Raw genomic sequence first — 72,089 nt, forward strand, 5'->3', positions numbered from 1 at the left:
CTCTGGGGTGTCCGTCCTGTCTCTGAGGTGTCCGTCCTGTCTCTGGGATGTCCGTCCTGTCTCTGGGGTGTGCGTGCTGTCTCTGGGGTGTCTGTCCTGTCTCTGGAGTCTCCGTCCTGTCTCTGGGGTGTCCATCCTGTCTCTGGGGTGTGCATGCTGTCTCTGGGGTGTCCGTCCTGTCTCTGGAGTCTCCATCCTGTCTCTGGGGTGTCCGTCCTATCTCTGGGGTCTTCGTGCTGTCTCTGGGGTGTCCATCCTGTCTCTGGGGTCTTCATGCTGTCTCTGGGGTGTCCGTCCTGTCTCTGAGGTGTCCGTCCTGTCTCTGGGATGTCCGTCCTGTCTCTGGGGTGTGCGTGCTGTCTCTGGGGTGTCCGTCCTGTCTCTGAGGTGTCCGTCCTGTCTCTGGGATGTCCGTCCTGTCTCTGGGGTGTGCGTGCTGTCTCTGGGGTGTCTGTCCTGTCTCTGGAGTCTCCGTCCTGTCTCTGGGGTGTCCGTGCTGTCTCTGGGGTGTCCATCCTGTCTCTGGTGTGTCCGTCCTGTCTCTGGGGTATCCGTGCTGTCTCTGGGGTGTCCGTCCTGTCTCTGGGGTGTCCTTGCTGTCTCTGGGGTGTCCGTCCTGTCTCTGAGGTATCCGTCCTGTCTCTGGGATGTCCGTCCTGTCCCTGGGGTGTGCGTGCTGTCTCTGGGGTGTCCGTCCTGTCTCTGCGGTGGCCATACTGTCTCTGGGGTGTCCGTGCTGTCTCTGGGGTGTCCGTCCTGTCTCTGGGGTGACCGTGCTGTCTCTGGGGTGTCCGTCCTGTCTCTGGAGTCTCCGCCCTATCTCTGGGGAGACCGTCCTGTCTCTGGGCTGTCCGTGCTGTCTCTGGGGTGTCCGTCCTGTCTCTGAGGTGTCCGTCCTGTCTCTGGGATCTCCGTCCTGTCTCTGGGGTCTCCGTCCTGTCTCTGGGGCGTCCGTGCTGTCTCTGGGGCCTCCGTCCTGTCTCTGGGGTCTCCGTCCTGTCTCTGGGGTGTCCGTGCTGTCTCTGGGATGTCCGTCCTGTCTCTGGGGTGTCCATCCTGTCTCTGGGGTGTCCGTGCTGTCTCTGGGGTCTCCGTCCTGTCTCTGGGGTGTCCGTCCTGTCTCTGGGGTGTCCGTCCTGTCTCTGGGGATCTCTGTCCTGTCTCTGGGCTGTGCGTCCTGTCTCCGGTGTGTCCGTCCTGTCTCCGGGGTGTCCATCCTGTCTCCGGGGTGTCCGTCCTGTCTCCGGGGTGTCCGTGCTGTCTCTGGAGTCTCCGTCCTGTCTCTGGGGTCTCCGTCCTGTCTCTGGGGTGTCCGTCCTGTCTCTGGGGTCTTCATGCTGTCTCTGGGGTGTCCGTCCTGTCTCTGAGGTGTCCGTCCTGTCTCTGGGATGTCCGTCCTGTCTCTGGGGTGTGCGTGCTGTCTCTGGGGTGTCCGTCCTGTCTCTGAGGTGTCCGTCCTGTCTCTGGGATGTCCGTCCTGTCTCTGGGGTGTGCGTGCTGTCTCTGGGGTGTCTGTCCTGTCTCTGGAGTCTCCGTCCTGTCTCTGGGGTGTCCGTCCTGTCTCTGGGGTCTTCGTGCTGTCTCTGGGGTGTCCGTCCTGTCTCTGGGGTCTTCATGCTGTCTCTGGGGTGTCTGTCCTGTCTCTGAGGTGTCCGTCCTGTCTCTGGGATGTCCGTCCTGTCTCTGGGGTGTGCGTGCTGTCTCTGGGGTGTCCGTCCTGTCTCTGAGGTGTCCGTCCTGTCTCTGGGATGTCCGTCCTGTCTCTGGGGTGTGCGTGCTGTCTCTGGGGTGTCTGTCCTGTCTCTGGAGTCTCCGTCCTGTCTCTGGGGTGTCCATCCTGTCTCTGGGGTGTGCATGCTGTCTCTGGGGTGTCCGTCCTGTCTCTGGAGTCTCCATCCTGTCTCTGGGGTGTCCGTCCTGTCTCTGGGGTCTTCGTGCTGTCTCTGGGGTGTCCATCCTGTCTCTGGGGTCTTCATGCTGTCTCTGGGGTGTCCGTCCTGTCTCTGAGGTGTCCGTCCTGTCTCTGGGATGTCCGTCCTGTCTCTGGGGTGTGCGTGCTGTCTCTGGGGTGTCCGTCCTGTCTCTGAGGTGTCCGTCCTGTCTCTGGGATGTCCGTCCTGTCTCTGGGGTGTGCGTGCTGTCTCTGGGGTGTCTGTCCTGTCTCTGGAGTCTCCGTCCTGTCTCTGGGGTGTCCGTGCTGTCTCTGGGGTGTCCATCCTGTCTCTGGTGTGTCCGTCCTGTCTCTGGGGTATCCGTGCTGTCTCTGGGGTGTCCGTCCTGTCTCTGGGGTGTCCTTGCTGTCTCTGGGGTGTCCGTCCTGTCTCTGAGGTATCCGTCCTGTCTCTGGGATGTCCGTCCTGTCCCTGGGGTGTGCGTGCTGTCTCTGGGGTGTCCGTCCTGTCTCTGCGGTGGCCATACTGTCTCTGGGGTGTCCGTGCTGTCTCTGGGGTGTCCGTCCTGTCTCTGGGGTGACCGTGCTGTCTCTGGGGTGTCCGTCCTGTCTCTGGAGTCTCCGCCCTATCTCTGGGGAGACCGTCCTGTCTCTGGGGTGTCCGTCCTGTCTCTGGGGTCTCCGTCCTGTCTCTGGGGTGTCCGTCCTGTGTCTGGAGTCTCCGTCCTGTCTCTGGGGTGTCCGTCCTGTCTCTGGGGTGTCCGTCCTGTCTCTGGGGTGTCCGTCCTGTCTCTGGAGTCTTTGTCCTGTCTCTGGGGTCTCTGTGCTGTCTCTGGGGTGGCCGTCCTGTCACTGCGGTGGCCGTACTGTCACCCGTGTGCCTTTTATGTCACTGGAGTGGCCGTCCTGGTTCCAGTGCTCTGAGGCTTTGCACGGCCTCCTCGTGAGCCTGTCTGGGAGGGAAGGACCCCACCCCTGCGATAGTTGTACGTTGCTTGCATGTGAGTCATGACTGTGGAAACTCCGAGATGGACCAGACAGTCTGTGTTTAGGGAACCATTGCTTTTCATGAGGGAAGTGTGCGATCATTATTTTTAAGAGATATTCACTGAAGTACTATCAGCATGAAAATCATCTTCTAATGGTTTAAACAGACATCTAGATCATATATATTTCTATATGCACAAATACCTCTACACCTATATAAATGCGTATATACATTCAAGGTATGTGTGTGTGGACAGAGGGAGAGAGGAGAAATATTTACTGAAATATCAGCCATGAAAATCATCTTCTAATGGTTTAAATATACATCTAGATCATACATATTTCTATATGCACAAATACCTCTACACCTATATAAATGCATATATACATACAAGCTGTGTGTGTGTGGACAGAGGGCAAGAGGAGAAATATTTACTGAAATATCAGCCATCAAAATCATTTTCTGATGGTTTAAATATACATATTTATCATATATCTATATATGCACAAATACCTCTACACCTATATAAATGCATATATACATACAAGCTGTGTGTGTGTGTGTGTGTGTGTGTGTAGAGAGCGAGAGATAGGGAGAGAGAAAAGAGATATTCACTGAAATATTAGCAATGAAAATCATCTTCTAATTGTTTACATATACGTATATATCATATATAGCTATATAAGCACAAACACCTCCACACCTGTATAAATGCATATATACATACAAGGTGTCTGTGGAGAGATAGAGAAGGAGAGATATTCAGTGAAATGCCAGTCATGAAAATCATCCTCTAATGGTTTAAATATACATCTAGATCATATATATCTCTATATGCACAAATACCTCTACAGCTATATAAATGCATATATACATACAAGGTGTGTGTGTGTCTGTGTGTGTGTGTGTGGAGTGAGAGAGAGATAGAAAAGAGATATTCACTGAAATATTAGCAATGGAAATCATGTTCTAATGGTTTAAATATACGTATATATCATATATAGCTATATATGCACAAACACCTCCACACCTGCATAAATGCGTATATACATACAAGGTGTCTGTGGAGAGACAGAGAGAGAAGGAGAGATATTCAGTGAAATATCAGCCATGAAAATCATCTTCTAATGGGTTAAATATACATCTAGATCATATATATCTCTATATGCACAAATACCTCTACACCTATATAAATGCATATATACATACAAGCTGTGTGTGTGTGTGTGTGTGTGTGTGTGTGTGTGGAGAGAGAGAGAGTGAGAAGGAGAGACAGAGGCAATTTGGTTGAGAATTATGTCCCCCCCAAAAGACATGTTGGCCAGACGCGGTGGCTCACACCTCTAATCCCAGCACTTTGGGAGACCAGGGCGAGAGGAGGCCTTGAGCCCAGGAGTTCAACACCAGCCTGGGCAAGGTAGCAAAGACGTCATCTCTACAAAACATTAGAAAATTAGCCGGGCACATGCCTGTGGTCTCCGCTGCTCGGGAGGCTGAGGCGGGAGGACGGCTTGAGCCCAAGAGTTGGAGGCTGCGGTGAGCCAAGATCGCACCACTGCACTCCAGCCTGGGTGACAGAGTGAGACCCTGTCTTAAAAATAAATAAATAGAAAAGAAGAGCATGAGGCAGAGGAGAGAGGCAGCTTGCAGCCTGGGACCTGCGTCTACACCGCCAACAGCCTCTAAGGCTCTACGACCGGACAACAGCCTCGGGTCCCGGCTGCCACCATCCCAAGGGCCCCCCTCTCTGTCCTGGGCCGTTTTTGCAGGTTGACGAGTCAGGGTGACGCTTTTCCATGGATCTAAGTTCATGTGAGAAAGCTGTAAACAAATGCTGGAGGGGTGACCTCGAGGGATGCCTGCTGCCATCCCTGCCTCACAGATGGGGAAGCTGAGGTGCAAAGATGGTGAGACACGCCCCCCCCCCCCCCCCAACGAGGCCACAGAGCTGGCAGGAGGCTCAGCCAGGACACGGTGCAGATGCCAGGCTGTCCAGGAAGAAAGGAAGGAAGAAAGGCAGGGAGGGAGGGAGGGAGGGAGGAAATTGGAAGGAAGGAGGGAAGGAAAGGAGGGAGGGAGGGAGGAAAGAAGGAAGAAAGGAAGGGAAGAAGGGAAGGAGGAAGGGAGTGAGGGAGGAATGAAGAAAGGAAGGAGGGAAAGAAGGGAGGGAGGGAGGGAGAGAAGGAGGAAAGGAAGGAAGGGAAGAAGGGAGGGACGAAAGAAGGAAGGAAGGAGGGAGGGAGGAAGCGAGGAAGGAAAGAAGGAAGGAGGGAGGAAGGAAGGAATAAAGGAAGGAAACAAGGAAAGAAAGAAGGAGGGAGGAAAGAAGGAAGGAAGGAGGGAGGAAGAGAGGGACAGAGGGAGGGAGGGCTGTGGGGAGGGGGAAGGAAGGAAGGAGGGACAGAAGGAAGGAAGGGAAGGAGGAAGATTCCGTGTGAATTCACGCCGTGAACAAACACTCCCTGAGCCCATCCTCCACGGCCCGTTCTCCATCCTCCACGGCCCGTTCTGCTCCAACCCCGGGATAAACCATGACCTCAGCCAACCAGGCCTTTGGGGGGTCCTGGTGTCCCCTCCCCCAACCCCGGGATAAACCATGACCTCAGCCGACCGGCCTTTGGGGGGTCCTGGTGTCCCCTCCCCCAACCCCGGGATAAACCATGACCTCAGCCGACCAGGCCTTTGGGGGGTCCTGGTGTCCCCTCCCCCTAGAGTGGCTCAGGTGGGTTTCCCTCTGAGGTCAAGCCTGCATCCCGGGGACCCTGCCTCCGTGGGCACCTGGTGGGATGGGCCGTCACCGCCTCCCTGGAGAGCTGAGAATCCAGGGAGACACCCAACGTGAGGACGATGGTGACATCATGATGACAGTGAAGACCAGCCCTGCGGCCACCGCTCCAGCGTTGGAAGCCAGAGACCCCCGCCACCTCCATCCAAGCCTTTCAGACGAGATTGGGTTGACTTGAGGCTGTGGCAAGGGGGTGTTTTCCTGGCTGATATGACAACACTTTGCACAGAGCCCCCTCCAGGAATCGCCCCACAACTCCCGAGACCCACCGGCTCGTGCCTTTGGGGGCTCAGGAGAAGAGGGGCCCCCGGCACTCCGTTCACACGTGTGCGATGAGACACACCTGCCCTCCCGCCCCCCGCGTGGCTTCTAAACACGATGCTGCAGCCTCTGAGAGGGTGCACCTGCTAGCGGCACCACCTCTGACCCCACTGGAGTTTTCTCTGCATGCAGATGTGGCTTTCATCTGCCCGGAACCCTCAGTACCGTCCCCAGCGGTCACCTAAGGCTCATCGGATGCACGCGGGAAAGACATAAGCCCCAGAGGTGTTTTCCCTGTTTTCTGGAGCTCATGATCATTTGGTGGCAAGATCTAGAACTTAGGGGGTTTGATTCTAGAATGTCTTCTATTTTTTAATCTTTTTCTTTTATTTTCTATTTATTTATTTATTTATTTATTTATTTATTTATTTATTTATTCCTTTATTCATTTATTTTAGACAGTTTCTTTCTCTCACCCAGGCTGGAGTGCAATGGCACGATCTCGGCTCACTGCAACCTCCGCCTCCCGGGTTCAAGCGATTCTCCTGCCTCAGCCTCTCGAGTAGCTGGGATTACAGGCTCCCACCACCACGCCCAGCTAATTTTTTGTATTTTTAGCAGAGAGAGGGTTGCACCATGTTGGCCAGGCTGGTCTCGAACTCTTGACCTCAGGTGATCCACCCGCCTTGTCCTCCCAAAGTGCTGGGATGACAGGCGTGAACCACCGCACCCGGCCCCTCCCAGGTATTTATGCACCCACCGTCGACAGCTCTTGGTTGAGAGAGACTCTGGAGGGTGCGGTTAATTCTGTGGTTCTCCCAACCTACCACTCAGGAGGGCTCCATCACCCAGAGAGGCCCCTAAGCATGCAAAGGAAGCTGGACTCGAGGTCTCCATGCTCTGAGCAAGAAAGAGAGCGGAGACACAGCTGCATACAGACCCCTTCCCTTTGTCCTTGTCATGGAATATCTGAGCTCCCAATCAGCCCTGCAGGCTGCTGGGCAACCCTTCAACCCTCCACCTTGCCATCCTCCTCTCCACCCTAAGCCTGCCTCCCTGTCTTGGTTCTCGGAATACACAGAGGTTTTTTCCAGCTCAGAGTCTTTGCACACGCTGATCCTTCTTCCTGCATTGCTTTTCCCTGCGCACAGCCAGCTCCTCCTTCTTGCTTCTTTTCAGCACTTTTTTTTTTTTTGGAGACGGAGTCTCGCTCTGTCGCCCAGGCTGGAGTGCAGTGGCGCGATCTCGGCTCACTGCAAGCTCCGCCTCCCGGGTTCATGCCATTCTCCCGTCTCCGCCTCCCGAGTAGCTGGGACTACAGGCGCCCGCCACCAGGCCCAGCTAATTTTTTGTATTTTTAGCAGAGAGGCGGGTTGCACCTTGTTGGCCAGGCTGGTCTCGAACTCTTGACCTCAGATGATCCACCCGCCTTGGCCTCCCAAAGTGCTGGGATGACTGGTGTGAGCCACCGCACGTGGCCTGCTTGTGATGAGTTCTTTTGGAGAAATGAACTCACAGCGTGTTGAGATGGGGGAAAACACGGGTACCAACTTTGGCTGCTCCTGGAGCTGTCTTTGAAGGGGTAATGATATTTTAAAAATACTGAAGGGGCCAGGTATGGTGGCTCACGCCTGGAATCCCAGCACTTTGGGAGGCCAAGGCAGGTGGATCACCTGAGGTCAGGAGTTCGAGACCAGCCTAACTAACATAGTGAAACCCCATCTCTACTAAAAATACAAAATTAGCCAGGCGTGGTGGCGGGTGCCTGTAATTCCAGCTACTCCGGAGGCTGAGGCAGGAGGATCACTTGAACCCGGGAGGCAGAGGTTGCAGTGAACCAAGTTCACCCACTGCACTCTAGCCTGGGCAATAAGAGCAAGACTCCATCTCAAAAAAAAAAAAAAAAAAAAGGCAAGGCCAGATGCGCTGGCTCACGCCTGTCATCCCAGCACTTTAAGAGGCTGAGACGGATGGATCACCTGAGGTCAGAAGCTCGAGACCAGCCTGACTAAGATAGTGAAACCCGGTCTCTACTAAAAATACAAAATTACCCAGGCGTGGTGGCACATGCCTGTAATCCCAGCTACTCGGGAGGCTGAGGCAGGAGGATTGCTTCAACCCGGGAGCAGAGGTTGCAGTGAGCCGAGTTCGCCCACTGCACTCCAGCCTAGACAGTAAGAGCAAGACTCTGTCTCAAAAAAAAAAAAAAAAATAGGCCAGGTGCGGTAGCTCATGCCTGTCATCCCAGCACTTTGGGAGGCTGAGGCGGGCAGATCATGAGGTCAGGAGTTCAAGACCAGCCTAACTAAGATAGTGAAACCCCGTCTCTACTAAAAATACAAAATTAGCCGGGCGTGGTGGTGCACACGTGTAATCCCAGCTACTCGGGAGGCTGAGGCAGGAGGATCGCTTGAACCCGGCAGCAGAAGTTGCAGTGAGCCAAGATTGCACCATTGCACTCCAGCCTGGGCAATGAGAGCAAGACCATCTCAAAAAAAAAAAAAAAAAAGGCCAGACATGGTGGCTCACGCCTGTCATCCCAGCACTTTGGGAGGCTGAGGCGGGTGGATCATGAGGTCGGGAGTTCAAGACCAGCCTAACTAAGATAGTGAAACCCCGTCTCTACTAAAAATACAAAATTACCCAGGCGTGGTGGCAGGTGCCTGTAGTCCCAGCTACTCGGGAGACTGAGGCAGGAGGATGCCTTGAACCCGGAAGCAGAGGTTGCCGTGAGCCAAGATCACACGCCATTGCACTCCAGCCTAGGTAACAAGAGCGAGACTCTGTCTCAAAAAAAAAAAAAAAAAAAACTCATCACAAGCAGCAGTTAGATGCTATTTTCTTTGTCTACTCGCTGCTGATCTCTGCAGTAGAGAGGAGGGAACCTCACACACCCCACCACGTACCCAGCACCTGGAACAGCATTCACAGCTCCGTGGACACTCAACAAGCGTTCACTGAAAGCCCCACTCAGCCAGGGCAGGGCCGGGAGGCTGTGACAGAAAGGAGAAAGAAGACGCGCATTTGGGGACAGCTCCCCAGGGGCCCGTCCATCAGCCAGGACCACTTCCAGGCTGTTTTTCTTCCCCGTCTCCGAGGCTGAGCAGGTGATAAATCTTTCACCGAAGCCGGGGCTTTGCAGGACGGAGCCGGCTGCCACCTACGTGGTGTGGCTCTAGGGACCCCAGGAACTCCCCACACACCGTCCGCGTCCAGAAATCCCCCTGCCGCACCCCAACCCGGCCGCAGGTGCCTCAAAGTCCTTCCTTTCTTCCTCAGGGTAAGAAATTAACGGCAGCTGTGAAAACACTCATTTTATCTGGGTGGCAAAATACATTAGACAGGGGCCTGCCGTTAACACCTTCGCCCCAACGAGTTTATCCGGATTCCCGTCAGGACCTGGGAGGTCTGGACAGAGAAGGCTCCCGGGTCCCAAGAACCAGGACAGACGGGAGGCGGGAGCAGGTGGGGGCTCTGAGAGTTTGCAGAGTGAAAGTTTTCTCACACGGAGGCTGCTGGTGCAGGACCTCCAGCCAGGAATGCAGGGACGTCCCTTAGATGTTCTCCGACGGCCCCTCACGACACCCTGACGTCCTGGCCTGTGTGCTGGGTCTGCAGTTGTTTTTATTATTATTATTATTATATTATTTTTGAGACAGAGTTTTTGCTCTGTTGCCCAGCCTGGAATGCAATGGTGCGATCTCGGCTCACTGCAACCTCCGCCTCCCGGGTTCAAGCGATTCTCCTGCCTCAGCCTCCCGAGTAGCTGGGATTGCAGGCACCTGCCACCACCACACCCAGCTAATTTTGTATTTTTAGTAGAGACAGGGTTTCTCCATGTTGGTCAGGCTGGTCTCGAGCTCCTGACCTCATGATCCACCCACCTCAGCCTCCCAAACGGCTGGGATGACAGGCGTGAGCCACCATGCCCAGCTAAGTTTGTATTTTTAGTAGAGACAGGCTTTCTCCATGTTGGTCAGGCTGGTCTCGAGCTCCTGACCTCATGATCCACCCACCTCGGCCTCCCAAAGGGCTGGGATGACAGGCGTGCACCACCATGCCCAGCTAAGTTTGTATTTTTAGTAGAGATGGGGTTTCACCGTGTTAGCCAGGATGGTCTCGAGCTCCTGACCTCAAGCGATCCGCCAGCCTCGGCCTCCCAAAGTGCTGGGATGACAGGCGTGAGCCACCGCGCCCGGCCTTGTTTTTATTATTTTTGAGATGGCATCTTGCTCTGTCGCCCAGGCTGGAGTGCGGTGGTGAGATCACAGCTCGCCACAGCCTCCAACTCCTGGGCTAAAGCGATCCTCCCACCTCAGCCTCTTCAGGAGCCGGGGCGACAGGCACCCGTGTCACTACGCCCACTAATTTGTCTTTTATCATTTTTAGAGACACGGTCTCGTTATGTTACCCAGGCTGGGGGACTCAAACTCCTGGCCTCCAGCGACCCCTGTGCCTCGGCCTCCCATAGTGCTGGGATTGCAGGTGTGAGCCACCACGCCTGGCCCAAAACAAAATTTACAGAGCAGGACAAGCGCGGTGGCTCACGCCTGTCATCCCAGCACTTTGGGAGGCAGAGGCGGGCGGATCACTTGAGGTCAGGAGCTTGAGACCAGCCTGGCCGATGTGGTGAAACCTCATGTCTACCTAAAAAAACACAAAAATTAGCCAGGTGTGGTGGCAGGCGTCTGTAGTCCCAGCTACTCAGGAGGCTGAGGCAGGAGAATCGCTTGAACCTGGGAGGTGGAGGTTGCAGTGAGCCGAGATCGTGCCACTGCAGTCCAGCCTGGCTGACAGAGTGAGACTACATCTCAAAAAGAAAAGGAAAAGGAAAAAGAAAGAAGGAAGGAAGGAAAGAAAGGGAAGGAAGGAAGGAAAGAAAGGGAAGGAAGGAAGGGAGGCAGGGGAGGGAAGGGAGGGAAGGAAAGAAGAGAAGGAAGGAAGGAAAGGAAGGAAGAGAAGGAAAGAAGGGAAGGAAGGAAGGAAGGGAGGGAAGGGAGGGAAGGAAGGGAGGAAAGGAAGGAAGAGAAGGAAGGAAGGGAGGGAAGGGAGGGAAGGAAGGGAAGGAATGAAGGAAGGAAGGAAAGGAAGGAAGGAAGGAAAGGAACAAAGGAAAGGAAGGAAGAGAAGGAAGGAAGGAAGGGAGGGAAGGGAGGGAGGGAAGGAAGGGAGGGAAGGGAGGGAGGGAAGGAAGGGAGGGAAGGGAAGGAAGGGAGGGAAGGGAGGGAGGGAAGGAAGGGAGGGAAGGGAAGGAAGGGAGGAAGGAAGGAAAGGAAGGAAGGGAGGTAGGGGAGGGAAGGGAAGGAAGGAAGGAAAGAAGAAGGGCTGTTTCCAAAGAGTTTTCCTGGCAAGAGAAATGCCTGTGCCACAATTTAAGTGGACAAAATTCTATCTAGAGAAGCACATTGTGTGAATAAATTGGGATTCCCAATTTATTAAACCTGTGAGTGTGGTCTCTCTTCTCAGGGCCGGTCATAGCGGCTTATAAAAAGAACAGAGAGGCCGGGCGCGGTGGCTCACACCCATAATCCCAGCACTTTGGGAGGCTGAGGCGGGCGGATCACCTGAGGTCAGGAGCTTGAGACCAGCCTGGCCAACACGGTGAAACCCCGTCTCTAGTAAATATACAAAAATTAGCGGGGCTTGGTGGCAGATGCCTGTAATCTCAGCTATTGGGAGGCTGAGGCAGGAGAATCGCTTGAACCCGGGAGACGGAGGTTGCAGTGAGCTGAGATCACACCATTGCACTCCAGCCTCGGCAACAGAGAGAGACTCATCTCAAAAAATAAAAATAAAAATTCCATGGGGAAATGAGCTAGAATGTGTATCCCCAGCTGTTCTCTAAAGACTGAGGGTATTTGTGCTGTTAGGTGTCTCAAAGTTTTCTCGAATTAATTTATTTTTTTCCTTTATCATCTTCCAGAACTCTCTGCCAGCAGCCTGTGTGCATTTCTTTTGCAAGCAGAAGGCAGCCCTTTTTTTTTATGTTAAAATCAAACATATGTTATGTTTGATGTAACATGGTTTATGTTAAAACCATGCCTGGCTAATTTTTGTATTTTTAGTTGAGACAGGGTTTCTCCGTGTTGGTCAGGCTGGTCTCGAACTCCCGACCTCAGGTGATCCACCCACCTCGGACTCCCAAAGTGCTGGAATTACAGGCGTGAGCCACCATACCCGGCCTCAGTTTCTTTATTCTTGTCCTTCCATCTACGTGGCCCCTATTTTTTTTTTTTTTTTTTTTTTTTTTTGAGACTAGTCTTGGTCTGTCACCCAGCGGGGAGTGCAATGGTGAGATCTCAGCTCACTACAACCTCCACCTCCCGGGTTCAAGCGATTCTCCTACCTCAGTCTCCTGAGTAGCTGGGATTACAGGCGTGTGCCACCACACCTAATTTTTTGTATTTTTAGTAGAGACAGTGTTTCACCGTGTTGGCCAGGCTAATCTCAAACTTCTGACCTCAGGTGATCCACCCGCCTCGGCCTCCTGAAGTGCTGGGATTACAGACATGAGCCATTTTCTTTCTGCCCAGCTATTTTTTTCGTATTTTTTGGCTAGACGGGGTCTCACCCTGTTGCCCAGGCTGATCTCAAACTCCTGTCCTCAAGCGATCCTCTTGCCTTGGCCTCCCAAAGTGCTGGCATTACAGGCATGAGCCACTGCACCTGGCCTTCGCTTTGAATTAAAGTGGCAGGCAGGAAGAAGCATCATCTCAAAAATTGATGGTGACAGCGACAGCCACTACATATAGCTTGCACAGGTGGCAGTTTCTGTCCCACTTCGGTGGTGCCAATTGTAGCTTCTGTGCCAGCAGAGGCTGTGGGGTCTTCACCTGGCCAGCTTTGCCCCATGGCCTCTTCCCAATTTGATTTTCTGACCCTTTCAGAGCTCCTAGGAACTAGCCAGTACCTCTGACAAAGTCCCTTTCTGCTTCAAGTTGCCAGAATTAGTTTCTGTTGGTTAAAACTAAGAACCTTGATTCTCACAAAAATAGGACCAGCACTGGACAGAGCAAGAAGCCCCAAAGGAAACGGGAGCAATTTGAAGGCTGGAAAGTGGCCAGAGGACAGTGAAAATCCAGCCGGTATTAAGGGACAGGACACCAGCAGCCCCATGGCATGCCCTCACAAGACAGCTAATCCCATTCTCCCCGGGAACAAAGTACCCATCAAAGGCAAGGCTTTGGGGGACCTAATGGCTCCTGCCATAGAAGAGAATAAAGATTACACTGAAGTCAAGATCTGCTGGGCAGGGCGGTCATGTTAACAGTGCCACATAGCTTAAATGAAAAGACAAGCTCAGAATCCAAATTCTTGGCTCAAGGTATGGTTAGAAAACCCGAGTGTGCCTGGCCAAAATAGCAAAACCCCGTCTCTACTAAAAATACAGAAATTAGCCAGGTGTGGTGGCGGGTGCCTGTAATCCCAGGTACTTGGGAGGCTGAGGCAGGAGAATCGCTTATATCCAGGAGGCAGAGGTTACAGTGAGCTGAGATCACACCACTGCACTCCAGCCTGGGCGACAGAGTGAGACTTTGTCTCAAAAAAAACAAAAACAAAACAAAAAAAAACACCAAAACTCAAATGTGTTATTTTGCAGCTGAGAGAGCAGAAAAAACTGAAAACTTGATCCAATGGTTACAGAATGACCAAGGGGACCCACACCTTAAAAGGTCTTTATTTGGGAAAGAGTGAAATGTGGAGACCAGAGGCTATGAAAATTAGGCTGTGTGGAAAGATAGGGAAGCCTTAGGTACCTAGCCCCTCCCCTCCCCACCACCCTTGCCAGCCAAAGCTTCCTCTTTGTCACCCTGAAGATCCTAGTAGCAGGAACTCCCTTGCGGGCAGTTAGGTGTTCTATGCAGCTGAGGTATGGCCTGCAGCGACGGGTGAGTCTGTTTCTACACTGCTATAAAGAAACATCCAAGGTTGGGTGCGGTGGCTCATGCCTGTAATCCCAGCACTTTGGGAGGTCGAGGTGGGCGGATCACCTGAGGCTTGGAGCACAAGACCAGCCTGACCAACATAATGAAACCCCCTCTCTACTAAAAATACAAAACTAGCTGGGTGTGGTGGTTCACGCCTGTAATCCCAGCTACTTGGGAGGCTGAGGCAGGAGAATAGCTTCAACCCAAGAGGCAGAGGTTGCAAAGAGCCGAGATCACGCCATTGCACTCCAACCTGGGCAACAAGAGCAAATCTCCATCTCAAAAAAACAAACACCGAGACTGGGTAACTTATAAAGAAGTTTAATTGACTCACAGTTCCACACGGCTGGGGAGGCTTCAGGAAACTTACAACCATAGAGGTAGGGGAAAGCAGACACCTTCTCCACAGGACAGTTACGAGGACGTAAGCATGAGAAAGAGGAACTGCCACGCTTTAAAACCATCAGATCTCGTGACAACTCACTCACTCTCACGAGCACAGCATGGGGGAAACTGCCCCCATGATGCAAGTACCTCCACCTGGTCCATCCCTCAACCCGTGGGGATTATAATTCGAGATGAGATCTGGGTGGGGACACAAAGCCTAACCATATGGGTGGGACGGATGGCAGTTATTTCCAGGATGGGCTGTAGCCTCTTCCTCCAACCTACATCTCCTGTTTCCCAAGCTGGTAACCTGGATGCCCTGGGTGACCTAAGAAGCCATGTGCTAAAGATGTCAGGACCTCAGTCGGCCGGGGTTCCCCCTTCCCCATTTCAGTTGAGGGAGGAAGAGCCTTTCAAGAGCGAGAGCTAGCCAGCAGCTAGCATTTCCCTATGTAACACACCCTGTAATGACCCTGCCCCGAAGGAGTCTCCTTATAAGCCCTACCCCTCATTTTCTCCAGAATTAAATGACAAGTCACAACCCCGCAGGCCCCAGGGGCCAAATCTAGGAGGGTACTGAATCATCAAAAAACTCCAGGGGGAAGATACTGAATCACCAAAAGAAACTAAAGATTTTGCTAATTGATATTGGCTTACTCACAGTACATGGTTGGCTAAAAAAAATTTTTAATTGATATTGGCAAAAATCCGGGAAGCTGATCTGAGAATGAATTCTGAGGGTGCAGGACGGGCGAGGGAGGAAGGGGATGCTAGATAGGGATGAATGTACCGATATGGAGGATTCCACAGGGACAGCTTGAGAAGCTGGGATTACAGGCGTGAGCCACAGCGATAATGTAGTACTTTCAATGCTGAAATCAGGACAGTGCCAGGCAAACTCGGACAATTGGTCAACCTAGCTGTTAAGTAACTAACTTGCTCTAAATCACAGTTATTAAGCGGCAGGGCCTGTATTCAAATGCAGGTGGGCTGACTTCAGATTCAAATTGTTTGCTTTTGCCAGTGGTTCTCAGTCTTGAGCATGCAAACCTGGAGGCCTTGTTAAAATTCAGATAGCCCCATCTTCAGGGTCTCCAATTCAGTAGGTTGGGGCCGCCGAGAATTTGCCTAACCAGCTCCCTGGTGATGCTGAGGCTGCTGGACTGGGAAGACTGGGAACCAACTGAGAAGACCTTTGTATTTGGCTTTCTCACCTCCAGATAAGGACTTTTTAACTTTTATTTTGTGAGACAAGTTCTCAATCTCTCACTCACGCTGAAATACAGCTTATGATCATGGTTCACTGCAACCTCAAACTCTTGGGCTCAAGCAATCCCCTGCCTCAGCAATATGAATAAACATATTGGAGGTCAGGTGTGAGAATCCACCTCAAAAAAAAAAAAGTAAAGGAATAGGGCTGGGCACGGTGGCTCACGCCTATAATCCCAGCACTTTGGGAGGCCAAGGCGGGCAGATCATCTGAGGACAGGAGTTCGAGACCACCCTGGCCATCGTGGTGAAACCCCGTCTCTATTAAAAGTACAAAAAAAAAAAGCCGGCATGGTGGTGGGCACCTGAAGTCCCAGCCACTCGAAAGCTGAGGCAGGAGAATCGCTTGAACCCAGGAGAAGGAGATTGCAGTGAGCCGAGATCACGCCACTGCACTCCAGCCTGAGCAAGAGCAAGACTCCCTCTCAAAAAAAAAAAAAAGTAAAGAAATAAAACAACGGCTACTCCATAGAGCAGCCCCGAGGGCTGCTGGTTGCTCATTTTTATGGTTATTTATTGATTATATGCTAAAGAAGGGGTGGATTATTCATGCCTCCCCTTTTTAGACCATATAGGGTAACATTCTGGCGTTGCCACGGCATTTGTAAGCTGTCTTGGCGCTGGTGGGAGTGTAGCAGTGAGGACGACCAGAGGTCATTCGCATCCCCATCTTGGTTTTGGTGGGTTTTGGCCGCGGCTTCTTTACTGCTTGTGCCGACCTCTCATCTCATCCTGTGACTTAGAATGCCTCAACCGCCTGGGAACACAGCCCAGTAGGTCTCAGCCTCATTGTACCAAGCGCCTACTCAAAATGGAGTTGCTCTGGTTCAAAGGCCTCTAACAGAGAAGCTAAACACAGGTGGGGGCTTTCAAAGAAGCAGATCCAATGCCCACTGCCCTTCCTCACTCCCCTAATAGATGTAGGGCACCATGGACTTTTACAGACTGAGGGACATACTCTGGATGAGAATAGTTTACCCTATCAAGGAAAAGTAAGTTCCCCAGATGAAACGCCACAGATAACAGGCATACTGTAAGCCAGGCTTTGTACGTTTTCCAAAACTCACTACAGGGATCCCCTTTGAGGTGCAGAATCTTGTATCACAATAATCACGTTTCCTTTGCCAAGGCCTTTTGATGTCATGGTCCGTGTTTTTCTCCGGATCGTTGGGCATGCGGAGGCAGAAGGAGAGCCTGGCAGAGTGAATGACAAACGCAAGGGAGGCTGCAGAGGGCAGGGAGTGAGGGCGGCCCAGGGCCCAGCCCGGCGGGAGCGGAGGAAGAGAAGGACCAGCCAGCCAAGGGCGGGCGGCTCCAGAGGAGGCCCGGGACTCCCCAGTTTCCCAGCCTCTTCCACCCCACGCGGATCCCTGCCCCGACGCTGATTCAGGGGGTCAAAGCCTCGGGCGGGGCGGACCGCGGCGGTGACTGGAGGCGCCCCAGTTTCTGTGGGTGTGGCCTGCGGACCCCCTCGAGAGCAGGTCGTCCCGCACCAGTGTCTGCCCCCGGCCCCCAGGGACACCTGCACCCGCCGCACTCACGACGGTGCGTCAGGTCCCCAACCAGGCGTGGGGCGGGGTGGGAAGGTCTCGGCTCAGCCGCCCCGCCTGTGCTGTCCCCACCGCCCCCCGGCCTCGGGCAGCGCGCGCCCGGGTCACCCACCTCCCGCGAGCATGCGCAGGGCGGCCCCTCCGGGGGCGCTGCGGCCGCGGCCCCGGCCAAGGGGCGGGTCCCGGGTCCGGGAGGAAGAGGCGCGGCTGCTGGCTGACCCGGGAACCAGATCGAGCCGGAGAGCGGGCCCTCCGGTCTCCCACCGGGCAGGAAGGCCTGGCGCTCGCAGGCGACCTTGCGCCAGTGCCCAGGCAGGGATCAGACAGGCGAAGCCCTGGGAAGCAGTGGGAGAGGGAAAGACTGGGCCGGCGTGGGGCCGCATGCCTGTAACCCCAGCACTTTGGGAGGCCCAGGATGGCGGATCGCTTGAGCACAGGAATTCGAGACCAGCCTGAGCAACATGGTGCAACCCCGTCCCTACAAAAAACACAAAAAATAGCGGGGCGTGGTGGTGCGGACCTGTGGTTCCAGCTACTTGGGAGGCTGAGGCAGGAAGATCGCTTGAGCCTGGGAGTTCGAGGCTGCAGTGAACCCTGATTGCACCCCTGCACTCCAGCCTGTACGACAAAGCGAGACTGTCTCAAAAAAGAAAAAAATAGGGCTGGGCGCGGTGGCTCACGCCTGTCATCCCAGCACTTTGGGAGGCCGAGGCGGGTGGATCACGAGGTCGGGAGATCAATACCATCCTGGGTAACACGGTGAAACCCCTTCTCTACTAAAAATACAAAAAAAAAAAAATTAGCCGGGCGTGCTGGCGGGCGTCTGTAGTCCCAGCTACTCGGGAGGCTGAGGCAGGAGAATGGCGTGAACCTGGGAGGCGGAGCTTGCAGTGAGCCGAGATCGTGCCACTGCACTCCAGCCTGGGCGACAGAGCGAGACTCCGTCTCAAAAAAGAAAAAAATAGGGCTGGGCGCGGTGGCTCACGCCTGTCATCCCAGCACTTTGGGAGGCTGAAGTGGGTGGATCACGAGGTCAGGAGTTCGAGACCATCCTGGCCAACGGGGTGAAATCCCGTCTCTACTAAAAATACAAACATTAGCCAGGCGTGGTGGGGGGAACCTGTAGTCCCAGCTGCTCGGGAGGCTGAGGCAGGAGAATCGCTTGAACCCGGGAGGTGGAGGTTGCAGTGAGCTGAGATCGCGCCATTGCACTCCGGCCTGGGTGACAGAGCGAGACTCCGTCTGAAAAAAATAAATTAAAAACATAAAATAAAATAATAGTAAAACAAAATAACATGACATACCGAGTATCAGGTTAAAACTGGAAAGTTGGGGCAACGATTCAGGTGCTTGGCCTCTGTCTCCAAATCTGGTTGCAGCTATATACATTGTCTAAATTTTTTTGCCTGTGTTTTCAGCCAGATAAACGTTTGCCTTCCTGTTCCCTCCTGGGGGAGAGAGCTCAACTGACTTTATTTTCATCTCAGTGAATGATCGCATGTATTTTGCACCTCCCTTCCCACCCAGACCTACCTTATCATAGATGGTGTGCGTGACTGAACACGATCATTTCAGCTCCCGGCCTTGAAATAAAACGCGGGCTTGCCGACGGATGTCTGTAATTATGATATAATTTGAGCCTTGTTGTTTCAGGAAAGTTTTGTCCCTGAATCACCTAAAACAAACAAACAACAAAGGTGGGTTGTGGGGGAAGGAGACCCGTGGTTTCTACATTCATATCTATCTCACTCTATCTACCAGGCGGATTTGCATTTGGGGACATCTGCACCCACCCCGAGTCCCTGGTTCACAAAGGAAACGGTACGTGTAATCTTCTGACTTGACAATGATGTATGGCTCCGGAGAAAAGCACTATTCAGAAATTATCATGGAACAGACACTCCCCCACCCTCTACATTACTTCTTACGTCAAGAAATGCACCGCCGTTTCTCCAGAGGCCGCCAAACTTGCGGCCACCTCATTCTACAAGGAGGCGAGCCAGCCAGACTCATGGTGGAGAGCGAGAGAACGCCATTCCCAGGGGCTTAGAGGTTCTCCTTTGCACAAAGCCTGGGAGTTTTGTTAGTGACTTCAGAGTCAGGGATGGACCAACAACGCCGTCCGATCTAGATGGCATCCTCCTGGTGGGAAATTGCCTTATTTCTCCCTCTTAAGCAACTGATTTGAATTAGGATTTGTTTTTCTTTCTTTCTTTCTTCTTTTTCTTTCTTTCTCTTTCCTTCTTTCTTTCTTCCTGATCTCTCCCTCTTAAGCAACTGATTTGAATTAGTTTTTCTTTTCTTTCTTTTTCCCTTTCTTTTTCCTTCCTTCTTTCCTTCTTTCCCTTCCTTCCTTCTCTCTTTCTTCTGTGTCTTTCTTCTCTCTTTTCTTTTTCTTTCTCTTTCCTTCTGTTCTTCTTTCTTTCTTCCTGATCTCTCCTCTTAAGCAACTGATTTGAATTAGAATTGGTTTTTTCTTTTCTTCTTTCTTTCCTTTCTTCCTTCTTTCTCTCTCTTTCTTTCTTTCCTTCTTCTTTCTTTTTGCATTTGCAGTTAGCTGCTTGTTACTACTTGTCCAAACAGCTGGGGAACCTGGTCGGGCATGGTGGCTCACACCTGTCACCCCAGCACTTTAGTTGGGAATTTCCTGATCTCTCCCTCTTAAGCAACTGATTTGAATTAGAATCTTCCTTCCTTCTTTCTTTCCTTCCTCCCTTTCTTCCTTCCTTCCTCCCTTCCCTCCTTCCTTCCGTCCCTCCCTCTCCTTCCTTCCTCCGTCTCCTTCCTTCCTCCCTCCCTTCCCTCCTTCCTTCCTTCCCTCCCTCTCCTTCCTTCCTCCGTCTCCTTCCTTCCTCCCTCCGTCTCCTTCCTTCCTTCCTCCCTCCCTCTCCTTCTTTCCTCCCTCTCCTTCCTTCCTCCGTCTCCTTCCTTCCTCCCTCCCTCTCCTTCCTTCCTTCCTCCCTCCCTCTCCTTCCTCCCTCCCTCTCCTTCCTTCCTTCCTCCCTTTCCTTCCTTCCTCCCTCCCTCTCCTTCCTTCCTTCCTCCCTTTCCTTCCTTCCTCCCTCCCTCTCCTTCCTTCCTTCCTCCCTTCCTTACTTCCTCCCTTCCTTCCTTCCGTCCTTCCTCCCTTCCCTCCTTCCTTCCTTCCCTCCCTCTCCTTCCTTCCTCCCTCTCCTTCCTTCCTTCCTCCCTCCCTCTCCTTCCTTACTTCCTTCTTTCCTTCCTTCCTTCCTTCCTTCCTCCCTCCCTCCCTCCCTCCCTCTCTCTCTCTTTCTCTCTTTTTTTTTTTCTTTCTGCAGTTGCAGTAAGCTTTTCTGGATTTGCAGAAACTATAGGCCGGCTGTATGCATCCGGCATACAGCTTATGTTATGAACAGTATGTTAGTACTTGTCCAACCTGGCCGGGCATGGTGGCTCACACCTGTCACCACAGCACTTTGGAAGCTGGGAAGGGTGCTTGAGCCTAGGGGTTCCCGACCGGCTGGGCAACATAGTGAGACTCGCCTTCTATGCAAAAAATTAAAAAATTAGCTGGGCATGGTGGTGTACACCGGTAGTCCCAGTGACTCAGGAGGCTAAAATGGGAGGATTGCTTGAGCCCGAGAGGTTGAGGCTGCAGTGAGCTATGATCCTGCCACTGCACTCCAGCCTGGGCAATAGAGCAAGACCCTGTCTCTTAATAATAATAATAATTATTATTATACTTCGCAGGGAATATATTATTACTACTATATTATAAAATATATACCATATTATAATGTATAATATATATTATAATATATAAATATATATTATTATGTATTAAATATTATATATCATCATTATATATTAAATACTATATTATAATACATAAATGTTATATAATAATATAATGTAAATGTTATATAAAATATAATAAATATATTAATATAATATATTAATAATATAATTATATATTAATCATATAATCTTTTCTATTATATATTAACATAGTAAATTATGTAATTATATTATGTATATATTAATTATAATATATTAATTAATAATATGCGATTATTATTATTATCTATTGGCCAAAGGCAGTGGCTCACGCCTGTAATCTCAGCACTTTGGGAGGCTGAGGCAGGGGGATCACCTGAGGTCAGGAGTTTGAGACCAGCCTGACCAACATGGAGAAACCCCATCTCTACTAAAAATACAAAATTAGCCGGGAGTGATGGCGCATGCCTGTCATCCCAGCTACTCCAGAGGCTGAGGCAGGAGAATCGCTTGAACCCGGGAAGCAGAGGTTGTGGTGAGCTGAGATCGCTTCCCTGCACTCCAACCTGGGCAACAAGAGCGAAACTCCGTCTCAAAAAACATGTATATACATAATTATATATTAATATAATTATGATTGTAGTAATACCACATAATATATTATATAATTATTTTATTAATTATAGAATTTTTATTACAAATTATATTTATTATAAAATTATTTTATTAATTATATTATTATATAATTATTTTATTAATTATTATGGAATTTTTGTTACAAATTATATTTATTATAAAATTATTTATTTATTATAAAATTTATGTATAAAATTTATCATAAAATTATTTTATTAATTATATTATATAATTATTTTATTATTATAGAATATTTTGTTATACGTCACATTTATAGAATTATTTTATTAATTATTAAAAATAATATTTTATCAATTATTAAAATATTTTATTATTAAAATAATATTTTATTACTTATTAAAATATTTCATTAATTATTATAAAACAATATTTTTATTAATTATCATAAAACAATATTTTATTAATTATAAAATATTTTATTAATTATAAAATAATATTTTATTAATTATAAAATAATATTTTATTAATTATAAAATATAATTATATTATTATTATACAAAATAGGAGGGGAAGGCAAGGATATTTAAGGGTGTTTTATGTGGTACAATGAGTCTCCAAAACACACAGCCACCTCCAGGATGCGAAGCTCCCACCTCCAGCCCCCCGGAGTGCCCAGAGCCGCCCTCTTCCCGGACAATTGTCCCACAGACGCCGTGAGAGAGAGGGCACCAGCTTCTCCCGATCAAGGCGCCTTCACTTTCTGTAACTCTCTAATCATTCGGAAGATTCCCAGACAGCAGTGTCAGAGGTGTTGGAAATAAAGCAACTCCACTTTCAACAGGGGCTGGGTAAAATGAGGCTGAGACCTTCTGGGCTGCATTCTCAGAAGGTTAAGGGGTTTTTTTTTTCTTTTTTTTAAGACAGAGTCTCGCTCTATCACCCAGGCTGGAGTGCAGTGGTGCAATCTCGGCTCCACTGCAGCCTCCACCTCCCGGGTTCAAGCAATTCTCCTGCCTCGGCCTCCTGAGTAGCTGGGATGACAGGCACGTGCCACCACGCCTGGCTAATTTTTGTATTTTTATTACAGACGGGGTTTCACCATGCTGGCCAGGCTGGTCTCGAACTCCTGACCTCGTGATCCACCCACCTTGGCCTCCCAAAGTTCTGGGATTACAGGCGTGCACCTCCACGCCTGGCTAATTTTGTATTTTTAGTAGAGACGGGGTTTCTCCATGTTGGTCAGGCTGGTCTTGAACTCCTGACCTCGTGATCCACCCACCTTGGCCTCCCAAAGTTCTGGGATTACAGGCATGCGCCTCCATGCCTGGCTAATTTTGTATTTTTAGTAGAGACGGGGTTTCTCCATGTTGGTCAGGCTGGTCTTGAACTCCTGACCTCGTGATCCACCCACCTTTGCCTCCCAAAGTTCTGGGATTACAGGCGTGCACCTCCACGCCTGGCTAATTTTGTATTTTTAGTAGAGACGGGGTTTCTCTATGTTGGCCAGGCTGGTCTCGAACTCCCGACCTCAGGTGATCCACCTGCTTTGGCCTCCCAAAGTGCTGGGATGACAGGCAGGTGCCACCACGTCCCGCTAATTTTGTATTTTTAGTACAGACGGGGTTTCTCCATGTTGGTCAGGCTGGTCTCGAACTCCCGACCTCAGGTGATCTGCCCGCCTTGGCCTCCGAAAGTTCTGCGATTACAGGCATGCGCCACCACGCCTGGCTAATTTTGTATTTTTAGTAGAGACGGGGTTTCTCCATGTTGATCAGGCTGGTCTCGAACTCCCGACCTCAGGTGATCCACCCGCCTTGGCCTCCGAAAGTGCTGGGATTACAGGCATGAGCCACCACGTCCTGCTAATTTTGTATTTTTAGTACAGACGGGGTTTCGCCATGTTGGTCAGGCTGATCTCGAACTCCCAACCTCAGGTGATCCACCTGCCTCGGCCTCCCCAGGTTAAGGCATTCTAACCTACAGGATGAGAGAGGAGGTTGGCACAAGACACAGGTCATAAAGAGTTGCTGATAAAACAGCTTGCAGTGAAGAAGCCGGCCAAATCCCGCCAAAACCAAGATGGTAACGAAAGTGACCTCAGGTTGTCCTCACCGCACTAATTGTACCTTACACTAATTGTAATTCATTTGCTGCTAAAAGACACTCCCACCAGCACCAGGACCGTTTACAGATGTCATAGCCACGCAGGAAGTTACCCTGTATGTCCTAAAAACAGGAGGCATGAGGCCGGGCGCAGTGGCTCACGCCTATCATCCCAGGCTGGTCTCGAACTCCTGACCTCAGGTCATCCACCCTCTTCAGCCTCCCAAATACCTTGTTTCTTAAAAGGCATCTTTGGCTGGTCTCGAACTCCTGACCTCGGGCCATCCACCCTCTTCAGCCTCCCAAATATCTTGTTTCTTACAAGGCATCTTTGGGCCGGGCACGGTGGTTCACGCCTGTCAACCCAGGCTGGTCTCGAACTCCTGACCTCAGGTCATCCACCCTCTTCAGCCTCCCAAATATCTTGTTTAAAAGGCATCTTTGGCTGGTCTCGAACTCCTGACCTCAGGCCATCCACCCTCTTCAGCCTCCCAAATATCTTGTTTCTTAAAAGGCATCTTTGGGCCGGGTGCCGTGGCTCATGCCTGTCATCCCAGGCTGGTCTCGAACTCCTGACCTCAGGTCATCCACCCTCTTCAGCCTCCCAAATAGCTTGTTTAAAAGGCATCTTTGGCTGGTCTCGAACTCCTGACCTCAGGCCATCCACCCTCTTCAGCCTCCCAAATATCTTGTTTCTTAAAAGGCATCTTTGGGCTGGGCACGGTGGCTCACGCCTGTCATCCCAGCACTTTGGGAGGCCGAGGCGGGCAGATCACGCGGTCAGGAGATTGAGAGCAGCCTGGCTAACACGGTGAAACCCCGTCTCTACTAAAAATACAAAAATTTAGCCAGGCATGGTGGCGGGCACCTGTAGTCCCAGCTACTCAGGAGGCTGAGGCAGGAGAATCGCTTGAACCCGGGAGGCAGAGGTTGCGGTGAGCCGAGATCGCGCCACTGCACTCCAGCCTGGGGGACAGAGCAAGACTCTGTCTCAAAAAAACAACCAACCAACAAAAACAGGAGGTATGAATGATCCACCTCTTGTTTAGCATTTCATCAAGAAATAACCATAAAAATGGGCAATCAGCAGGCCTCCCGGCTGCTCTGTCTATGGAGTAGGCATTCTTTTATTCGTCTACTTTCTGTTTCTTTCTTTCTTTTTTTTTTTTTTTTTTTTGAGACGGAGTCTCGCTCTGTCACCAGGCTGGAGTGCAGTGGCGCGATCTCAGCTCACTGCAACCTCCGCCTCCTGGGTTCAAGTGATTCTCCTTCCTCAGCCCCCCGAGTAGCTGGGATTACAGGTGCCCACCACCACGCCCGGCTAATGTTTGTATTTTTAATAGAGACGGGGTTTCACCGTGTTGGCCAGGCTGGTCTCGAACTCCTGACCTCCAGTGATCCGTCCGCCTCGGCCTCCCAAAGCGCCGGGATGACAGGAGTGAGTCACTGCGCCCGGCTTCTCTACTTTCTTAATAAACTTGCTCTCACTTTGCACTGTGGACTCGCGCTGAATTCTCTTGCGTGAGATCCAAGAACCGTCTCTTGGGGTCTGGATCGGGACTCCTGTCCTGTAACAGAAGCACGTCGGTGTCCTGGCTACAAATGAAACCGCACAGAAAAGGAATCAACCTGTGGGCTGAAACCCAGATCCTGACATTCCGACGGCTGCTTCCCTGAGGACAAACACACCCTGACAGTCAGATGCTTGCTCCTTCCCCGCTGGAGATAAAGGAAGAGGGAAGAGATTTCCCCCAGCCCTCCTTGTCTTGCAGAGTTCCTTTTTCCATTCTTTTCAAATGCATGTAAGTGTCTTAAATGGATGAATGAGCCTTTTGCCTGTCGGGCGGCCGGAATGTCTCCTCCAGGACCTGGGAACCACCTCTTTGAAATGTGATCTTCAAAGAGAAGAAAGAAAAGAATGCTTCACCTCCCAGTTTCTAGGAAGGATCAGGGTCAGACCTCAGTCATTTTTGCAAATTCACGTCCAGTCCCCAACACATGAGAAATTAGTTATATTTGTCTTGAGAACATGAATGGGACAGGGTTTTTTTGTGTGTTCAACTCCCCAAAAAGGCGACATTCTCGCTCTCTTTGCACCTCTTCCTGGCTCAGCTGTAATGTGCATCTCTTTTTGGTTTCATAAGATTTAAATAATAAAACTGGGGCCGGGCATGGTGGCTCACGCCTGTAATCCCAGCCCTTTGGGAGGCCGAGGCGGGTGGATCATCTGAGGTCAGGAGTTCGAGACCAGCCTGGCCAACATGGCAAAACCCCATCTTTACTAAATACAAAAAATTAGCTGGCTGTGGCGGTGAGCTCCTGTAATCTCAGCTACTCAAGAGGCTGAGGCAGGAGAATCGCTTGAACACGGGAAGTGGAGGTTGCAGTGAGCTGAGATCGCGCCACTGCAGTCCAGCCTGGGCGACAGAGAGCAAGACTCTCTCAAATAATAATAATAATAATACAACGTATAAGTGAGTAAGCCAAAGCTTGACTTTTCCCTGCCTTCCATCCTATTCCTAGAAAAGATAGCTCCTAAGATTGGAAAAAAAAAAAAGAAAGAAAGAAAGAAAGAGAGAAAACAAGCTACATACCTCCCTCAGAAGGAATTTCCGTATGGACGAAGGACACACAGCACTGAAAGGCATCCCTGTGCTCACCGAGATAAATGTATATCTGATTGTCTCGTTTGGAAAAGGCTCGTCACAAACTCAAAACATCGTCAGGTGCAGTGGCTCACACCTGTAATCCCAGCACTTTGACAGGGTGAGGTGGGAGGGTCACCTGAGGTCAGGAGTTCGAGACCAGCCTGGCCAATATGGCGAAACCCCGTCTCTACTAAAAATACAAAAATTAGCCGGGTGTGGTGGCAGGTGCCTGTAATCCCAGCTACTCAGGAGGCTGAGGCAGGAGAATCGCTTGAACCCGGGAGGTGGAGCTTGCAGTGAGCCGAGATCACGCCACTGCTCTCCAGCCTGGGTGACAAAGCAAGACTCCGTCTCAAAACAAAATAAAAAAGGAACTCAAAAGAATGCAACTATTTATGTTGTACCTACCTATGACCTGGAAGCCCCCTGCCCACTTCTAATTGTCCCGCCTTTTTTGAGACAGCATTTTTCTCTTGTCACCCAGGCTGGAGTGCAACGGTGCCGTCTCGGCTCACTGCAACCTCCACCTCTCGGGTTGAAGTGATTCTCCCACCTCAGCCTCTTGAGTAGCTGGGATTGTAGCAGGACGAGACACAGACAAAACCTCTCAGACACCGAGTTGTAGAAGGAAGGGCTTTATTCAGCTGGGAGCATCAGCAAGCTACTGCCTTAAAATCTGAGCTCTCCGAATGCACAATTTCTGTCCCCTGTAAGGGTTCACTACACTAAAGATTTCACATGAAAGGGTCGTGATTGATTTGAGCAGGCAAGGGGGTATGTGACGGGCTGCATGCACCTGTGGTCAGAAAGAAACAGAACAGGGCAGGGAGTTTCACGGTGTTCTTCTATACAACGTCTGGAATCTATGAATAACATCGGTTTCCAAGTTATGAATTGATTTTTAACTACTGGGTTTAGGCCAGGCAGGCCCAGGCTTGGTTTCGGGCCTGGCACCGGGGTGCCCGTCTTTGGTTTTACTTCCTTGTTGTTTCTTCTTAAAACAGGTACTGAGTATAAAACAAAATAAAACAATATGAGAGGGTCTCTCTGTTCCCTCAGGATGACAGGCGCCCATCACCACACCTGGCTAATTTTTTGTATTTTTAGAAGAGACGGGGTTTCGCCATGTTGGCCAGGCTGGTGTCGAACTCCTGACCTCAGGCAATCCACCTGCCTCGGCCTCCCAAAGTGCTGCGATTACAGGCGTGAACCACCATGACTTGCCCAATTTTCTTTGTTTTCTACCTTTCCAGAGTGGCTTTCTGGGTTGGTGAAGAGGTTCACGCTGGTAATCCTAGAACTTTAGGAAACTGAGGTGGGAAGATCACTTGAGGCCAGATGTTCAAGGCCAGCCTGGCCAACATAGCAAGACCTCATCTCTACTAAAAACAAAAAATTTGTTTTAATTAGTCAGGAGTGGTGGCGTGCACCTGTGATCCCAGGTACTTGGGAGGCTGAGGCAGCAGGATCAGTTGAGCCCAGGAGTACGAGGCTGCAGTGAGCTAAGACTGCACCACGGTACTCCAGCCTGGGCGACAGAGCCCATATTTCTAATAAAAATAAATAAATGTATTAAAGGAGACTGGCTTCTATTTAACGCTATTTCTAGAATTAAATTCTATTTAATGCTCTTCCTTGAATTTAATTCCGTTTAATCCTATTTCCAGAATTTAATTCTACTTAATGCTACCTCTATTTTCTACTTAATCTATTGTAAAAGAGTTCGGTTAAGCTCACAGGTGAATTCCATGTCAGTGAGAGCCAGACCCCAACCTCACACTGAATCCCCATTCTCAGCAGGTGTCTACACATCCTCCTCCACAGGCTGATCTCATAGCTCCCCCTAGCAGAGCCCTAGGAAGGTCCTTCAGGGGCAGAACCCCCGCCCCCACGGCTTCCCGATGCCCCCTGGATTGGATGCATGGGGCTGCTGTGCCACTGAAGACGTATTCCTCCTCCTTCGAGACCCCGTGAGTTACAATTTCTCTGCCGAATAAGCTCAGCCACACCCTCCCCACATCGGATTTTAAAGTTGAACCCTTTGCCCACCTCCCTCCCCCAAGAATCTCCTCCCCACTGACATTAAAATTCACCTTAATCAAAAACCACCTAAATTCAAAGGATGTTGGCCTCATGGCAAAGGTCAGCAAGACCATAAACCACCAATAACATCTCCGACCAGAAACATTCCAAACTCCTCACCGACCAGAAGACAGGCCAGCCCCAAGGTAAACCCTCTCCAGCTGCCAGGACGATGCCAGACCCAGATAAACCCACTCTGGCTGCCAGGATGATGCCAGACCCAAGATAATCCCCCTCCCGCTGCCAGGAGGATGCCAGACCCAAGATAACCCCCCTCCGGCTGGAAAAATATCAGCACCAAGATGACCTGCCCTCTGCCCACAGACAATTCCAACCCTGCCATAAACTTCTCCCCCACACAGAAACATTCCAAGCTTGGGATAAGCCGCCTCACCCTAAAACCAATATATATTCTTAGTCTGTAAGAGAAAAATCGGTCAGAAGCCCATCTCAGCTTTATTTTCTCTAAAGTAAATCTGTCGTTAACTGTTAAGCTGAATTTTAAGTGTCTTTCCTCTTTCTTTAACTCTTACACCCACGTGCCTGTCCCCTTCCCCCCCCCCCTTTTTATTTTTAGTTTTATTTTTTATTTTAGATGGAGTCTCACTCTGTCACCCAGGCTGGAGTGCAGGGGCGCGATCTCGGCTCACTGCAGCCTCCGCCTCCCGGGTTCACACCATTCTCCCGCCTCAGCCTCCCAAGTAGCTGGGACTACAGGCGCCTGCCACCATGCCTGGCTAATTTTTGTATTTTTAGTAGAGACGGGGTTTCACCATGTTGGCCAGGCTGGTCTTGATCTCCTGACCTCGTGATGCACCCGCCTTGGCCTCCCAAATTGCTGGGATTACAGGCGTGAGCCACCGCGCCCAGCTCCCCCTTCCCTTTTATCTCCCAGAATTCTTTCTCCCTCCCGGGGTGACCCCCTCAGGCTGCTACTGGCCTGAAGCTGTTCCCAAAGCTGTTCCCAAAACCTACACTCCTCAGGGAACCTCCAAGTAGAAGCAGCAGGAATGACCTCAGAGGAATTTCATCGAAGGCACCCTCATGTAGCTGGACCCCTGAGCACAGTGGGGTATGGGACACACTGAATGGAGTTTTCCCCACAAATTCGTCCATGAACGCCCAAACCCCCAGGACCTCAGAATGTGACCTTATTTGGAAATAGGATTGTTGGAGACAGACCGCTTTTAAAGACGTGATTAAGGTAAAATGAGGTCACTACGGTGGGCCCTGATCCAATAGGACCGGGGTCCTTATAAGAGGAGGAGGTGAGGACACAGACACACACAGAGGGACGACCCTGTGAGGACACAGGGAGAAGACGGCGTCTCCAAGCCCAGGAGAGCGGCCTCAGGAGGAACTAGCCCTGCCCATACCTGGATCTCAGACTTCCAACCTGCAGGACTGTGGGAGAATCAATGTCTGTTGTTTCTAAGCCACCCGGGCTGGGGGACTTTGCTATGGAGGCCCCAGCAGACTCATATAGGGTACAAATCAATGGTGGTCATCTGTTGGATACACATTAAAATTGCCTTTTTTTTCTTTTCTGTTTGGAAAATACAGTGAGACCTCATCTCTATGAAAAACAGATGGAAATCCACATGCATGAGAAGGAACATGTTACGACCACACCAACAAATCTCAAAACATGTTTTGCGTAGAAAGAAGCTACCTGTAAAGACGGGTACTTAACGTTTATTAGAAGTTCTCCAACAGGCCAAACTCACCTAACCTGTTAAAGGGCTGAGTGAGGCCGGGTGCGGTGGCTCACACCTGTCATCCCAGCACTTTGGAAGACTGAGGCGGGCGGATCACAAGTTCAGGAGTTCGAGGCCAGCCTGACCAACATGGTGAAACCCCATCTCTACGAAAAAAAATATAAAAATTAGCCAGGCGTGGTGGCGGACGCCTGTAGTCCCAGCTACGCGGGAGGCTGAGGCAGGAGAATGGCATGAACCCGGGAGGCGGAGGTTGCAGTGAGCCAAGATTGCGCCACTGCAGCCCAGACTGGGTGACAGACCGAGACTCTGTCTCTAAATAAATAAATACATAAATACATAAATAAAATAAAATAAAATATAGAAGGCTGAGTGATCCCGGGAGGGGAGTGGCCCAGAGGAGCTGATGAGCTTTAATTTCCTGACCTGGGTGGGTTTGAGGGGTTGTAAAAATTCACAGAGCTTTGCAGTTATCACTGGAATACTTTTCTGTGTGTATTTTATTCTTCTGTCAAGAGTTCACTTTATTTATTTTTCGTTTTTCGTTTTGAGATGGAGTCTTGCTCTGTTACCCAGGCTGGAGTGCAGTGGTGCGATTTTGGCTCACTGCAGCCTCCGCCTCCCGGGTTAACGCCATTCTCCTGCCTCAGCCTCCCAAGTAGCTGGGAGTACAGGTGCCCACCACCATGCCCGGCTAGATTTTGTATTTTTAGTAGAGACCGGGTTTCTCCGTATTGGTCAGGCTGGTCTTGAACTCCTGACCTTAAGTGATCCACCCACCTTGGTCTCCCAAAGTGCAGGGATTAATAGGCATGAGCCACTGTGCCCGGCCAAGAGTTCACATTAAAAAAAATTCACAATCCCAGCACTTTGGGAGGCTGAGGCAGGTGGATCACTTGAGGTCAGGAGATAGAGACCATGCTGGCTAACACGGTGAAACCCCATCTCTACTAAAAATACAAATACAAAAAATTAGCCGGGCGTGGTGGTGGGCACCTGTAGTCCCAGCTACTCGGGAGGCCGAGGCAGGAGAATGGCGTGAACCCGGGAGGTGGAGCTTGCAGTGAGCTGAGATCGCGCCACTGCACTCCAGCCTAGGTGACAGAGCGAGAGTCCGTCTCAAAAAAGAAATTCACAATCAACTGGCTGCAGTGGCTCACGCCTGTTATCCCAGCACTTTGGGAGGCCGAGGCAGGCAGATCATGAGGTCAGGAGTTCAAGACCAGCCTGGCCAACATGGTGAAACCCTGTCTCTACTAAAAATACAAAAAATTAGCTAGGCATGGTGGCGGGTGCCTGTAGTCCCAGCTACTCAGGAGGCTGAGGCAGGAGAATCGCTTGAACCCGGGAGGCGGAGGTTACAGTGAGCCGAGATCGCACCACTGCACTCCAGCCTGGGTGACAGAGCAAGACTCTGTCTCAAAAAAAATAAATAAATAAAATAAAATTTAAGAAACAGATAGATAAGTGACTAGAGCCCCTCCTGGTTTCAGCTCATCTCCAAAGATGACCAAAGGAGGGATGAGTTATTTTCCCACCATGGTCCTCAGAGATCCCTCTCCTGCACCACAGGGACTCCAGAAGTCAGGGCTTGGTTTCCCGCTGTTCTCACCAAAAATAACCCGATCCCCTAACCTCCCTTTGAAATACCGGAAAAAAAAAATCAGGACGGCTCACGGAGGCAACACTGCTGCACAGATAATCTTCTTTGGAGCGAGGATGAATTTTAAATGATCACAAGAAAAAGAGATGCCAGGCACACCCCGTGGCCCCCCTGGGATCACCAAAAATCTGGTACTGGGGGATCACCACCGTCTCAGGAAGGGGGCTGCAAGCATCCCAGGCAGGAGGGGACGGAGAGTGATGAGCTTTGCACCGATGGAAATAAAAATAGAACACTGCGTTACGGACAGAATGACAAGTTAAATGACAAGCATTTAACCGTCTCTGTGCGCAGAAACGCGGACGGCTGCAGAAATGCGAGAGGATTTTCTCCTGTTGCCTCCAAGTGAATGAGGGCCTGGGGACCATCCTGTACCCGTCTGCCTGTGCTCCGGAAGGCTGGATGCTTCGGGAAGGAGACCAGGAGGCAGGACCGGCCGGCCGCCCTGCGGACGTCCAGCCAGCCGGAGACCGGTCTGCACCTGTCACAGGTGAGCAGCATTTGTTAGCACAGGCAGACGGGGTTTCACCTGTAATGCCCAACCTCGTTTTTACTAACCCTGTTTTTAGACTCTCCCTTTTCCTTCAATCACCTAGCCTTGTTTCCACCTGAATGGACTCACCCTTAGCTAAGAGAACCAGACAGACTCCATCTTGGCTCTTTCACTGGCAGCCCCTTCCTCAAGGACTTGACTCGTGCAAGCTGACTCCCAGCACATCCAAGAATGCAATTAACCGATAAGATACTGTGGCAAGCTATATCCGCAGTTCCCAGGAATTCGTCTGATTGATAATGCCCAAAGCCCCACGTCTTTCACCTTGTAATAGTCTTAAAGCCCCTGCATCTGGAACTGTTTACTTTCCTGTAACCATTTATCCTTTTAACTTTTTTGCCTACTTTATTTCTGTAAAATGGTTTTCACTAGACCCCCCTCCCCTTTCTAAACCAAAGTATAAAAAAAAATCTAGCCCCTTCTTCGGGGCCGAGAGAACTTTGAGCGTTAGCCGTCTCTTGGCTGCCAGCTAAATAAACGGACTCTTAATTCGTCTCAAAGTGTGGCGTTTTCTCTAACTCGCTCACGTACAACACGGGAACATCCTTTACCCAACTGATGCCTGTGCAGATGTCACTAACAAATGCTGCTCACCTGTGACAGGTGCAGACCGGTCTCTGGCTGGCTGGACGTCTGGACATCTGGACGTCTGGAGGGCGGCCGGCCGGTCCTGCCTCCTGACCTCCTTCCCCAAGCATCCAGCCTTCCGGAGCTTCTCCGTGCCCTCCCCTTCCTTCTTTCTTTCCTCCTGTACATTGCCTAGAAATCGCCAGAAAGCTGCCACCGCATCTACGGAAACAAAAACATTATCTTCGGGAGCACGCTGGGTGCGTTTAAACCAACCCCACTGCCTTCTTCTAAAGTGGGATCTGGAAGGAATGCTGAAGGATCTGGAAGGAATGCTCAGCATCCTATGGATTTTTTTTTTTTGGCTCCTTTTCCTTCTAAGATGACAGTGAGGCTGTTAAGCATAATAATTGTCCCTGAGTGAGTCAGCCTCATTGTTCCACTTTTGCCTCCAAGGCAGGCTCTCCGCCCCCCACCCCCCGCAGAGGTCAGGGGTCACCTGCTAAATCATGCAATATCCCCGAATCCCAGGTGAATTAGGCCGTTTACAAACTGCTGCTAATGATTAAACCAGCCCGGCATGAAACGCGGGCTCTAAATTGTGATTATTTGAATGATGGATGGCGTGTCTAATGAGACCATTATTGCCACCAGTGACCTTCTGGGCTGAAGACCGTTTCAATATAAGCAACACCTCTCACACGGCCGGTGTGATGGCCGTGTGCACCTGTGTGTGCGTGCCCGCGTGTGCACGTGTGTGTGTGTGAGATGCGTGCACCTGTGTGTGTCCTCTCTCTCTCTAGAGCTTGTCTCCGATTCTTTGAACTGCCACACAGGCAATGCCACCCTCACTGGATGGGTCATCCGAGCAGTCCCCTTAGTGAGACCATTTTCGTACACCTGGGCTGAAAATGCCCCATGCATAAAATACTCATGGGGTTAAACTTGAGTTCCCGTGCGTGCGTGTCCTCGTCCTCCATGGCAGGGAAAAAGAAAAAGGAACAGGAGACTAAAGGGGTGTCTCCGGGAAGCCACTCACACATGCAGATGTAATTAAGTTGAGGATCTTGAGCTGAGATCATCCTGGATTAGAGTGGGCTCCAAATGCAATGACAGGTCCTCGTCCTCCATGGTAGGGAAAAATAAAAAGGAACAGGAGAGAAAGGGGCTGTCTCCGTGAAGCCACCCACACATGCACAAGTCGCTGGAAGCAATTCGTAGGAAGCTGTGCAGATGAACCTACTGGTGGCCGAAGCCGACGCTGAAAGACGAGCTCAGGGGAGGTTCTCTGGAGTGAAAGGAAGCCGTCTGCACCCAGGTGGTCTCCGAGATGGCCTCAGTGCACATCAACAAGGATGAGAGCACATGACAAGCCCCACCCCACCCAACCCGGTGACCCCCACAGACCCACGGCTCAGCTGGACTTTGACACAGGGCCCTGCGCCAGGGCTGCCCTGGATAGGACCCACGGGGGTCTTTGTGTCCTACGAGATTGAGATGTGGCCCATCACAGCCACAGCCACGTTAGGCTGCAAGGGGAGGGACACAGAAGCCGTCAGAGCTCAGAAAGCAGGAAGCCATCTGCGCAGGCAAGAGCCACGGCGGGTCCCCATCCAGGATACACGGGCACCTCTGGGGGTCGGGACGTGCTCGTCTGGCTGAAACGGAACATCTTGTGATTCAAGCAAACCAGCCTCCAAGAAACAGCAGGAGTCCCTGGCGGTGGGTACACACCTCTGTGGCGTGCCACATCGGACCTAGTCCCAGCCCTTCTCACCTGTCCAGGCTCCAGGGTCCCAGAGGGAGGCAGAAGACCCAGCAGATGCTGACATGCGGCCCTTGGACTCACATTCCAGAACTATCAGGGGCTTTGGACACCAACGTCCCCTTCAGTGAAACCATTGCTCCAGGAGTCTCCTCTGGTGGCCACGACAAACTGCCACAAACCAGGAGCCTTAAAAATTCACAAATTCATCCTCTGCCACTCATGGACAGCAGGAGTCTGAGGTCCAGGTGTCTCAGAGCCACGGTCTCTTCCAGCTCCTGTCTCCACGTGGCCTTCTCCTCTGTGTCGGTGTCTCCTCTTCTGTCTCTTAGAAGGACACCTGTCATTGCATTTGGAGACCATCCAGGATGATCTCACCTCAAGATCCTCAACTTAATTACATCTGCAAAGACCTTATTTCTAAATGAGATTCTATTCACAAGTTTATGGATGAGAACATGGACATATCTTTTGGAGGTCATGATCCAAGCCATTACAATTGTGTTTTGTTCCTCCTGGAGGCTCTAGGGGAGGGTCCTTCCTGCCTCTCCCAGCTCCTGGGGGCTCCAGGCATCCCTGGGTTTGTGGCCGCATCACTCCAGTCTCTGCCTCTGTCTCCACGTGGCCTTCTCCTCTGTGTCTCTGTCTCCTCTTCTGTCGCTTAGAAAGACACTTCTCATTGCATTTAGAGCTCACCCTACTCCTAAATAATCTCATCTCCAGATCCTTAATTATATCTGCAAAGAATCTTTTTCCAAATGAGGTCCCATTCACAGGTTCTGGGAGTCAGGACATGGACAGATCTTTTGGACGTCACCATCCAACCCATTGCAGTTGTGTTTGGTTCTTTCTGGGAGGCTCTAGGGGAGGATCCTTCCTGCCTCTCCCAGCTCCCGGGGGCTCCAGGCATCCCTGGGCCTGTGGCCACATCACTCCAGTCTCTGCCTCTGTCTACACTTGGCCTTCTCCTCTGTGTCCGTGTCTCCTCTTCTGTCTTTCAGAAGGACACCCGTCATTGGAGGTAGGGCCACCCTAATCTCCTATGACCTCATCCTAATTTAATGACATCTCCAAAGAACCTGTTTCCAAGTATGCTCCCACTTCCAGGTCTGAGGTGGACATATCTTTCGGTGGTCCTCATTTGCCCCATCCCAGAAGTCTGAGATGAAGTTGTCTCAGGGCCATGTTCCCTCTGGAGGTTCTAGGTGAGGATGCTTCCTGCCTCTTCCAGCTCCTGGGGCTCCAGGTGTCCCTGAGCTGTGGCCGCATCACTCCAGTCTCTGCCTCCGTCTCCACGTGGCCTCCTCCTCTGTGTCTGTGTCTCCTCTTCTGTCTCTTAGAAGGACACCCGTCATTGGATGTAGGGCCCACCCTAATCCAGGATGATTTCATCATAACTTATCTCTTAATTACATCTGCAAAGACCGTTTTTCCAGAATAGCTCCTATTCAAAGATTGTGGATTGATATAGGCTGAACTGTGTTCCTCTCCCACACCCCCAAACATTCATGTATTGTAACCTTAACTTCCAGTTTCTCAGAATGTGTATTTGGAGATGGGGTGGTCTTTAAAGAGGTGATTCAGGTAAAATGAGGTCACTAGGGTGGGCCCTGATCCTATAGGACTGGTGTCGTTATAAGAGGAGACAAGGACACAGACACACACAAAGAGATGACCCTGTGAGGACACAGGGAGAAGACAGCATCTCCAAGCCCAGGAGAGAGGCCTCAGGAGGAACCAGCCCTGCCCACACCTTGATCTCAGAATTCCAGCCTCCAAGACTGTGGGAGAATCAATGTCTGTTGTTTGCAAGCCACCCAGTCTATGGTATTCTGTGATAGCAGCATGAAAGGGACTAAGACACCTCATAAAAGAGGAGATGAGGACACAGACACACACAGAGGACTGACCCTGTGAGGACACAGGGAGAAGATAGTGTCTACAAGCCCAGGAGAGAGGCCTCAGGAGGAACCAGCCTTGTCCACACCTCGATCTTGAACTTCCAGCCTCCAGGACTGTGGGATAGTCAGTGCCATAAATGTCTGTTGTTTATAAGCCACCCAATCTATGGTATTCTGTGATAGCAGCCTGAAATGGACTAAGACACCTCATAAGAGGAGGAGATGAGGACACAGACACACACAGAGGGAGGACCGTGTGAGGACATACAGAGAAGACGGCATCTCCACACCCAGGAGAGAGGCCTCAGGAGGAACCAGCCCTGCCCACACCTTGATCTCAGACTTCCAGCCTCCAAGACTGTGGGAGAATCAATGTCTATTTTTTACAAGCCACTAAGTCTATGGTATTCTGTGATAGCAGCCAGAGGGACTAAGACATCTCATAAGAAGAGGAGATGAGGACACAGACACACACAGAGGGATGACCCTATGAGGGAGAAGATTGCGTCTATAAGCCAGGAGAAGATGGCATCTATAAGTCAAGGAGGGAGGCCTCAGGAGGTACCAGCCCTGCCCACATCTTGGTCTTGGACTTCCAGCTTCCAGGACTGTGGGACAGTCAATGTCTGTTGTTTATAAGCCACCCAGTCTATGATATTCTGTGATAGCAGCCTGAGATGGACTAAGACATTTCATAAGAAGAGGAGATGAGGACACAGGCACACACAGAGGGATGACCCTGTGAGGACACAGGAAGAAGACAGCGTCTCCAAGCCCAGGAGAGAGGTATGAGGAGGAACTAGCCTTGCTCACACTTTGATCTTGGGCCTCCAGCCTCCAGGATCCTGGTAGAATAAGTGTCTGTTGTGAAAGCCGCTCAGGCTGTGGCACTTTGTCGTGACAGCCCTAGAAGATTCACACTAGGGTCAGGACATGGATGTACCTTATTTGTGCGCACCGTTGAACCCATCATGACTGTATCTCAGCTACCTACGTGTTTCAGGTGCCCACCACCCATCCTAGCCTTGAATGCCCTTCAGGTGGCCTCTCTCCAGAGAAGAAAAAGAGGAAATGAGATGCTATGAAACCCAAGGGGAGGCACCTCCTTCTTTAAGGCTGGCTTAGCCGTTGCTGGCTGCCATTTACTCCTCATGCTTCTGTTGTGTCTTGCTGTCTTCTCCTTTGCTCTGTTTCATATTTCTCCTGGATGGTGTGTACCAATACGAATGCTGGATAACATACCTAACATAGGATAGAGAAGAAGAGAAAAGAAAAAATAGAATAGAATGCAATGAAATGCAATGCAATGCAATGGAATACAACGTAATAGAAAATAATGAGTGGAATGGGATGGAATAGAAAATAATCAATGAAATTGAATGGAATTGAATGGAATGGAAGAGAATAGAAAATAATGAATGGAATGGAACTGAATGAAGTGAAAAGGAATGGAATAGAATAGAATAGAAAATAATGAATGGAACTGAATTGAATGGAATAGAATAGAATAGAAAATAATGAATGGAATGGAATCAAATGGAAAAGAATAGAATAGAAAATGATGAATGGAATGGTATGGAATGAAGTGAAATGGAATGGAATGGAAGAGCATAGAAAATAATGAATGGAATGGAATGGAATGAAGTGAAAAGGAATGGAATAGAATAGAATAGAAAATAATCAATGGAATGGAACTGAATGGAATAGAATAGAATAGAAAATAATGAATGGAATGGAAGAGAATAGAAAATGATGAATGGAATGGAATCGAATGGAATAGAATACAATAGAAAATAATGAATGGAATGGAATAGAATGAAGTGAAATGGAATGGAATGGAAGAGAATAGAATAGAAAATAATGAATGGAATGGAATGGAATGGAATAGAATAGAAAATAATGAATGGAATGGAAGAGAATAGAATAGAAAATAATGAATGGAATGGAACTGAACGGAATAAAATAGAATAGAAAATAATGAATGGAATAGAATACAATGGAATGAAATAGAACAGAAAATAATGAATGCAATAGAGCAGAACAGAAAATAATAGAATGGAATGAAATGCAGTGGTTGGGAGGGAACTGAATAGAAAATAGAATGGATGTGTGCCAATAAGAATGCTGGATAACATAGGTAAAATAGGACAGAGAAGAAGGAATGGAAAAAAATAGAATGGAATGGAATGCAATGGAATGGAATGGAATAGAAAATAATAGAATTGAATGGAATAGAAAAGAATGAGTGGAATGGAATAGAATGAAAAATAATGAATGGAATAGAATAGAACAGGAAATAATTAATGGAATATAGTGGAAGAGAATAGAAAGTAATGAGTGGAATGGAATGAAGTGAAATGGAATGGAATAGAATAGAACAGAAAACAATGAATGGAATAAAATGGAATAGAATGCAATGGAATTAAACTGAACAGAAAACAATGAGGCCAGGCGCGGTGGCTCACGCCTGTAATCTCAGCACTTTAGGAGGCTGAGGCGGGTGGATCATGAGGTCAGGAGTTCGAGATCAGCCTGGCTAATACAGCAAAACCCTCTCTCTGCTAAAAAATACAAAAAAAAAAACTTTTTTTTTGAGACAGAGCCTGGTTCTGTCACCCAGGCTGGAGTGCAATGGTGTGATCTTGGCTCACTGCAACCTCTGCCTCCTGGGCTCAGGTGATTCTCCTGCCTTAACCTCTGGAGTAGGTGGGATTACAGGCATGCACCGCCATGCCTGGCTAATTTTTGTATTTTTTTAGTAGAGGCAGGTTTTCTCCATGTTGGTCAGGCTGGTCTTGAGCTCCTGACCTCAGGTGATCCGCCCTCCTCATCCTCCCAAAGTGCTGGGATTACAGACATGAGCCACCGTGCCCAGCCAGACTTTTTTGTTTTAAAGGTAGACAGGAAGTAGGATTTATTGGTGAGTATTAAGAGGGGACTGGTCTCGAACTCGTGACCTCGTGATCCACCTGCCTCAGCCTCCCAAAGTGCTGGGATTACAGGTGTGAGCCACCGCGCCCAGCCCCAGCCCCCTCTTAATACTTACCTGTTGGGAACAGGCCCCCCAAAATCTGGCCCCAAAACTGACCATAAACAAAATCTCTGCTGCACTGTGACATGTTCTTGATGGCCGTGGCGCCCACACTGGAAGGTTGTGGGTTTACCGGAATGAGGGCAAGGAACACCTGGCCCACCCAGGGCAGAAAATCGCTTAAAGGTGTTCTTAATCCACAAGCAATAGCATGAGTGATCTATGCCTTAAAGACATACTCCTGCTGCAGATAACTAGCCAGACCCATCCCTTTATTTCAGCCCATCCCTTTATTTCCTATAAGGAGTACTTTTTTTTTTTTTTTTTTGGGACGGAGTCTCACTCTGTCACCCAGGCCGGACTGCAGTGGCACGATCTCGGCTCACTGCAACCTCCGCCTCCCGGCTTCACGCCATTTCTCCTGCCTCAGCCTCCCCGAGTAGCTGGGACTACAGGCACCCACCACCATGCCTGGCTAATTTTTAGTATTTTTAGTAGAGACGGGGTTTCACCGTGTTAGCCAGGATGGTCTCGATCCCCTGACCTCGTGATCCACCTGCCTTGGCCTCCCAAAGTGCTGGGATTACAGGCGTGAGCCACCGCGCCCGGCCAAGGAATACTTTTAGTTAATCTATAATCTATAATCTATAGAAACAATGCTTATCACTGGCTTGCTGTCAGTAAATATGTAGGTAAATCTCTGTTTGAGGCTCTCAGCTCTGAAGGCTGTCAGCCCCCTGATTTCCCACCTCACACCTCTATATTTCTGTGTGTGTGTCTTTAATTCCTGTAGTACCGCTGGGTTAGGGTCTCCCCGACCGAGCTGGTCTCGGCATTTACCAATAAATCCTACTTCCTGTCCACCAAAAAAAAAAAAAAAAAAGTCTAATACCTAACATCTAGAAGGAACTTTAACAAATTTATAAGAAAGTTCTGATCGAGACAGAACATGTGGCATATGTAACGTGAACCACACGTGACAATTATGCAGCATGATTTTATGCCCCTTTAGGACACAGGCAGGAGGGGCTGTGTCCTGGAAACACTCCAGGCCATCCACCCACCCAGCGGCCGTGGGGAGGGGGGACAGCAGTGCAGGAATTCAGTATATGAGCGTGGACCTCCTGGGAGCATTTCCAGAGGGACAATTGCTCGGGAGATGGTCTGTGCCGAGAGGGACGCTGACATCTCCAGGTAAGTGCTGGACATCCATGATGCACACCGTGACCAGAATATCCACGAGATGCCCAGGAAAGGGTCCCCAGCCCCGGCCAATAATGGTGTCTCAGCAGAGCTGGTACTTCTGTGGTTCCAAGGACAAAGGAAGCTGGAACAGAAGGCAGGGAGAGGGAGGGGGCTGTGCAGTGCCCTCAGGAATGGGGGTGACTCGGCCTCCCCGCAGCAGGAAGAGGAGACGGGATCAGCTGTGGGAAGAACCCTCAGGCCAGGCAAGGAAGCTCAGAGGGTCTCCTGTGCCCAGTGGTGTACCGCAGGGGACTCCAGGCGGGTGGCAAGCTTGAGTTTCACAGGAAACACCATAGAGGGTGGTTACGGGTAGAGAGCAGTCGCAGGTGCAGTCATGATGGAGCATGAACCAGTGGGTGTGGGGGTGAGGGGTGCACAGAGCTGGGGGGTGCAGGGTTCTTATAGGGAGGGAGGGAGGTCACAGGTGTAATCATGATGAACTATGGACCCATGGGTGTGAGGGTGAGGGGTGCACAGAGGTGAGGGGTGCATGGTTCTTATAGGGAGGGAGGGAGGTCACAGGTGTAATCATGATGAACTATGGACCAGTGGGTGTGGGGGTGAGGGGTGCACAGAGCTGGGAGGTGCAGGGTTCTTATAGGGAGGGAGGGAGGTCGCAGGTGCAGTATGATGGAGCATGAACCAGTGGGTGTGGGGGTTAGGGGTGCACAGAGCTGGGGGGTGCAGGGTTCTTATAGGGAGGGAGGGAGGTCACAGGTGCAGTATAATGGATCATGGACCAGTGGGTGTAGCGGTGAGGGGTGCACAGAGATCTGGAAGGTGCAGGGTTCTTATAGGGAGGGAGGGAGGTCGCAGGTGTAATCATGATGAACTATGCACCAGTGGGTGTGGGGGTGAGGGGTGCACAGAGCTGGGGGGTGCAGGGTTCTTATAGGGAGGGAGGGAGGTCACAGGTGTAATCATGATGAACTATGGACCCATGGGTGTGAGGGTGAGGGGTGCACAGAGGTGAGGGGTGCATGGTTCTTATAGGGAGGGAGGGAGGTCACAGGTGTAATCATGATGAACTATGGACCAGTGGGTGTGGGGGTGAGGGGTGCACAGAGCTGGGAGGTGCAGGGTTCTTATAGGGAGGGAGGGAGGTCGCAGGTGCAGTATGATGGAGCATGAACCAGTGGGTGTGGGGGTTAGGGGTACACAGAGCTGGGGGGTGCAGGGTTCTTATAGGGAGGGAGGGAGGTCACAGGTGCAGTATAATGGATCATGGACCAGTGGGTGTAGCGGTGAGGGGTGCACAGAGATCTGGGAGGTGCAGGGTTCTTATAGGGAGGGAGGGAGGTCGCAGGTGTAATCATGATGAACTATGCACCAGTGGGTGTGGGGGTGAGGGGTGCACAGAGCTGGGGCTGCAGGGTTCTTATAGGGAGGGAGGGAGGTCACAGGTGCAGTATGATGAATCATGGACCAGTGGGTGTGGGGGTGAGGGGTGCACAGGGCTAGGGGGTGCAGCGTTCTCACAAGGAGACCTGGGTGGCTCCTGTGTGGTCCCAGTTTCTGCCCAAGGCCAGTACATGAAGAAGCAGCCCCCAGAGAGGGGCCATGAGGAGGAGAAGATGAGCTTGAGGACCTGCGGGGCAGACACACCCCCCTGAGCAGCTGTCTGTGCCGACCGGGGTCTCGGGAGAGGGCTTCCGTCGGAGTTACACGCTTGGATGTCTTTGACAGATAAACGTTGAACGCTGAACATGGAAGATTCTACTTGGGGGCATTGAACATTGACGGTCGTTGAAGTCACCCGGGAAGGGCTTGCAAAGGCGGCTGCCGCTGAGGCCCCAGTGAGCCACAGCAGGTGAGGGTGGGAGGGTGGAGCCTCTTAACGTTAACAAGGCTGGTAGGTCAGGGCAGGAGGGTTGTGGGTCCGGACAGAGGCTACTCTACAGGGTTGAGTCCTGTGAAGACCTCAGAAAGTTAAGGAAAGAAATCGGTCTTGGGGTTTGGCCCAGCGAGCTCCTGGGTGCGTCACGCGAGGCCAGGGGAGGCCCAGATGGGAGGCAGCAAATGACATGGACTGTATGAGACTCACGCCTCCTCGGAGCTCAGCCCAGCAGGGAACAGGAGGGGCCACGGCGAAGACAGCCCAGCCTGCTTCCTGCTGCTTAGAAACCTTCACAGGTGGCCGGGCGCAGTGGCTCACACCTGTCATCCCAGCACTTAGGGAGGCCAAGGTGGGTGGATCACCTGAGGTCAGGAGTTAGAGACCAGCCTCACCAACATAGGGAAACTCTGTCTCTATTAAAAATACAAAAATTAGCCAGGCGTGGAGGCGGGCGCCTATAGTCCCAGCTACTCGGGAGGCTGAGGCAGGAGAATCGCTTGAACCCAGGAGGCGGAGGTTGCAGTGAGCCGAGATCGCACCACTGGGCTCCAGCCTGGGTGAAAGAGCGAGACTCTGTCTCAAAAAAGAAGAAAAGAAAAAAAAAATCTTCATAGGGGCCATTGTCCACAGAATGACTCTGCCCTCCGTGAGGTGCCATTGAGGTCTCTCCGTGCCACACCCTCCTCCAAAGATGCATCCACCTGCAACCTCAGAACAGGGAGTTATTTGGAAATAGGGTCTTTGCAGATTTAATAAGTGAAGGATTATAGGATGAGATCATCCTGGATTACAACTGGCCCTAAATCCTATGACCAGTGTCCTTCTAAGAGACAGAAGAGGAGACAGACACAGAGGAGGAGGCCACGTGGAGACGGAGGCAGAGACTGGAGTGATGCCGCCACAAGCCCAGGGACGCCTGGAGCCCCCAGGAGCTGGGAGAGGCAGGAAGGACCCTCCTCTAGAGCCTCTGGAGGGAGCTCAGCCCTGAGACCCCTTCATCTCAGACTCCTGGTCTCCAGGACTGGGAGAGGATAAATTTCTGTTGTTTTAAGCTCCCAGTATCTGTGAATGAGAACTTATTTGAAAATAGGGTCTTTGCAGACACAGTTAACTCAAGAAGTTTGAGATGAGATCATCCTGGAGTAGGATGGGCCCTAAATGCAATGGCAGGTGTCCCTGTAAGAGACAGAAGAGGAGACACAGACACAGAGGAGAAGGCCACATGGAGACGGAGGCAGAGACTGGAGTGATGCATCCACAAGCCCAGGATGCCTGGAGCCCCCGGGAGCTGGGAGAGGCAGGAAGGACCCTCCCCTAGAACCTCTGGAGGGACTGTGGTTCCTGCCTACACCTTGATCTCAGACTCCTGGACACCAGGACTGGGAGAAGACATGTTGCTGTTGTTAGAACCCCAGAAACTCCTACAATACAGGGCCCAAGAGCACTCTTTTCCTTCCGCCTCTTCCCCAGGAGTCTGTCCCTACCAAAAACAGAAAAGTTAGCTGGGCGTGGTGGTGCATGCCTGTGCTCCCAGCTACTCGGGAGGCTGAGGCAGGAGGATTGCTATAATCATGGCACTGCTCTCCAGCCTGGGTGACAGAGCAAGACTTCGTGTCTACAAAAATAAAAATAAATCAACGAAACACACAAGAGGACAGAAACACAGGAAACACATGATGTTGAAAGCACGTAGAAAATAAATAACAAACTGGGAGACTGAAGTCCCTCCTAAAATCCTCATAAGCCAGCCAAAAGAAGGAAGAAAATTTGGTGCTTGCTACAACAAACGTGAGTCTTGGAGCAGTGACGAAGCCAGACACAGAAAGATAAACACTGTGGGGCCGGGTGCAGTGGCTCACGCCTGTCATCCCAGCACTATGGGAGGCCAAGGCGGGTGGATCACGAGGTCAGGAGATCGAGACCATCCTGGCTAACACGGTGAAAGCCCGTCTCTACTAAAAATACAAAAAAATTAACCAGACATGGTGATGGGTGCCTGTAGTCCCAGCTACTCAGGAGGCTGAGGCAGGAGAATGGCCTAACCCAGGAGGCGGAGCTTGCAGTGAGCCGAGATTGTGCCACTGCACTCCAGCCTGGGTGACAGAGCGAGACTCCGTCTCAAAAAAGAAAAAAAAAAGATACACACTGTGGGATTCCATTTATAGGAGGTCCCTGGAGTCCTCAGAGTCATGGAGATGGAGAGGAGGTTGGTGGCAGCCGGGGAAAGGGAGTGAGTGTGTAAGGGGAACAGCGTTTCTGTTTGGGAAGATGAGAAACTTCTGGAGATATGGATGGTGGTGATGGTTGCAGAAGCCAACTGCAGATCAAACTGCTGAGCTGTACATTTACACACGGCGAATGCCGGCCGGGCGCGGTGGCTCACGCCTGTCATCCCAGCACTTTGGGAGGCTGAGGCGGGTGGATCACCTGAGGTCAGGAGTTCGAGACCAGCCTCACCAACATGGGGAAACCCGGTCTCCACTAAAAATACAAAAAATTAGCCGGGCGTGGTGGCGGGCGCCTGTAATCTCAGCTACTCGGGAGACTGAGGCAGGAGAATCGCTTGAACCCGGGAGGCGGAGCTTGCAGTGAGCCGAGATCGTGCCACTGCACTCCAGCCTGGGCGACAAGAGTGAAACTCTGTCTTAAAACAAAATACATGGTTAATACTCTAGACTTTGTGTTATGTGCGTTTTACCACAATTTGAAAAACACTGGAGGCCGGGCGCAGTGGCTCACGCCTGTCATCCGAGCACTTTGGGAGGCTGAAGCAGGTGGATCACTTGAAGTCACGCATTGAAGACCAGCCTGGCCAACATGGTGAAACTCCATCTGTACTAAAACACTGGGGGAAAAGTGTCAGGAACTGGCAGATTAAGGAAAGGAAATGGTACGATTTTCTGGCTGGAAACGGGGAAAAGGGTCGGGAAGTGGCAGATTAAGGAAAGGAAATGGTACGATTTTCTGGCTGGAAACGGGGGTGCTGTGTAGCCGTCACCTCTGGGTAAACAGCTCCTGACACGTGTTCAGTAGGATTACATTAAAACAAGTGGGTCGTGACTGATAACCTAATATCCAGACCATGCGGATCATCTATCACCAGGAGTATATTAATTATTCAAAGGAGGTCCCTTATCTAAGAATCGATGCTGGAAATGAAGCAACAAGACGTCCAATCCTCTGCAGACTCCAGCATCACCATAAAACACGAATACTAAATAACCTCCACCCGTAATCACCGGTGTAATAAGATCCATCTGTTTACTTGTCAAAACCCTGGCATGATTTCATTTTACAAAAGGATAACTGAATACATTTTCGAGTACTTATTTTATTTTTGCACAAAATGACTTGTACGTGTTTTAAAGGAGTCGTTAAGGCTGAAATGTGAAACGGATGTTTACATGTTGACAGCTCCGTCCAGGATGAAACGCAGAACTGAATACAGATCCTCGTCCACGTGGCAGGGCCTTAAAAATGGTCACTGGGGTGCAGTCCAGCTGGGAGAACCCCGAATCTCTGAGAACTCAAAAACCCTGTTCAGAGTCATCATCTTTGCTTTATTTATTATAATGTTTTGTATTTTGTATTTTTTGCTGAGATGGGGTCTTGCTATGTTGTCCAGGTTCAAGAGATTCTTCCGGTCAGGCTCCCAACTAGCTAGGACTATGAGCACAAGTCACCTCACCCACCTCATTTTAAATTTTTTTTGTTTTTGTTGAGATGGAGTCTTGCTTTTTCACCAGCCTGGAGTGCAGTGGCATGATGTCAGCTCACAGCAATCTCTGCCTTCTGGGTTCAAGAGATTCTCTTGCCTCAGCCGCCTGAGTAGCTGGGACTACAGGCGCCCACCACCATACCCAGCTAATTTTTGTATTTTTAGTAAAGATGGGGTTTCATCACGTTGGCCAGGATGGATCTCCTGACCTCATCATCCGCCCACCTCAGCCTCCCCAAGTGCTGGGATTATAGGCGTGAGCCACCATGCCTGGCCTACATTTTTTTTGTATAGATGGTATCTTGCTATGTTGCCCAGGCTGGTCTTGAATGCCTGACCTCAAGCAATCCTCCTACCTTGGCCTCCCAAAGTGCTGGGATTATAAGCATGAGCCAACATGCCCGGTGACAGTCTTTGTTTTAATAAACCTGCTGTCATCTGTGAGACTTGCACGAGGCAGCTCTTGGTAAACCCCAGCCCAGTAAGACCTGAGGTTGTCTCATGCATTGTCATTCTTTTCCTTGTAATTTACCTCGAGTGAAATGCAGAAAAAAAAGAGAAGACCATCAACACGTACCCAACACGTGAAATTTGTTCCACAAATGGGGGAGGAGGTCAAACTTAGAACAGAGGAACAGGAAAATCAAGAAGACACAGGCAGGGTGAGAAATACTAGCTGTTAGTCTTGTTACCAGACCACGAGGTTCCAATGTCCACTGCACGGTAGCAGACCAAGACGCCGAGACAGCAGGGTTTGCAGCAGAGAAAGAGTTAAATGGTCCTAGGGCATCTAAACAAGGAGACGGGAAGGGACTCTCAAATTCATCTCTCCGGTCTTTTTTTTTTTTTTTTTTGAGACAGAGTCTCGCTCTGTCACCCAGGCTGGAGTGCAGTGGTGTGATCTCAGCTTACTGCAACCTCCGCCTCCTGGGCTCAAGTGTTTCTCCTGCCTCAGCCTCCTGAGTAGCTGGGATGACAGCCACACACCACCATGCTAATTTTTGTATTTGTATTTGTATTTATTTATTTATTTTTTGACACAGAGTCTCGCTGTTGCTGCCCAGGCTGGAGTGCAGTGGCGTGATCTCGGCTAACTGCAACCTCTGCCCCTTGGGTTCAAGCAATTCTCCTGCCTCAGCCTCCTGAGTAGCTGGGATGACAGCCACGCACCACCACATCTGGCTAATTTTTGTATTTGTATTTGTATTATTGTTATTTTATTTTATTTTTTTTTAGATGGAGTCTGGCTCTGTCGCCCAGGCTGGAGTGCAGTGGTGTGATCTCGGCTCACTGCAACCTCCGCCTCCTGGGCTCAAGTGTTTCTCCTGCCTCAGCCTCCTGAGTAGCTGGGATTACAGCCACACACCACCACATCTGGCTAATTTTTGCATTTGTATTTGTATTATTGTTATTATTTTTTTTTTAAGATGGAGTCTCGCTCTGTCGCCCAGGCTGGAGTGCAGTGGCACGATCTCGGCTCACTGCAACCTCTGCCTCCTGGGCTCAAGTGATTCTCCTGCCTCAGCCTCCTGAGTAGCTGGAATTACAGGTACCACTACAAACCCAGCTAATTTTTGTATTTTTAGTAGAGACGGGGTTTCAGCATGTTGGTCAGCTTGGTCTCGATCTCCTGACCTCAGGTGATCCACCCGCCTCGGCCTCCCAAAGTGCTGGGATTACAGGCCTGAGCCACCGCGCCCGGCCATCATTTCATTCCACATCACACCCCAAAATCCCTGAACCATGAGGCATTTGTCCATCGACCCCAGCAGTGTGGAAAACAGGCCACTCCCAAAACAAAGGTCTGTGGAACAGGTCTCCAAGCCATCTCAGAGCCCCGGCCACTTTGCTCCGTACCTGGGTAGTGAGATATTCCTCCTCACCTTCAAAAATACCCCAGTTTGGATCAGAAAATATAGCAACGCCCTCTCTGTGCTTGAGGAAAAAAAATGATCCTCAAAATCCTATGTTTTTAATAAGCAGTAACCGATGCATTTTAATATGCTACAGGGAAAAGTGTGTTTAAGACAATTTACTTTTTTTTTTACGTTTTATCTTACTTTAAGTTCTGGGATACATGTGCGGAATGTGCAGGCTTGTTACATAGGTGTGCATGTGCCATGGTGGTTTGCTGCACCCATTAACCCGTCATCTAGGTGTTAAGCCCAGGATGGATTAGATATTTGTTAGCATTAGGATAGCATCCTAATGCAATCCCACCGCTTGGCCCGCAACCCACTGACAGGCCCCGGTGTGTGATGTTCCCCTCCCTGTGTCCCTGTGTTCTCATTGTTCAACTCCCACTTATGAGTGAGAACATGCGGTGTTTGGTTTTCTGTTCCTGTGTGAGTTTGCTGAGAATGATGGTTTCCAGCTTCATCCATGTCCCTGCAAAGGACATGAACTCATCCTTTTTCATGGCTGCATAGAATTCCATGCTGTGTATGTGCCACATTTTCTTTATCCAGTCTATCGTTGATGGGCATTTGGGTTGGTTCCAAGTCTTTGCTGTTGTGAATAGTGCCTCAATAAACGTACGTGTGCATGTGTCTTTATGGTAGAGCGATTTATAATCCTTTGGGTATATACCCAGTAACGGGATGGCTGGGTCAAACGGTATTTCTAGTTCTAGATCCTTGAGGAATCGCCACACTGTCTTCCACAATGGTTGAACTAATTTATTTACACTTTCTCCGATTTGCCTTAGATAAAGCCACAGGATAGCCAGGCAGGAAAAAGCGCATACACATCAGCCCAGGAGGACTCACCTAGATCATTTTTATGTTAAACAAAGCAAAAAAGAATAATAATAATAAAATTAAAATAATAAAGGAGACAGACTTTGTGGTTGCAAATCTGTCTGAATGTTTCTTGGGTGTTTCCCCCCCACCCCCCTCCAATTTATTGCTGAAATCAGCCGGTTAAATGGTGGCTCAAGAAGTCAGGCTCTCAGGTATCCAATTATCTCCTCCTTTCCTAACCAGAAACAACAGGTGTCCACCAGGTCTGCAAACAGCGTAGAAAAAAAATACATATCCAGTCGTTTAAAAATTGTAAATCTATGCTGTATGAATTTAAACCAGACGTGCTTCAGCTGGGGGGCAGGCTGGTTGAGTTCCAGCCAACGGGTTCGAGCAGTAAGGGCAAGAAATAGCTCTCATTATATTTCCTTAGCAGACTGTTATTCCAGGAAACCTTTGCTTAAAGGTGCCGGTGCCCAGTTAATGATAGTTGCCTTCCCCAAAGTCAAAGCTATTTTGTGAAAAGGAGTGTATGACACTATTTGCTAGCATTTAGGAGATCTGCATTACTTAGAATGAATCTTCAAGAGAGGAACAGACTGCAGACATAAACATCCTCATTCTTTTGAATCCGAGTCATCTTCCACAGCCACAAAAAAAAAATTATTAAAGCAAACCTTTTAGGGATCATTGGTCTGTGATTCATCTGGATTATTTTTTTTTTTTCCAGCTTCCTTTCTTTTCCTTAAAATCTCACAGACACTTGGAGCTCTGGATAAACACTGGCTTACGGGTGGCACACGGTATTTTAGCTGCATTTGACATTATTTATTTTCCGTGAAAACCCTGTGCTTTCAACACAGTTCACCGAATATGCAGCTCTCCTCATTCCGTCCGCTGCCAGTGCTTATCCTAGTTTCTGAGAACATTATAATGTATGCAAACCTCTCTGCCCTGCCGTCTGGGCCCATTCAACCCTCACCGGGGCCCGTGTGTTCATCACGCCTGCTGCCCGTAGCTGGAAAGTTGGCGGTAGGTCTTCTGAAATACGTGTGTCAGGATTAAAGTTATCCATTCAACCCCACTGCCGCCCTCTGGAAGGGAAGATGCCTCTTTCACGCCCCCACTCACCTCCAGCTCTGGGCTAAGGGGATGATTCTATGAGGCAAGGAAGCTGCTTTGTGGATGCTCCGAGCCCTGGTCCCCCTCATTCCCCAAATGCCACCTCCAGGTACCTGGTGGAGACGTTCGCATGATGTAGGACTTTCTAGGTACCGCATAAGAGAAGGTGCTGGCCAGGAGTGGCGGCTCACACCTGTAATCCCAGCATTTTGGGGAGGCTGAGACAGGAGGATCGCTGGAGACCAGGAGGTCGAAGCAACCGTGAGCTGTGATCACACCAGGGCACTCCAGCCCATGTGACAGAGCAAGACCCTGTTTAAAAAAATATATATATTTATATATTTGTATGTATATATAACACTGAAACATATGTATATAGCATTAAAATGTTATATATGTCATATATAAATATAAAACATTTATATATAACATTAAAACCTTATATATATAACATTAAAACTATATATATATATATATATTTTTTTTAAGATAGTTGTTATTTCAGACCTTGTCTCAAAAACAAAAAAGAGGCCAGGCACGGTGGCTCACGCCTGTAACCTCAGCACTTTGGGAGGCTGAGGAGTGAGGATCACTTGAGCCCAGGAATTCAAGACCAGCCTGGGCAACATAGTGAGACCCTGTATGTACAAAAAAAAATCAAAAACTTAGCTGGGCATGATGGTGCATGTCTGTAATCCCAGATACTTAGAAGGCTGAGGTGGGAGGATCGCTTGAGCCTGGGAAGTTGAGGCTGCAGTGAGCTATGATTACACCACTGCACTCCAGCCTGGGCAACATAGTGAGGCCTGATCTCTACAAAAGATCAAAAACTTAGCCGGGCGTGATGGCACACACATGCAGTCCCAGCTACTTGGGAGGCTGAGGCAGGAGGATCGCTTGAGCCTGGGAAGTTGAAGCTGCAGTGAGCTATGATTACACTGTTGCACTCCAGCCTGGGCAACATAAGGAGGTCTCATCTCTACAAAAGATCAAAAAATTAGCCAGGCCTGATGGCGCACACATGTAGCCCTAGCTTCTTGGGAGGCTGAGGCAGGAGGATTGCTTGAGAAGTTGAGGCTGCAGTGAGCTATGTCATTACACCATTGCACTCCAGCCTGGGCAACATAGTGAGGCCTGATCTCTACAAAAGATCAAAAAATTAGCCAGGCATGGTGGTGCATACATGTAGTCCTAGCTTCTTGGGAGTTCAAGGCCAGCCTGGCCAACATGGTGAAACCTCATCTCTACTAAAAATACAAAAATTAGCCGGGCGTGGTGGCGGGCGCCTGTAATCCCAGCTACTCGGGAGGCTGAGGCAGGAGAATCGCTTTAACCCAGGAGGTGGAGGTTGCAGTGAGCCGAGACCGCGCCACTGCACTCCAGCCTGGGCGACAGAGTGAGAATCCGTCTAAAAAAAGAAAAAAAAAGAAGAATAAGGGCCTCCAGCTGCATCCGTATTTCTGCAAAGGACATGATTTCATTCTTTTTCATGGCTGTGTAGTATTCAATGTTACAGATAGATCATATTTTCTTTTTTTTTTTTTCTGAGACAGAATCTTGCAACCTCCACCTCCCAGGCACGACCTCAGCTCGCTGCAACCTCCGCCTCCCGGGTTCAAATGATTCTCCCGCCTCAGCCTCCCAAGTAGCCAGGGTTCCAGGTGTTCACCACCACACTTGGCTAGTATTTGTATTTTTTTTTTTTTTTTGAGCCGTAGTCTCACTTTTGTCACCCAGGCTGCAGTGCAATGGCACGATCTTGGCTTACTGCAACCTCCACCTCCCGGGTTTAAGTGATTCTCCTGCCTCAGCATCTCAAGCAGCTGGGATTACAGGCATCTGCCACCACGCCTGGCTAATTTTTTTTTTTTTTTGAGATGGAGTCTCACACTGTCACCCAGGCTGGAGTACATTGGTGTGATCTCGGCTCACTGCAACCTCCACCTCCCTGGTTTAAGCGATTCTCCTGCCTCAGCCTCCCGAGTAGCTGGAACTACAGGTGCCCACCACCACACCTGGCTGATTTTTTTGTATTTTTAGTAGAGATGGGGTTTCACCATGTTGGTCAGGCTAGTCTCGAACTCCTGACCTCAGATGATCCACTCACCTCAGCCTCCCAAAGTGCTGGGATGACAGGCGTGAACTACCAGGACTGGCTAGTATTTGCATTTTTAATAGAGACAGGGTTTCACCACGTTGGCCAGGCTGGTCTCGAACTCCTGACCTCAGATCATCCACCCACCTCGGCCTCCCAAAATACTGGGATTACAGGCATGCACCACCATGCCCGGCTAGTATTTGCATTTTTAATAGAGACAGGGTTTCGCCATGTTGACCAGGCTGGTCCTGAACTCCTGACGTCAGATCATCCACTCACCTCGGCCTCCCAAAGTGCTGGGATGACAGGGCTGAGCCACCATGCCCGGACCCCAGGGATCAGATTTTTTTTTTTCCTGAGACGGGGTCTCACTCTGTCACCCAGGCTGGAGTGCAGTGGTGCGATCTTGGCTCACTGCAACCTTCACCTCCCGGGTTCACGCCATCCTCCTGCCTCAGCCTCCCGAGTAGCTGGGATTACAGGCACGCACCACCACACCCAGCTAATTTTTTGGATTTTTAGTAGAGACGGGGTTTCTCCATGTTGGTCAGGCTGGTCTTTAACTCCCAGCCTCAGGTGATTCACCCACCTCGGCCTCCCAAAGTGCTGGGATGACAGGCGTGAGCCACCGCGTCTGGCCCCCACAGATCAGATTTTTGAAGAACGACTTGGTGGGTGGTTGGGAGGCCACTGAGCGGAAGAGTGTCGATTGTTCAGAGGTGAAATCTTCTCACACTGAGCCTCTTCCTGGGTGAGGACCACAGGATCAGATGAGCTAGTGGGTGGGGCCAGCTGATCCATCAAGCACACTGTCTGAGAAATATCTCAAACACTGATCTTAGGAGCCATGTAGGGAGGCTCAGAGTCTTGTAGCCGAAACCATAACTTCTAATCTTGTGGCTAATTTCTTGGTCCTGTAAAGGGAATCATGTCCCCAGGCAGGAAGGAGGTCCGTTGTGGGAAAGGGCTGTTGTCGTCTTGGTTTTAAACACTATAAGTTCCTTGCAAAGTTAGCTCATCCCCTGCCCAGGAATGAATAAGGGCAGCTTGGCTGTTAGAAGGCAGGTGCGAGCCACCACGTCCGGCCTTACTGAACCCTCTGCCTGGGCGACAGAGCAAAACTCCATCTAAAAAAAAATCCTCGAAACCGCCATTGCAAAATTGTAACTCAGACCCTGACAAAGGTCTGATGTTGACAGCCTCATCTGGCTTCTAACAGCCAAGCTGCTGTTTAAATTAGCCGCAAGATTAGAAGTTATGGTTTCGGCTACAAGACTCTGACCACCAAGTGGTTCTTCAAAAACTGTAACTGTTTTCAATGGCGGTTTCCACATTCTTTTGTTTTTGTTTTGAGACGGAATCTCCCTCTGTCGCCCAGGTTGGAGTGCAGTGGTGCGATCTCGGCTCACTGCAACCTCCGCCTCCCGGGTTCAAGCGATTCTCCTGCCTCAGCCTCCCGAGTAGCCGGGATGACAGGTGTGCACCATCACGCCCGGCTAATTTTTGTATTTTTAGCAGAGATGGGGTTTCACTATGTTGGCCAGGCTGGTCTCGAACTCCTGACCTCGTGCTCCACCCGCCTCGGCCTCCCAAAGTGCTGGGATTGCAGGCATGAGCCACCACGTCCGGCCTCAAGACTCTTTCTAATCCCCACCTCCTCCTAAAGCACCAGGCATCCTGCATAGAACCAAGAAACGCCAACAAGTTTCCTAACGAAATCGCCTGAGCTGTAACTTCTGCCAAATAAAATAAGCGTGTGGCAGACAGCGACCGAGGACTTTGCGTGAGCACGGACGGAGATTAGGAAGCAGCCGACTTTCCTGAGCAGCCTCTGCCTTCAGGAGCGTCTCGGCACGGCGGGCATGCACCTCACCCACCCTCCCCGGTGAGTCCTCCTTTGGCACACTCCTGGGGTGCCCTGGGGAAGTCACCGGGCGAGGGCCAGGGCTGGAGACGGCCGGTACCACAGTCTCAGAACGAGAGCAGTGAGGGCCCACAGGTGCCCAAGGGTCTCTCTCTCCAACAGAGCCTCCTCCTCGGGGAAAGGACTTCTGAGAGCAGGTGCAACGTGTGCACGGCCCACCACGGCATGTCTGCTCCTGACAGACTCATCCCGCAAGCCCAGGAGGAACAAGGATGGGAGGATCCAGTGGAGCCGACAGTGACGTCACTCCCGAGACTCAAAACAAAGCAAAGGGGGTCTGGGGGTGGCACTTCCTTCAGGCAAGAGGGGCCCTGATGAGGGGCCGCCAACGTACACTGACATGCATGCACACAGACATGCAGGCGAATGCACACACAGGTACACAGATACACAGATACACAGAAACATGTACACACATACGTACAAGGCACACCCACATTCACACAGACACACACATACAGACACATTTGCACACACACAGACACATATACAGGCAGATGCATGCACAGACACACAGATACACAGAAACGTACACACATACGTACATAGGCATATGTACACTCACACAGACCCACATATATGAACACATGTGCATACAGACACATATACAGGCATATGCACACACAGATACACAGATACACAAACATGTACACACCTACGTACAAGGCACACCCACATTCAGACACACACATACACATTTGCACACACAGACACATATACAGGCATATGCATGCACAGACACACAGAAACGTACACACATATGTACATAGGCATACCTACACTCACACAGACACACATATACAGACACATGTGCACACACACACACACATATACAGGCAGGCAAATGCACGCACAGATACACAGATACACAGAAACGTACACACGTACATATGTAGGCATACCTACATTCACACAGACACACATATATGGACACATGTGCACACAGACACATATACAGGCATATGCATGCACAGACACACAGAAACATGTACACATATACGTGCATAGGCATGCCCACCTCATGCAAATACACACACATGAATGCCACTCACATGCATACACACAGAGACACACAGGCATATGCATGCACAGACATGCAGAAACATGTACACACATATGTCCACAGGCACATCCACATTCACACACTCACATACATGCACACAGACATATAGGCATATGCACAGACACATAGAAACACGTACACACATACATGCATAGGCACACCCACACACACACACACACAGTCACATGCATGCAGAGACACATACACACATAGGTGCATAGGCACACGTCCACCCTCACACTAACATACACATACACTCACATGCATGCACACAGACACACATATGGGCATATGCACACACAGAAACATGCACACACACACACGTGCATAGGCACACCCACACTCACACAGACACACACACTCACATGCATGGACACACACATACAGGCGTATGCAGACACACAGAAACACGCACACACACATAGGTGCATAGGCACGCCCACACTCACACAGACACACACACACTCACAACCATGCACTCAGACACACATACAGGTGCATGCATGCACGGACACACAGAAACGCACACACACAGGTGCATAGGCACACCCACACTCACACAGACACACACACTCACATGCATGCACACAGACACACATACAGGCGTATGCACAGACACACAAAAACACGCACACACACATAGGTGCATAGGCATATGCCCACACTCACACACATACACTCACAGTCATGCACTCAGACACACACACAGTCACATGCATGCAGAGACACACACAGGCGTATGCACGCAGACACATACACACATGGACACACGCATAGAGACACATGCTGACACCACACACAGATGCACACACACAGGCACGTGCGCACACACGGACACACACAGAGACACACGCAGACACCACACACACATGTGGACGTGCACACACACACGCGGACACGCTCACGCTGCATGGAGGCCGTCCAGCCTGCCCTTCCTGCAAACACCTGACGTGCCGTTGCTGGAGTAAAAAATACAGATGCAAATGACTCTTTTACAGGGGGGTTAGTGCATCATTTCTCCCCACTCTGCATCTTGCGTGTGTGACGGGGCACGGGGCGGCTGCCGGGGCCGGAGGGGGCGGGGGTCGGCCGGGACGGTGCTGGGTGAACCAGGGCTCCCCCCACCGCAGCCTCCGTGTGGACCGATCGTCGACATGATGTGTCATAATTTGGCCTCCGATGCTGACAGGCCTGGCTGACTGGGGGCATTAAATCATTGCCCCGAGGGACTCTCACTCTGGCAACCCGCGCTGGTACAGCTGTCATCTCCTCCCACACAGTACCTATCATTTTTGACATGATTGGATCAAAATTAGTCAGTGCATTTAGATGTAAATTACACACATCCAAGAATCGTAATGAGCATGAAAAAAAAAAAATACAGCCCTGTAGAGTTGACACGGCCCACGGCTTCCATCCATCCTGCACCGAGTCCCCGGCTGATGAGCCCCCTGATAATGAAACTCGCGTATCAAAAAAAGTCAGGAAACTTTTTTGAGGGGCATATTTAACCGAGCCTTAAATCCCCAAATAAGTCTGTAATGTTGGCTCACCCAGAAGTCCCCGCTTTACCCAACGGCTCCCAACACAGAGAGAGACATAGCTGGTCTCTCCTGAAGCGTGGCTCAGCCCTGGCACGGCTCACCTCTGCTCATGTATCTCGGGCCTTTTCTCCCCATTCCCGTTGGATTCCTTCCTAATGCAGAATTCTCTTCCGAGGCACAAGGAGACACTGTCCACGTGGGCTTGTGACCCGGGCATTCTCAGGGTCAGCTTTGCCGGGATAGGGCAGGGGGCCACTGCTATCTTTCTCTGCAGGCTGGACGCCTTCACTGGGGGAGCTGAAATTATCTACTCAGTGCCTACTTCCTCCTGGAATTGGGACTCAGCTGCCAGAAAACCTTCCCGAAACAGCCCCTCTAACACTGAGGACCTTCCAGATCTAGCCAGCCTCATAGTCTAGGCCAAATGTCTCCCGCCGGCTCCAGATACACACAGGTTTGTGGTCAGGACCTCGTACAAACCCTCCTCAGCCAACCCACAGCTTTGAGAGCTGGTTTCTAACAACTGCATTATTTAAGCCGGCTCATGAACGACGGCGTTATTTCAGCACCAAACTAGCCTACTTTGCCTGTAACTGGTTTTACATTTTTTTTTTTAAACATAGCCACACACACGCAAAAGAAGGGGAGAAACGCTTCTGAACACATACCTTTAAATATTCCTTAATCAGACACGCTCGATAAAACTGACAGGGCTATCCAGAGGGCAGACACAAAACTGTTTCTCCTGCAAACCGTGGAAATCTTGGTGGGTAGAAACAGCTCCTCCGGCTCACGCGGGAAAACCTCACTTCAATTTGACATCCGGAGGTAACCACGGGGCACCTGTGTGCATCCCCAGCTCAGCCTTTCCACGGGGCCAGGTGGGCTTGAATTAAATTAGGTAATCAGTGGGTGTTTGGCCTGTCACCCATGTTTAGGGCATGGTGCATGAAGCCGTCATTAAACATCTCGGGCTGTGATGACCACGTGTGTGGGGAAATTCTGGGGCCGGCAGGCGGAGAGGGGTGTCCCAAGGCAGGCCAGGGCCGGGGGGTATATAGAACCACCGTGGCAGCCAGGCTCTGGGAGCTCTCCGAGGTCTCTGCGACAAGATGATTACCGGAGCCAGAAGGTTAAACTGTCTTCAGGCTTCCCCCAGCAGGTTGACAGCATAAGGAAAAATACTTGTGTTTCACTGGAGCAATTCAAAACTCCGTCTACGATACACAGACAGAGCCCCCAACATCCAGGTTTTCGCAGCAACGTAAAGAAATCCTGAAATAAAGCAAAAATGTACCTGAGCATTTCTTTTCTTTTCTTTTCTTGAGACGGAGTTTCGCTCTTGTTGCCCAGGCTGGGGTGCAATGGCACAGTCTCGGCTCACTGAAACCTCCGCCTCCCAGGTTCAAGCCATTCTCCTGCCTCAGCCTCCCGAGTAGCTGGGATTACAGGAACCTGCCACCACGCCCGGCTGATTTTAGTATTTTTAGTAGAGACGGGGTTTCACCGTGTTAGCCAGGCTGGTCTCGAACTCCCGACCTCAGGTGATCTGCCCACCTCTGCCTCCCAAAGTGCTGGGATTACAGGCATGAGCCAACGCGCCTGGCCTATTTTTTATTATTATTATCTTATTTTTAAGACAGGGTCTGGCTCTGTTGCCCAGGCTGGAGTGCAGTAGCTCAATCATGGCTCACCGCAGCCTCGGACGCCTGGACTCAGGAGATCCTCCCTCCTCGGACTTCCCAGTATCTGGGACTACAGACGTCAGCCACCATGCCTGACTAATTTTTTTTTTACTTTGTGTAGAAATGGGGGTCTTGCTATGTTGCCCAGGCTGGTCTTGAACTCCCGGAGTCAAGCAATCCTCCCACCCTGGCCTCTCAAAATGCTAGGACTGCAGGATTGCAGGCGTGAGCCACCGGCCCGGCCGCCCTTGGCCATTTCTGACCTCCAAGCTGAAAGACTCAGTATATTTGAAATGGGGTGTTTGCGGCCAGGCGTGGTGGCTCAGGCAGATCACCTGCAGTCAGGAGTTCGAGACCAGCCTGGCCAGCATGGTGCACAGGTATGGCGTGCACCTGTAACCCCAGCTACTTTGGAGGTTGAGGCGTGAGAATCGCTTGAGCCCGGGAGGCGGAGGTTGCAGTGAGCCGAGATAGTACCATTGCACTCCAGCCTGGGGGTACAAGAGCAAGACTCCTTCTCAAAAAAAAGAAAGAAAAGAAAACAGAAAGCAAAACCAGTGTCTTATTTTCGCCATGAAGGAATCCCATACTTCCATATCAGAGCTAAAATCATAGGGGGCTTAAACCTATCGATGCCTAGCGTTCCATTATTGGAACGCTAAGCATCTGGGAGTTATTTACCGCCTATTGTCAAGGTCATTGCCAAGGCCTGGTTTTTCACACATATCTGCAAATACAAGAAACTGCCACCTCCAGCATAAAACAGGACATCTTTGGGAAGCACGATGCCGGCCCTTCAGTTTCAACTCAGGACAAAATGAAGATTTTATTTTTTATTTTTAATTTTTGAGATGAATTTTCACACTTGTTGCCGAGGCTGGAGTGCAAAATCTCAGCTCACTGCAACTTCCGCCTCCCAGGTTCAAGCAATTCTCCCACCTCAGCCTCCCGAGTAGCTGGGATTACAGGCACCTGCCACCACGCCCAGCTAGTTTTTGTATTTGTAGTAGAGACAGGGTTTCACCATGTTGGCCAGGCTGGTCTCAAACTCCAGACCTCAGGTGATCGGTCCGCCTTGGCCTCCCAAAGTGCTGGGATTACAGGCGTGAGCCACCGTGCCCAGCCCAAAACAAAGTTTTGAGACCTCTTCTCAAAAAAAGAAAATCATCCAGTTTGCAAACCATTGAATAGACAGGTAGATAACTGACTGATGGATAATTGATATGATGATAGATGATAGATTGTTGACTGATAGGTAAATAGATGATTGATAATTGATATAGATGATTGATGATTGATGCATAAATGATATAGATCAAGGATTGATGATAGCTGATTGATAGGTATGATGGATAATTGATATAGATAGATGATTGATGATAGTTGAAGGTATGATGCATAATTCATATAAATAGATGATTGATAATTGATAAATAGTTGATTGATAGGTGTGATGGATAATTGATATAGATAGATGATTGATGATTGATAGATAGCTGATCGATAGGTGTGACGGATAATTGATATAGATTGATGATAGGTAGTTGATTGATATGATGGATAATTCATATAGATAGATGGTTGATTGATAAGTATGATGGATAATTGATATAGATGATTGATGATTGATAGATGGTTGATTGATAGGTATGATGGATAATTGATATATATGGTTGGGGATTGATAGATAGTTGATTGATAGGTATGATGGATAATTCACACAGATAGATGATTGATGATTGATATATGATTGATAGGTTTGATGGATAATTGATATAGATGATTGATGATTGATAGTTGATTGATATGTATGATGGATAATTAGTATAGATAGATGATTGATGATAGATAGTTGATTGATAGGTATGATGGATAATTGATATAGACAGATGATTAATGATTGATAGCTGATTGATAGGTATGACAGATAATTGATATAGACAGTTAATAGGTAGATAATTGACTGATAGATCACTAATAGGCGATAGATAGACAGAGATTGCCTCAGCCTCAGGCAGTGTCTTTCAGTCCTGGTACTTCTGACACGTGGCACTGGACGATTCTCTCTGGTGGGGCTGATCTGTGCACTGTAGGGTGTTGAGCAGCGTCCCTGGGCTTCACCCACCAGCGACCAGGAGCACCCTCACTCCCAGTCCAGGAGCACCCTCACTCCACAATCCAGACAACCAAAAGTGTCCCCAGAGACTGACAAAGTGTCCTCAGAGGAGACAATCATCAGCAGCTGAAAAGCACAGATTAGATAGATAGATAGATAGATAGATGATAGATAGATAATGGGTTAATAAGTAGATCCATAGATAGATGATAGATAGATAGATAAATAGATAGATAGATAGATAATGGGTGAATAAATAGATCTGTAGATAGATGATAGGTAATAGATAGATAATATAGACAGATAGATAATGGATGGATGATAGATTTATAGATGCTAGAGATAGGTAATGGATGGATAGATGATAGATGAATGACGGATAGATAGATTATAGACAGATAATAGATAAAGATTGATGATAGATGATAGATAATAAAGGTAGATAGGTAGATATAGATAAATAGGTAGATTGATGGATGATAGATTGATTTATATATGACAGAGATAGATAGGTAATGGATGGGTAGATGATAGATGAATGATGGATAGATAGATAGATGATAGATAGATAATAAAGATGGGTGATGGATGGATGAATGATAGATGATGGATAAATTGATTTATAGATGATAGAGATGATAGATGATGGATGAATAGATAGATGCATGATAGATAATGGATAGATGGATAGATGGATGGATGGATGGATAGATGGATGGTTGGGAGAGAGATTATAGATAGATGATACGTGGATAGATAGATAATAGATAGATAGATAGATAGATAGATAGATACATAATAGATTGAGAGATTGATTGATTGATTGACAGATGATAGATGGAATCCCTCAGATAGTGTCTCTCAGCCTCACCTCTGCTGACATTTGGGGCTGGAGGGTTCTCTGTGGTCACTGTAAGGTGCTGAGCAGCATCCCCGGGCTCCACAAACCAGGTGCCAGGAGCACCCCCTCCCAGTTACAACACCCAGAAACGCCCCGGACAGTGCGAAGTGTCCGCCGGGGTGCATGCTCATCCCCGCTTGAGAACGGTCGCTCCCCAAATCCCCCGGAAGCCATCCTCATTTCTAAAGTTCCAAGAACCTGGCCAGGCCGTTTCACCTCTCCACAAACATCTGACTTCTGCTCTGCTATATATTTAGAATCCTCTCCATTCATATTTATACCCACAGAGTCCTCTGCTGGATGAACCCCTGGGCTCAATTTTTCAGCACAAAAAGAGCCTTTTTATTCCCAGAGGAAAACTTCAGAGCAGGTGCAGAGGCTGACAGATGGCAGGTGCAGAGGCTGACAGACGGCAGCCTCCACCACAAACCAGAGCAGCATAAACAGACACAGGCTCAAGCCACAGTGTGAGAGACATAAATGAGACATAAATAATGGCATTGCTTCCTTACCACAACACGCAGAGGCAGGCACTATTTTCAGGTACATTTTTCCCGATGAGGAAATGAGGGATTCATAGATGGTGAGAATTTCTCCTAATGCAATCCCTTCCGCAGCCCCCCATCCCTCGACAGGCCCCGGTGTGTGATGTTCCCCTTCCTGTGTCCATGTGTTCTCATTGTTCAACTCCCACTTAGGAGTGAAAACATGCGGTGCTTGGTTTTCTGTTCCTGTGTGAGTATGCTGAGAATGATGGATTCCAGCTTCATCCATGTCCCTGCAAATGACCTGAACTCATCCTTTTTGATGGCTGCATAGTATTCCATGGTGTCTATGTGCCACATTTTCTTTATCCAGTCTATCATTGATGGGTTGACTGCTTAGAAAAACTTCCCTGTTGCCAAACACTGAGTGATGAAGAAAAACTCTGGGACTCACCTAGAAAGACGGTGAATTCAGAGAGCTGACATCATGGTGCATGCTAAGCAAAGACGACGGGCTTTGAAAACCTGCTGGGAATAGCAAAAGACTTGGAACCAACCCAAATGCCCATCAATGATAGACTGGATAAAGAAAATGTGGCCCATATATACCATGGAATACTATGCAGCCGTGAAAAAGGATGAGTTCCTGTTGTTTGCAGGGACATGGACGAAGCTGGAAACCATCATTCTCAGCAAACTCACACAGGAACAGAAAACCAAACACCGCATGTTCTCACTCATAAGTGGGAGTTGAACGAACCCCTCATTTCCTCATCAGGAAAATGCACCTGAAAATAGCGCCTGCCTCTGGGTGTTGTGGGAAGGAGGCAATGCCACTATTTATGTCATGGACGCCCCAAGGGGCCCAAAGACCAGGGGCCCATTTTCATTATGGCTGGGCTGGCTTTGTGTTCATTGGAGCGATGTGAGCTCCATGTGTCTCAACCTGCAAGGGTGAACTTCGTCCTAGTGGCCAAATGGATAACGTGGGAATTCCCAGAGGGTACATCTCAGAACACCCTGTTGGTTAAGCATGTGTTTGGTACTAATGGCAGCAACCCAAGGATGAAAAAAAAAAAATGCTCCATCAGTGAGAGACTGGATAAAGAAAATGTGGCACACAGACACCATGGAATACTATGCAGCCATGAAAAAGGGTGAGTTCCTGTCGTTTGCAGGGACATGGACGAAGCTGGAAACCATCATTCTCAGCAAACTCACACAGGAACAGAAAACCAAACACCGCAAGTTCTTACTCCTAAGTGGGAGTTGAACAATGAGAGTATTTTTTTTAATCTTTATTTTTGCAGAGATGATAGGCTAACTCTATTGCCCAGACTGGAGAGCTGTGGTACGATCTTGGCTCGCTGCAGCCTCGATGTCCTGGGCTCAAGGAATGCTCCCACCTTAGCCTCCCCAGGAGCTGGGACTACAGGTGGAAACCACCACATCTAGCTGATATTTTTTTTTTTTTTTTGAGACAGAGTCTCGCTCTGTCGCCCAGGCTGGAGTGCAGTGGCTCAATCTCAGCTCACTGCAAGCTCCACCTCCCGGGTTCACGCCATTCTCCTGCCTCAGCCTCCCGAGTAGCTGGGAGTACAGGCGCCTGCCACCATGCCAGGCTCATTTTTTGTATTTTTAGTAGAGATGGGGTTTCACCGTGTCAGCCAGGATGGTCTCGATCTCCTGACCTCATGATCTGCCCACCTCGGCCTCCCAAGATTTTTTTTTATAGAGTTGGGGTCTTGCTATGTTGCCCAGGCTGGTCTCAAACTCCTGGCTCCAGCGATCCTCCCACCTCAGCCTCCCAAAGTGCTGGGATTGCAGGCGTGAGCCACTGCACCCGGCCCCAAAGCACTTTTGGAAGGAATTTGAGGAGCAGATGCAGTAAGTGTCTCATGCATTATTTATTGTGCTTAGGAAGCATTTAAAATAATTCTCCTGCCAGGCACAGTGGCTCTCACTTGTAATCCCAGCACTTTAGGAGGCCGAGAAGGGAGGATCTCTTGAGCCCAGAAGTTTGAGATCAGTCTGAGCAACCTCATGACACCCCGTCTCTACAATAAATTAATTTAATTAAATTAAATAATTCCCCAAGGTCCTCAGAACCACATTCAGTGATGCACTTCCAAATACAACACATATAACTATGTATTTTTGTTATACATATAATAAAAGATATAACAAAGTCACATACAGTTGGTGCGGTTTCATCTAAACTATTCAAAGAAAAGTGACATCACTGGGCACGGTGGCTAACGCCTGTAATCCCAGGACGCTGGGAGGCCAAGGCGGGCAGATCACCTGTGGTCACTAGTTCAGGACCAGCCTGGCCAACACGGTGAGACCCCACCTCTACTAAAAATACAAAAATTAGCCAGGTGTGGTGGTGGGCACCTGTAGTCCCAGCTCCTCAAGAGGCTGAGGCAGGAGAATCACTTGAACCCAGGAGGTGGAGGTTGCAGTGAGCTGAGATCGTGCCACTGCACTCCAGCCTGGGTGACAGAGTGAGATTCCATCTTGAAAAAAAAAAAAAACAGAAAAGTGACATCCTCATAATCTGTTGCTTCATTGGTGCAACCTCACCAGAGAGTTCTGAGGCCAGTGTGGACTCTGCTGCCATTTTTCTCTATATGATAGAGATAGATAGGGAATGGACGGATGGAGGGAGGGATGGATGGATAAATACATACAGGATAGATAGATAAATAGATAGGTGATAGATAATAGATAAAGATAGATGGATGGGTGATTGATAGATGATGGATAAACTGACTGACTTATAGATGATAGAGATGATAAATAGAGGATGGATGGATGAGTAGATGCATGATAGATGATGGATGGATGGATGGATGGATGGATGGATGGATGGATGGATAAATACATACAAGAGAGATAGATGGATGAATAGATGGATAGATACATAGATGATAGATGATAGAATAGATGGATGGATGGATGGATAGATAAATACATGAAGGATAGATGGATGAATAGATGGATAGATACATACATGATAGAATGGATGGATGTATGGATGGATGGATAGATAAATACATACAGGATAGATGGATGAATAGATGGATAGATACATAGATGATAGATAATAGAATAGATGGATGGATGGATGGATGGATGGATGGATGGATGGACAAATACATACAGGATAGATGGATGAATAGATGGATAGATACATAGATGATAGATAGATAGATGATAGAATAGATGGATGGATGCATGGATAGATAAATACATGCAGGATAGATAGATGGAAGAATAGATGGATAGATACATAGATGATAGAATGGATGGATGTATGGATGGATGGATAGATAAATACATACAGGATAGACAGATGGATGAATAGATGGATAGATACATAGATGATAGAATAGATGGATGGATGGATGGATGAATGGACAAATACATACAGGACAGATAGATGGAGGAATAGATGGATAGATACATAGATGATAGATATATACATACAGGATGGATAGATGGATGAATAGATGGATAGATACATAGATGACAGATTGATTGATAGACAGATAAATAGATAGATAGATAGATAGATAGATAGATAGATAGGATGAATACATACAAGATAGATAGATGGATGAATAGATGGATAGATACATAGAAGATAGAATAGATGATGGATGGATGAATGGATGAATGAGAGAGAGAGAGATAATAGATGATAGGTGGATAAATAGATAATGGATAGACAGATGATTGATTGATTGATTGATTGACAGATGATAGATAGATAGTGTCCCTCAGTCAGTGTCTCAGTCAGCTTCAGCTCTGCTGACATTCCCTGTGGTCAGACAGACCCCAGAGTGGTGTGTGGTGTGGTGTGGTTTAGACAAATGAGGCAGACATGCAACGCCAGCTTTCCTTGGTGCTTTGTGGACCCTCCGTGGGCTTGTATTTAGTCCCAAATGGAGATCACATCTGTCCCATTGAAGTGGCCTGTTCACATCACAGCTCCCCACCCTTCAGGAGGAATCAGACGCCCACCTTCGACCCATGGTGTGTGCAATGTGAACTCCACGTGCCTTGGGCCACCTTGTGGGCTGTGGTTGACGTGCACCTGTCATCCCAGCTACTCCGGAGGCTGAGGCAGGAGAATCACTTGAACTCGGGAGGCGGAGGTTGTAGTGAGCCGAGATCGTGCCACTGTACTCCAGCCTGGGTGACACAGCGAGACTCTGTCTCAAAAAAATGAAAATAAAAATAAATAAAATAAAACGTCTACCCTAAATGAAATTTGCTGTGAGTATGGTGGGTACAACTTGGGAAAATGAGTAGGTGTTTGGTGAAAAGGAGGGGGGGGGGTCTCCCCTTTCTCTCAGCTGAGTGAAATTGAAGAGGAAAAAAATCTTAAAAGAAGGGGCAGGACTTGTAGGCTTATGCTAAAGTCCTGGAGTTGTAAAAGATAAAGGAAAGGGGACAGACAGGGTGGGTCACACCTGTCATCCCAGCACTTTGGGAGGCCGAGGCAGGTGGATCACATGAAGTCAGGAGTTCGAGACAAGCCTGGCCAACATGGTGAAACCCCATCTCTACTAAAAATACAAAATTTAGCAGGGCGTGGTGGTGGGTGCCTGTAATCGCAGCTACTCAGGAGGCTGAGGCAGGAGAATCTCTTGAACCTGGGAGGCAGAAAATGCAGTGAGCCGAGATTACGCCATTGCACTCTACCCTGGGCAACAAGAGCAAAACTGTCTCAAAAAAAAAAAAAAGAATGGGCAGGACTTCTTGTTCTTGTTGTTTCTGTTTTGAAACAGGGTCTCACTGTGTCGCTCAGGCTGGAGTGCAGTGGTGCGATCTGGGCTCACTGCAACCTCCACCTCCCGGGTTCAAGCCATTCTCCTGCCTCAGCCTCCGGAGTAGCTGGGATCACCGGTGCGCACCAACACGCCTGGCTAATTTTTGTATTTGTAGTAGAGATAGGGTTTCACAATGTTGCTCAGGCTGGTCTCGCACTCCTGACCTCAAATGATCCACCCGCCTCAGCCTCCCAAAGTGCTGGGATTACAGGCGTGAGCCACCGCACCCGTCTGTGTGTTGGTTTTCGTTTTGAGACAGGGTCTTGCTCTGTTGCCCAGGCTGGAGTGCAGTGGTGCAATCCTAGCTCAGTACAGCCTCGGACTCCTGGGCTCAAACGATCCTCCTGCCTCAGCCTCCAGAGTAGCTGGGACTACAGACCCCCCCACCTACACCCGGCTAATTATTTTATTTTTTATTTTTCTAGAAACAAAGTATCACTACATCACTCTGTTGCTCAGGCTATAGTCTCAAACTTCTGGTCTCAAGCAATCCTCCAACCTCAGCCCCCCAAAGTGGTAGGATTACAGGCATGAGCCACCATGCCTGGCCAAATGTGTGTTTTTTTGAGCCATTCTGTGAATGGCCATTTGTTACACCTGCTGAAACAGCTTCGTAAGGGTGAGGCTTGTATTTCCAGAGCACCATCTTGCTTGATCCTTGTAGCAAACCTACTATGGTATAGATGCCTTAGGCATATTTACAGATGTGTTGGCTGAGTGCAGTGGCTCACACCCGTAATCCCAGCACTTCAGGAGGCTGAGGTGGGAGGATCACTTGAGCCCAGGAGTTCGAGGCTGCAGTGAGCTATGATCACACCACAGAGCTTCAGCCTGGGAGACATAGCGAGACCCCATCTCTATCTGTTGGCTGAGTGCAGTGGCTCACCCCCCTAATCCCAGCACTTCAGGAGGCTGAGGCGGGAGGATCAGTTGAGCCCAGGAGTTCGAGGCTGCAGTGAGCTCTGATCACACCACAGAGCTTCAGCCTGGGAGACATAGCGAGACCCCATCTCTATCTGTTGGCTGAGTGCAGTGGCTCACACCCGTAATCCCAGCACTTCAGGAGGCTGAGGTGGGAGGATCACTTGAGCCCAGGAGTTCGAGGCTGCAGTGAGCTATGATCACACCACAGAGCTTCAGCCTGGGAGACATAGCGAGACCCCCATCTCTACCTGTTGGCTGAGTGCAGTGGCTCACCCCCCCTAATCCCAGCACTTCAGGAGGCTGAGGCGGGAAGATCACTTGAGCCCAGGAGTTCGAGGCTGCAGTGAGCTCTGATCACACCACTGAGCTTCAGCCTGGGAGACATAGCGAGACCCCATCTTTATCTGTTGGCTGAGTGCAGTGGCTCACACCCGTAATCCCAGGACTTCAGGAGGCTGAGGTGGGAGGATCAGTTGAGCTCAGGAGTTCGAGGCTGCAGTGAGCTGTGATCACACCACAGAGCTTCAGCCTGGGAGACATAGTGAGATGCCATCTCTACCAAAAAAAAATCATTTAGAAAAAAACAGCCAGGCATAGTGGCACACACCTGTAGTCCAGCTACTCGGGAGGCGGAGGCCGGAGTATGGCTTGAGCCCAGGAGGCTGAGGCTGCAGTGAGCTGGGATCACATCCCTACAGTCCAGCCTGGGCGACAGAGCAAGACCCTGTCTCAAAACAAAAAATGCAAGGACCCTGATCACGTCACTGCACTTCAGCCTGGGCAACAGAGAAAAGCCTCATCTGTACTAAAAATAAAAATAACGGGCCGGGCGTGGCGGCTCGCACCTGTCATCCCAGCACTTTGGGAGGCCGAGGTGGGTGGATCACAAGGTCAGGAGATCGAGACCATCCTGGCCAACACGGTGAAACCCCGTCTCTACTACTAAAAATACAAAAAATTAGCCGGGTGTGGTGGCGGGCGCCTGTAATCCCAGCTACTCTGGAGGCTGAGGCAGGCGGATCACGAAGTCAGGAGATCGAGACCATCCTGGCTAACACCGTGAAACCCAGTCTCTACTAAAAATACAAAAGATTAGATGGGCATGGTGGCGGGCGCCTGTAGTCCCAGCTACTCCAGAGGCTGAGGCAGGAGAATGGCGTGAACCCGGGAGGTGGAGGTTGCAGTGAGCCGAGATTGCACCATTGCACTCTGCACCCCAGCTTGGGCAACAGAGAGAGACTCTGTCTCGAAAATAAATAAATAAATAAATAAATAAATAAATTAATTAATTAATTAATTAATTAAAATTAACTTAAATTAAAATTAAATTAAATTAAATTAAATTAAATTAAAATTTAAAAAGCCAGACATCTTGTCTTGGGCCACCTGTCTGAGCTTGGAACCCAGGAGGGATACTCCCCACGGTGTACACCCGTGAAGCCCCCTCTCAACACCAATCCCTTTGCTGAATACAAAAGGCTTTTCATTTCCAGAGTATAAAGTAGATCTCTCTTGAATTTCTAGATATCCTCAGACAATAACAACCAATCATTAGAGGCGGCCCCACAGCCTTGCTCCCCAGTAGGGTGGAAGGCAGAGGTGCCCAGAGCCCCCCCAGCTCGGGGGCGAGTCACCTATGACCACAATTACCATCATTAGTGAGCTGGGCTCAGCTCCGCGGAAGCTGGAAAGCACACTCGCGAACACCCTTTGATCATTTCTGTTTCTAGGCCTTGAGTGATTCAATAAAACATACCTCTAAATTCAGATCCTTTCTGCGATGCCCTGTTTCAACTTTGAGGTTAAATTATCTAAAAGGAGTAACTGCCTAAGTTTTCTAGGCAAACTTCTCCATACTCGCGGCTTTTTCGTGGGAACTGCACTTACTGAAAGCAAGTTAATGTTCCTGCAAAATAGTATAAAGAGGCCGGTCGGGTGCTACGGTTTGTGTCTGTAACCCCAGCACTTTGGGAAGCTGAGGTGGAAGGATTGCTTGAGCCCAGCAATTGGAGAGCACCCGGAGCAACATAGCAAAACCCCAGGTCTATAAAAAATAATTTTTGGCCAGGAGCAGTGGCTCACACCTGTAATCCCAGCACTTTGGGAGGCTGAGGTGGGCAGATCACAAAGTCAAGAGATCGAGACCATCCTGGCCAACAATGGTGAAACCCTGTCTCTCCTAAAAATACAAAAATTAGCCAGGCATGGTGGTGGACACCTGTAATCCCAGCTACTTGGGAGGCTGAGGCAGGAGAAGCACTTGAATGAGGGTGGCAGAGGTTGCAGTGAGCTGAGATCGCACCACTGCACTCCAGCCTGGCAACAGAGCAAAATTCCATCTAAAAAAGGAAAAAAAAAAAAAAAAAAAAAGGAGTGGGGGACCCCAGGCCAGGCACGGTGGCTTACGCCTGTAATCCCAGCACTTTGGGAGGCCAAGGCAGGAGGATCACCTGAGGTCAGAAGTTCGAGACCGGCTTGGCCAACATGGTGAAACCCCATATCTACTAAAAATACAAAAATTAGCCAGGCTTGGTGGTGGACACCTATAATCCCAGCTACTTGGGAGGCTGAGGCAGGAGAGTCAGTTGAACCCAGGAGGCAGAGATTGCAGCGAGCCAAGATCGTGCCATCGCACTCCAGCCTGGGGTACAAGAGCATAACTCCATCTCAAAAAAAAGGGGGGACCTCAGAGAGCTCCCTCACCCCTTTCACCATATGAGAACACAGCCAGACAGAGCCATCTATGAATGAGCAAACAGGTCCCCATCAAACACAAAATCTACCACGCTTTGATCCGGGACTTTCCCCACCAAACACCAAATCTACCACGCGTTGATCTGAGACTTCCCAGCCTCTACAGCTGTGAGCAGTAAATGTCTACTGTTTCTAAGCCATGCAGTCTATGGCATTCTGCCATAGCAACACCAAGGAACTAAGACAGCCGCCACCAGGTCTATGAGATTCTAGCTTCTATTTAGCAAAGGCTCAATGAAACCAGAAGAGAGAAAGACGTGTCCTGCTTTTCAATCCATGCCCCCTGCACTGTGAACCCAGTCACAATTCTTTCCTCTTACCCACACGTGGCCAATAGTTGGTCCTCTCTTTGGCTGTCCTGCCTCTGATTTGTGTCCACAGTGAACCCACCTCATGGCTGTAACAAATCTCCTCTTCCTCTCCCACTGGCTGATCCTGTTGGTCATCGTGAAACGTTTCCTGAGGTTCCCAAAGCTCGCTCCACCCCAAACCAAGGGCACTTTCTTCCTGATGCCTGAGTTCCTCATGCTCCTTCCATGAACATGTGAGATGGGGAAGCTGAATCATCGTGCCGGGACTCGGAGCCTTGTCATCTTGGGGTCATTCCTGCCTCACACGTCTCAGTGGGAACCAGCGTCACCTCCCTCTTTGGCATCCTGGAGCCTCCTACATTCTCTATCCCCCCATCCTGGCATCCAGGGAGCTGGACTTTCTGCCCAGCACTTGGAACCTTGAGAGAATAAAGGAAATCAGCTGCAGGACAGAAATTCCTCATGACGACAGCAACCTCTCCAGAGCCCAGAGGCAGCTTGGAGAGTCCTCCCCGACCACCTTCCTCCCTTGGGTTCTGCCCTGTTGTCTGAGTCTCCGTCTTTGGGTTCCCTGTCAAGACTATAAATTCTCCTAATGTTTTTCCCATGAATTCCTTCCCTGGCTAAGCTATTGAGGTCTTCTCTGATCCTCTCATGTCCTTTTCCTTGTTCTCCTTAGACCTCGTCCACCTCCACTCCTTCTATATCCCACCCGTGTGTGGAGCATCTGCAGGGACACTCCGACTCCTAGGTTGCTTCCTCTGCAAGATCTGGGGTGATATTTTCAGCTGCCTGAATAACTTCTCCACGTGCAGCCTTGATGATTGAAGATAAGGTTATGCCACCTCCCAAAGAACAGGTCAAAGACTTGGTAGGACATTCAGATTGTCTCGTTATCTGCTGCACTTCTAATTACAAATCAGAGACCGATCCATCTTATCTGCAGGTTTAAAATAAAGCTACTTCTGCACATCACTTTGTGGTCAGACGGAGGGGAACTCTCCACTTTTAAATTCAAAGTTGAATTGAATGAACGAATGAGTAAATGAATTAGTTAGTACTTGATGGAGACTTTCTCACCTCCCTGGCTGAGAAAAACTCCAATATCCACTCCAAACATGCCAGCAACTAAGTAAATAAGTACATTTCTGGTGGGGCTATCTGTTTGCTCTCCAAAGAAAGCAAACTCAGCCGAGCACGGTGGCTCATGCCTGTAATCTCAGCATTTTGGGAGGCCAAGGCGGGAGGATCACCTGAGGTCAGGGGTTCAAGACCAGCCTGGCCAACTTGGTAAAACCCCGTCTCTACTAAAAGTACAAAAAAATTAGCTGGGTGTGGTGGCAGGTGTCTGTAAT

The 72,089-nt window shown here is 49.6% G+C and overlaps 1 long non-coding RNA gene across 3 annotated transcripts; it reads right to left on the reverse strand.

Annotated features, from left to right (window-relative positions):
• Positions 1–16,006: 16,006 nt before the first annotated feature.
• Positions 16,007–33,889, reverse strand: LOC129527731 (uncharacterized). Of its 3 annotated transcripts, none has more exons than XR_008672788.2 (4): positions 33,768–33,889; positions 32,756–32,950; positions 18,593–18,734; positions 16,007–18,301 (listed from the first exon to the last, which is right to left on the reverse strand). It is a non-coding gene; the product is annotated as an uncharacterized lncRNA (long non-coding RNA). The 3 variants fall into 3 exon arrangements; XR_008672787.2 differs by lacking the exon at positions 33,768–33,889 and adding an exon at positions 29,955–30,091 and having other exon boundaries at positions 32,756–33,041; XR_008672786.2 differs by lacking the exon at positions 33,768–33,889 and having other exon boundaries at positions 32,756–33,041.
• Positions 33,890–72,089: the final 38,200 nt, after the last annotated feature.

The sequence above is a fragment of the Gorilla gorilla genome, chromosome 18 (assembly GCF_029281585.2).
Source record: "Gorilla gorilla gorilla isolate KB3781 chromosome 18, NHGRI_mGorGor1-v2.1_pri, whole genome shotgun sequence".
Classification (NCBI taxonomy): Eukaryota; Metazoa; Chordata; class Mammalia; order Primates; family Hominidae; genus Gorilla; species Gorilla gorilla.